Genomic DNA, 67,850 nt, shown 5'->3' on the forward strand with positions numbered 1-67,850 from the left:
GGTTTGATTCCCTGTGGGGGCACATGCCCGGGTTGCAGGCTCAATCCCCAGTAGGGGGAGTGCAGGAGGCAGCCCATCGATGATTCTCTGTCATCATTGATGCTTCTATCTCCCTCTCCCTCTCCCTTCCTCTCTGAAATCAATAATAAAAAATATATATTTTTAAAAGAATGAGATGGAGGGAATTAGAGAGAGAAAGAATGAGAGAGGGAATGAGAGAGAGAGAGAGAGAGAGAGAGAGAGAGAGAGAGAGAGAATTAGAGGGAATGAGAGGGACAGATAGAATGATATATAGTGAATGAGAGAGAGAATGAGAGGGAGGGAATGAGAAAGAGAGAAAGGATTAGATAGTGGGAATGACACACAGAGAGAGAATGAGACAGAGTGAATGAGAGAGAGAGATAGAATGATATATAGTGAATGAGAGAGAGAGACAGAGGGAATGAGAGAGAGAGAAAGAAAGAGAATGAGACAGAGGGAATGAGAGAGAGATAGAATGATATATAGTGAAAGAGAGAGAGAGAGAATGAGACAGAGGGAATGAGCAAGAAAGAATGAGATAGAGCAAATGAGAGAGAGGGAATGAGAGAGAAAGAATGAGAGCAAATGAGAGAGAGGGAATAGAGAGAGAGAGAAAGAATGAGATGGAGGGAATGAGAGAGAGAAAGGATGAGATGGAATGAGAGAAAGAATAAGAGAGAGCGAGTGAGAAAGAGAGAGAGAATGAGACAGAGGGAATGAGCGAGAAAGAATGAGATAGATCAAATGAGAGAGAGGGAATGAGAGAGAGAGAGAAAGAATGAGATAGAGGGAATGAGAGAGAGAGAGAAAGGATGAGATAGAGGGAAGAGAGGAAGAATAAGAGAGAGAGAGAATGAAATGGAGTGAATGAGAGAGAGAAAGGATGAGATAGACAGAATGAGAGAGAAAGAATGAGATCAAGGGAATGAGTGAGAGAGAGGGAATGAGTGAGAGAGAGCGTTTTAGAGAGAATGAGAGAGGGAATGAGAGAAAGAGAATGAGAGGGGGAGGGAGAGAGAGAGAGAGAGAGAGAGAGAGTGAATGAGAGAGATATAATGATATATAGTGAATGAGAGAGAGACAGACAGACAGAGGGAATGAGAGAGAGAGAGAAAGAAAAAGAATGAGACAGAGGGAATGAGAGAGAGATAGAGTGATATATAGTGAATGAGAGAGAGAGAGAGAGAGAGAGAGAGAGAGAGAGAGAGAATGAGACAGAGGGAATGAGCGAGAAAGAATGAGATAGATCAAATGAGAGAAAGGGAATGAGAGAGAGAGAGAGAGAAAGGATGAGATAGACAGAATGAGAGAGAAAGAATGAGATCAAGGGAATGAGAGAGTGAGAGGGAATGAGTGAGAGAGACGGAATGAGAGAGAGAGAGAGCGTTTTAGAGAGAATGAGAGAGGGAATGAGAGAAAGAGAATGAGAGGGGGCAGGGGGAGAGGGGGGGAGAGAGAGAGAGAGAGAGAGAGAGAGAGAGAGAGAGAGAGAGAGAGAGAGAAGAAAGAAGAAGAAGAAGAAGAAGAAGAAGAAGAAGAAGAAGAAGAGGAAGAAGAAGAAGAAGAAGAAGACGACGGCGGCGGAGGAGGAGGAGGAGGAGGAGGAGGAGGAGGAGGAGGAGGAGGAGGAGGAGGAGGAGAGGAGGAGAAGGAGGAGAAGGAGAACGAGAAGGAGAAGGAGAAGAAGAAGAAGAAGAAGAAGAAGAAGAAGAAGAAGAAGAAGAAGAAGAAGAAGAAAAGTTGCCATCCGCTCCTGCTTTCCCAGGTTGTGGCCCAGGGAGCACTCAGGACTTAAAAGACCAGAGAAGAGTCAGATTCCATGTGCCCATCATTGAGCACTCCTGTCTCCTGGGTTCTATTCTAGCATTTTCTATCTCACTTTCTCTCCAGCCTTATTATCTCCTCCCCGCTCCCCTGGAGTGGCTATTATCATCCACAAAGAAGAAGTAAAGTTGGAGCCTAGTGGTGCTGATTGAGAGCCCCAGGACAACTAACCCCTCTGTCAGGACAACCTCAAACCCCCAATTCTGAGAGGGAAGGAAAAGGGAAAGGAGGAAGCTGGGGGAGTGGAAGGGGCAGGAGGAGCAGAGGGTGGAAGGAGAAGCCTCAGGGAGTGGCAATCACCCAGCACACAGTTGGTGCTCAATTAGTGCCCCTTCCCTTTCCAGGTGGAGCACATGGAGAGCAAGGAGGGAGCTGGAGGCAGCAGGAGGGGAAGGAGAAAGAGAGAGTGTGAGGAGGGGAGGCCATGCTTATAAAGAGCCTGGCACACAGTAGGTGCTCAAGAAAGAGAAATCAGTGAGAAGGGAGGTGAAGAAGTCACCACAGAGGAAAACAGAAGGAAAGAGCCTCAGAAGAGAGGGCTGCCCTCACTGGTGTCACTCATTGGTTAGAGCATCGGCAGGAACACCAGAGGATCTCAGGTTCCAGTCAGGGTGCATGCAGGGGGCAACCCATAGGTGTGTCTCTCACATCCAGGATTCTCTCTCTCTTTCTTGCACCCTTGCTTTCGCTCCTCTCACTCTCCCTTTCTCTCTCCCTCCTTCCCTCCCTCCCTCTCTCTGAAAAAGCAGTGGCAAAAAAATATCCTCAGGTGAGCATTAATGACAAAAAAGAAGAAGGAGGAAGAGGATGAGTAGGAAGAGGAGAAGGAGGACAAGGAGAAGGAGAAGGAAGGAGAAGGAGGAGGTAGGATAAGGAGGAGGACAAGGAGGAGGAAGGAGAAGAAGGAAGAGAAGGGGAAGGAGAAGGAAGAAATGGAGGAGAAGGAGAAGGAAGAGATGGAGGAAAAGGAAGAGATGGAAGAGGAGGAGGAGGAGGAGGAGGAGGAGGAGAAAGGAAGAAGGAAAGAAAGAAAGGAGGAGGAGGAGGAGGAGAAGAGATGGAGGAGGAGGAGAAGGAGGAGGAAGGAGAAGGAAGAGATGGAGGAGAGGGAGAAGAAAGAGAAGGAGAAGGAGGAGAAAGAGGAGGAAGGAGAAGGAAGAGATGGAGGAGGAGGAGGAGGAGGAAGAAGAAGAGAAGAAGAAGGAGGAGAAGGAGAAGGAGAAAGAAGAGAAGGAGGAGGAGAAGGAGGAGGAGGAAGAAGGAGACGTAGGAGAAGGAGGAGGAGAAGGAAGAGGTGGAGGAGGAGGAGGAGGAGAATGAGAAGGAGGAGGAGAAGGAAGAGAAGGAGAAGGAGGAGAAGGAGAAAGAAGAGGAGGAGGAGAAAGAAAAGAACGAGGAGGAGGAGGAAGGATAAGGAAGAGATGGAGGAGGAGGAGAAGGAGGAGAAGGAAGAGATAGAGGAGAAGGAGGAGGAAGAGGAGAGGAGGAGGAGGAAAGGAGAAGGAAGAAGAGAAGGAGAAGGAGGAAGAGAAGGAGGAGGTGAAGGAGAAGGAGGATAAGGAGAAGGAAGGAGAGAGAGGAGGAGAAGGAGGAGGCGAAGGAGAAGGCAGAGGAGAAAGAAGAGATGGAGGAGGAGGAGGAGGGGAAGGAGAAGGAGAAGGAAGAGAAGGAGGAGAAGGAGGAGGAGAAGGAAGAAGGAGGAGGTGAAGGAGGAGGAGAAGGAGGATGAAGAGATGGAGGAGGAGAAGGAAGAGAAGGGGGAGAAAGGAGGAAGGAGAAGAAGGAAGAGATGGAGGAGAAGGAGGAGGAGAAGGAGAAGGAGGGGGAGGGGGAGAAGGAGAAGGAAGAAATAGAGGAAGAGGAGGAAGGAGAAGGAAGAGAAGGAGGAGGCAAAGGAGAAGGCAGAGGAGAAGGAAGAGATGGAGGAGGAGAAGGAGGAGCAGGAGGAGCAGAGAAGGAGGAGGAGAAGGAGGAGGAGAAGGAAAAGGAGGAGAAGGAGAAGAAGGAGGAGAAGTAGAAGGAAGAGATGAAGGGGGAGGAGGAGGATGAAGAGAAGGAAGAGGTGAAGGGGGAGGAGGAGGATGGAGAAGGAGGAGGAGAAGGAAAAGGAGGAGGAGAAGGAGGAGAAGGAAGAGAAGTAGGAGGATAAGGAAGAGAGAGGGAAGGAGAAGGAGGAGGAAGAGGAGGATGAGGATGGAGGAGGAGGAGGAGAAGGAGAAGAGGAGGAGAAGGAGGAAGAGAAGGAGGAGGAGAAGGAAGGAGATGGAGGAGGAGGAGGAGAAGAAGGAGGAGAAGCAGAAGGAAGAGATGAAGGGGGAGGAGGAGGATGAAGAGAAGGAGGAGGTGAAGGATGAGAAGGAGGAGGAGAAGGAGGAGGAGAGGAGGAGGAGGAGGAAAAGGAGAAGGAAGAGGAGGAGGAGAAGGAAGGGAAGGAGAGGGAGGAGGAGGAGAAAAAGGAGGGGAAGAAGGAGGGAGTGCTAAGGGTGGACATTGCCAGGCACACAGTATGTGCTTGTTTAGTGTTAGTTCTGTTCCCAGAAGAGAAGAAACAGAAAGGGTGGGGAGCCTCCAGCAGAGAGAATGAACAGGAGAAGCTGTGAGGGAAGGAATATATGTAAGGTCCTGGTCACACAGTAGGTGCTTATTAAATACCCATTCCCCTCCTGGCAGAGTCCAGAGAAAGCAGCGGGGCTGATGGGGGGTGGGGGGTGGGGACAAGCAGAGGGGAAGGAAGAAGGGAGAAGGCATCTTGTGAGGCAGACTCTGACTGACAGCAGGTGCTCAATGCCTGCCTGCCTCCTCCCCAGGAGATGGCCCGCGGGGCTGAGAGGAGGGGTGAAGCAGAGGAACCCGGGAGGAGAGTGTGCAGGTGAGGCAGGGGGCGGGGGGTGCCAGGAGTCGCTCTGTGTGTGCACACCATCTTCTCTGGAGGAGAGACAAGGAGAAAAGGGAGGCCCAGACACAGGCGGGAGGAACGGAGGTTGGGGGCCAAGCACGGGACGGGCTGGGGGTCGGGCAGAAGGGGCCAGGTGCCCAGGAGAAAAGTCCAGTAAAGGAGAGGACGCACAGGGAGGGATCAGCGGGCAGATCCTGGAGCACACAGTAGGCGCTCACTAAAGGCTCTGTACTCTTTCCTGGAAGAAGACCCAGACAACACAGCGAGGGAGGTAGAGGCAAGAGGAGACGAGGTGGGGTGTTAATCGTCTGGGATACAGTAAGCGCTCCATAGTGAATGTTTTAAGAAAGAGCAGATGGAGCTGAGAAAAAGGAGAAGTGAGAGGTGTAGGAACAGGGAAAATGGAAGGAAATTGTCTGGTATACAGTAGGTGCTCAATAAGTGTGTGTTCCTTGCCTTGGAAGAGCAGAGAGGCCAGGAAGACCAGGAGGGGACAGAGGAGAGACCGGTGAGGAAGAGAGTGTGAGGGAGAGGGTAGTAACCTGTCTGCTACACAGTAGGCACTCAACATGTGTCCATCCCCCCCCCCCCCCCCCACTTCCAGAGGGGCCAGAAGGTCAGAAACCGGAGGAAATAGAGAGGGAAGGAGTTCGGGAAGGAAAGAGCGTAATGAGAGGAGACTGTGCAAATCCCCCTGGCACACAGTAGGTGCTCAGTAAATGCTCGTTTCCTTCCCTTCCCAGGAGAGACCAGGCAGAGCAGGAGGAAGTGAACAGAGCAGGTGGAACGGCCCGGAGCCGGAAACAAGTATGAGGGGCAGAGGCCGTGTGTGAAATGCAAACACTAGGAACTTAACAAACGCCCACTGCCCCCTGGAAGGGAGCCAAGAGCACAGGGAGAACAAGCAGAGGGCATGGGAAGGGCCAGGGGAGAGAATCAGGTGCCAGAGAGGCAAGGAGGCAGTCCAGGTACATACAGCAGGTGCTTCATACGTGCTGGAGGCAGGCGGGCAGCCAGAAGGGAGGCCAGAAGGAGTGGGAGTCTGAGGGTGGAGGCCTCCTGGTGGATGTCCCTCCCCCCACCCCCGGCTCACGCCTCCCCCTTCCTGCCCAGCCCACCCCCAGCTGCCCTGACTGGAGCCAGGACAAGGGTGCATTGTCCTGGGCCTGACACAGCCTGGTGGGAGGGAGGGGGGCTGCCCAGCCCTTGTCGGCTGTGTCTGGGGGGACAGGGGTTGGGGCACCTCCTGATCTCTGTCTCTCAGTCCCTGAGTATCTCTGCATCTCTGTGTCCTGCAGTCTCTCCCATCTCTGAGTCCCTGCATCTCCCTGTCTCTGTGTCTCCCTGCATCTCCCTGTCTCTGGGTCTCTCCCTGCATCTCCCTGTCTCTGGGTCTCCCTGCATCTCCCTGTCTCTGGGTCTCCCTGCATCTCCCTGTCTCTGGGTCTCCCCCTGCATCTCCCTGTCTCTGTCTCTCCCTGCATCTCCCTGTCTCTGTGTCTCTCCCTGCATCTCCCTGTCTCTGGGTCTCCCTGTCTCTGTGTCTCTCTGCATCTCCCTGTCTCTGGGTCTCTCTGCATCTCCCTGTCTCTGTGTTTCTCCCTGCATCTCCCTGTCTCTGGGTCTCCCTGCATCTCCCTGTCTCTGGGTCTCTCCCTGCATCTCCCTGTCTCTGGGTCTCTCCCTGCATCTCCCTGTCTCTGGGTCTCTCCCTGCATCTCCCTGTCTCTGTGTCTCCCTGTCTCTGGGTCTCTCTGCATCTCCCTGTCTCTGTGTCTCTCTGCATCTCCCTGTCTCTGTGTCTCTCCCTGCATCTCCCTGTCTCTGGGTCTCCCTGCATCTCCCTGTCTCTGTGTCTCTCCCTGCATCTCCCTGTCTCTGTGTCTCTCCCTGCATCTCCCTGTCTCTGTGTCTCTCCCTGCATCTCCCTGTCTCTGTGTCTCTCTGCATCTCCCTGTCTCTGTGTCTCCCTGTCTCTGTGTCTCTCTGCATCTCCCTGTCTCTGTGTCTCTCCCTGCATCTCCCTGTCTCTGGGTCTCCCTGCATCTCCCTGTCTCTGGGTCTCTCCCTGCATCTCCCTGTCTCTGTGTCTCCCTGCATCTCCCTGTCTCTGTGTCTCTCCCTGCATCTCCCTGTCTCTGTGTCTCTCCCTGCATCTCCCTGTCTCTGGGTCTCCCTGCATCTCCCTGTCTCTGTGTCTCTCCCTGCATCTCCCTGTCTCTGGGTCTCTCTGCATCTCCCTGTCTCTGGGTCTCTCCCTGCATCTCCCTGTCTCTGGGTCTCTCTGCATCTCCCTGTCTCTGGGTCTCTCTGCATCTCCCTGTCTCTGGGTCTCCCTGCATCTCCCTGTCTCTGTGTCTCTCCCTGCATCTCCCTGTCTCTGTGTCTCCCTGCATCTCCCTGTCTCTGTGTCTCTCCCTGCATCTCCCTGTCTCTGCCCCCATCTCTCAGTCGGTCTCTAGGCCTCTGTTTCTTGCTCTCTCTGAGGGAGGACGCCCAACCCAAGCCCTGGACCCAGCCCCCCTCACCCCCCAGGATCAGGGCAGGGGCGCCCAGCTAGAGGCAGAGTGAGGAAGGAAGAAGGAGGCAGAGGAGCGACAGTGGTGAGGACAGAAACAGCTTTATTCATAGAAACCGCAGCAGAGGTCCCGACAGGCCTCCATCGGAGAGCTGGAGAGAGAGCTGGAGCGGTGGGAAGAGAGGTGGGGTGGGGAAGAGAGAGAGAGAGAGAGAGAGAGAGAGAGAGAGAGAGAGAGAGAGAGAGAGAGAGAGAGAGGCTGAGAGACACAGAAAGAGAAAGGGAGAGAGACAGACACACAGACGGGAGGAGGGAGAGAGCTGGGCCCAGGAAGTCAGATGGAGAGGGAGATGGGAGAGACAGAGTGTGTGTGTGTGTGTGTGGGTGGGGGGGGGGGTGCAGGGAGAGGGAGAGAGAGAAACGGAGAGAGGAGAGAGGAACAGAAACAAAGACAGGTAGAGCGGTAGAGACAGGCGGGGGAAGAGATGAGAGACGATGGGGGAAGAGAGGAAGGACAGGCAGAGATTTACAAAGGGGACGGGAGAGAAATGGAGAGCAGGAGGGACCGAGATGGGAAGAGACACAGAAGGACAGATGGAGAGGAGAGGGAGAGGGAGAGGGAGAGACAGAACGGGACAAAGAGGCAGAGAGACGGAGCTGAGACTGAGGAGGGAGGGAGAGCGGGAGAGGCGGGAGCTGCTGGGGAAGTGGAGGAAGGACGCCCCTCTCACCTGGCGCTGGCGGCGGCGGAGCCCAGGGCCGGGCCGGGGGATTTAAGGGGCGCCCCGGGGGCGGGGCTGCGCCCTCCCAGCCTTATCGGGGCAGCCGGCGGGGCTGCGGAGCTAAATCCGGCCTCAGCTGTCAGCGCCGCGGGGCGCGGGGCGCGGGGCAGGGACAGCTGCGCCCTCCGCACCTGCCGCACACCCGCCCCCTCCCCCGCCAGGCGGGCACTGGAGGCCCCTGCGGTCTGTGTGGCGCCCCAATGGGCAGCCGGGCGCCCCGGGGCAGGTACAGCGGGGTCAGGAGTGACGTGGGGCCCGGCAGGTGGGGCGGCCCCAGCACCACAGGAGGGAACAGTGACCGCCCCATCCGTGCGCAGCTGGGGGTCAGAGGATGAGGGGGGCTGGGCCCCCCCCTCCCCTCCCCAGGCCCCTCCCGCCCGCCCGGCTCCTCATCGGACCATATTAGGCCGCAGCTGCGAAGGCACCTGGCGGTCACTCCGGCCCGGAATAGAAACACTTGGGGGGCCGCCAGGCTGTCTGGGGCCCGTGGGCCAGGGGCAGGCCCAGCGGGAGGAGGGGGCCCAGGGGCCAGGGAGGCACAGAGACAGGGAGAAGCATCCAGAACGAGCGGGCGAGAGAGGGGCACAGAGGGGTGCCAGCTGGGGAGGCGGAGGGAGGGGACCCCGCAGGGAGCAGCCGCCCAGGGCGGGCTGGGGGCCCCCAGGTCCCGGTGTCGGGGACTCCAGCCGTGTTTCCCTCCTGTGCTGTTTGACTTCTGACTTTTTAAAAACATATTGTTATGGACTTCAGAGAGGAGGGAGAGGGAGAGGGAGACAGAAACACCAATGATGAGAGAATCATTGATTGGCTGCCTCCTGCACGCCCCACACCTGGGACGGAGCCAGAAACCCAGGCCGGTGCCCTGACCTCCGGGGTCACAGGTTGGCCATCAACCACTGCGCCACACTGGCCGGGCTGACTTCTGACTTTACCAGTTGCCCTTTGACCTCTGGGAGTCTTGGAACCCAGAACCCTTCAAGCCCCAGCCCCCACCTCCCGGCCAGCTTTTCAGGGTGACAGCTGCTCCCTGCCTGCTTGGGGGGCGGCTCCTTGAATGACTTACTATTTGGGTGACGCCGGCCTAAGGCTGAGTGGGGACATACCCTGCCTCTCCCAGATGCTCCTCCCTGGGCCTCTGGTCCCCAATCCTGCTTAGCCCTGTGGGGTCCCTGCTGCTGCCCAGGCCCTTCTTTGCCTGCTTCACCCCCACCCCCCACCCCTGCACCCGGCTCACACATCCCTGTCTCCCAGGTCAGACCCTTGACCCCTGCAGCCATCTGCCTAGTCCCGCCCCCCCGTCACCCAGCCTGGGAGGGCCCTTTAGCCCAGTGAGCACACCGCGTTCCCAAACCACTGCTCCTCCCCCTCCTCCGTGCCTCAGGGTCACACCCCTGGGCACCCTCTCCCCTCCCTCCCTCCCTCCCCCCAGAGCCTGCCAGGCCCAGACTGTCCTGTCCCCTTGTCTCTGTCCCAGGGCCCTGCTCAGGCCTCGTCCACTCCCATCTGGGCCCAGGGCCTCCGGCCTTCCGTCAGCCCAGCAGCCCCAGAGGGTTGCTCTGCACCCAGGACTGACCAGCCCCCCTGCCCACAGCCCCCCCGCACCCCCACCCCCCTCACAGCCGCCCTTGGAGGCTGGGTCTGGGTCTGGGTCTGGCCAGCATCCAACTCATCTCTCATCACCTCCTCAGATAACCGCAGGGCAGACGGCTCCGCTCAGCCTTCCAGGCCGGAGTTGTTCCCAATTCTGGAAAGGCTCCTTCCTCCCCTCCCCCTGGCCCTCTGGACACCCCTCAGCCCGGCCTCCCAGGTCCCCTCACCTTCCTGTGACCCCAAAGTGTCCCATGGGCCCCCTGTTAAAGCCCCCCCCCCCCCCCCCGCATGGGGCAGGGGTGGTCTTCCTGCCCCGTTGCTTCTCCTCCCCGTCTGGGACCTGGGGTGGACACGCGCCGGGCTCACAGGCCCACCCAGAGCTGGGGCCACCGGGAAGGCAGACCTGATGGGGAGCTGCAGGGAGGGCCGGGGCCTGGGGGGAGGACACGGAACAGGGGCCTCGGGGGGCGGGTCCTTGCTCTGCCGCCTCCTGGGCACGGCTTCCCCATTTGTCAGCTCTCCACCCTCCCTCCTGCCCTGTCTCCCTCCTCCACGCACAGGCCTGCCCCAGGGCCTTTGCACTCGCTCCTCTCCCTGCGGGAAGGCTGGTCCTCCGGACCTGCCCATGGCTCCCTCCTTCCCGCAGCGCTCAGTGGCGCCTTCTCTGAGGCCACGCCCTCGCGGATGCCCACGACGCTGTATTCCTTTGCCAAGGCCGTTCTTTCCAACAAACCTCGCGACGGCAACACAGACTTGTACACTGTGGCAGCCACACGTCCACCAGGAGTCCAATGTGGGCGGGGCCGGCGTCTTTTTTAAATATATTTTATTGATTTTTTACAGAGAGGAAGGGAGAGGGATAGAGAGTCAGAAACACCGATGAGAGAGGAACATCCATCAGCTGCCTCCTGCACACCCCCCACTGGGGATGTGCCCGCAACCGAGGTACATGCCCCTGACCGGAATCGAACCTGGGACCCTTCAGTCTGCAGGCTGACGCTCTATGCACTGAGCCAAACCGGTCAGGGCGGGAGGGCTGTTCCTTGCCTGTCGGGCCCTCACTTCCTGGCTCCTGGCCCCTCTGTCCTTAAAGCTTCGTGTGAGGGTAGGTGCCTGGCCTGTCCCATCGCTGGGCCCTGCTTCGTCTTTCTCGGACTCCTCTCCTGCCTCCCTCTTGGCTTCCCAGGACCCTCGTGCTTCTCAGAGACCTCGTGCCTCTCTGCCTCAAGGTCAGCTTCAAGGTCAGCGCCGAGCGACCCGGATTCCCGCTGCAGCCTCCACTGCCCTTGCCACGTGACCGCACCTGTTCCCAGTTTCTGGGGATTGGGGCGGGCCCGCCTTCTGGGGCCATTACCGCAGCCCACGGAATAGAAATGAGAGACAAGGAATGAACCCCGCCTTCTCCCGGGCGCCGTCCCACAGGACACGCTGGTGGCACCCGGCCTCTGCCCGCTGGGAACCTGGGCCCACAGGGCGGGGGAGGCCGGCCGGGGGCTGGGACTCACAGGTCAGCTGGGAGGCAGGGCAGGGCCGTGGGGGCCCAGCCTCGCTGGGAGAGGCAGGAACGCGGGGAAAGGAACAAATCTGATTTATTGAGGCAGCAGCAACAGGGGGCGTGGGGGAGGGGCGGGGCCTCCTGGGGCCCATGAAGGGAGGCGTGAGGTCGGGAGCTCCTGCGGAGCTGGATGCTGGAGGGGGACGCGAGCAGGGCGGGCGGGCGGCGGGGCTCCCTCCGCGGGGTCAGTCGGTCTGCAGCCAGCTGCTCTTCTCCTCCACCTCCTTGGTCACCACCACCAGCACCTGGCACAGGCCCGGGGCCAGCACGGCCCCCAGGAAGGCCCTGGGCGGGGAAACGGGGAGACTGAGGCCCTGGGGCCCGGCGCGGCCTCTTGGGGGGCGGGGGCTCCCCATCTCCCCTCACCTGAGGCCGTCCTCATCCCCCAGCGCCTCCGGGGCCCGCAGCTTGGAGTCCAGGTTGTAGTAGACTCCGTCCACCTGGCGCAGGGCCACCCAGTGCCGCCGGCGCAGCGGCAGCGACAGCAGCCCCAGCGACACGGGCGCCGGCAGGTTCAGGATCAGCCCCAGCACATGGGGCAGGGCCAGCTGGGACAGGGGCCTGCGCGGGGGAGGGGGCGGGGGGGCAGGGACCAGGGCTCCCGTCACTGTGCACGGCCCCGGCGGGCGCAGCAGCAGTGGCCGGGGAGCCACCCGAGGACTCGCCGCCCCAGCCCGCCGTCTCCTTCCACCCGTTCACCCACCCGACCCAGGTCCCTTCTCCTCCCTCCCCCACCCATGGGTCCCCTGCCCACCCACCTCCCCATCCCTCCACCCCCTGCCCACCCATCCGACCCCCAGTCAACCCCCTCCCGCCCCACCACCATCTACTGTTCATCCCGCCACCACCCACCCATCCAAGCCCCCAACCACCATCTACCACCATCTCCACCTCCCACCCAACTCCCCATCCACTCTCCACGCATCTGCCATTGATCTACCCATTGTCCATCCACCCTACACCCCCTGTCCTCCCCCATCCAAAGCTCCCAGCCATCTAACCACCCCCACCATCCAGCTGCCCATCATCCCCAACAGCAGTCACCCGCTGATGCAGTCAGCCGCCACCCAGCCGGCTCCCTACCCACAAACGTACCCACCACCCACCCGACTCATTCACGCTACCCACCCAGCCACCCATCGCTGTCCACTGCCTGTCAACCCATTATCCATCCTTTGTTCACTCAGCCCCTCCCTCATCTGTCCATTCACGCAGCCCCTCGCCCAGGCACCGCCCACTCCACACATCCAACCACCCATTCCCCCCCAGTTAGTCACCCAGTTCCCGTGAATTTACCCACCTTCCCCCCATCAATATCCATCCCACGCATCCTTCTACCACCTCCAACCCATCGGCCCACCAGCCAGTGTCCACCATGCAAACCTACAGCCATCTTCCCCTCCCTCCCTCCCTCCCTCCCACCCTCCCCCCCCCCCCCTGCCCCCCCCCCCGCCCACTCTGTCATCACACCACACCCACTGTGCCAAGCCCAGCACAGGACACGGAGCTTCAGGTCCCACCTCCTTCGATCCCACCACACAGCCGACAGGCCCAGCCCCTGCAGGGCCGCCATGATCACATTGACGTCATAGTTGCCAGTGCCCAGGAAGCTGCGATGGGGGTTCAGCCGGCAGTCCGGGGCCAACCTGGTTGGGGGGTGGTCAGAGACTGAGCTGGGCCCCTAGAAAGGTCTCTCCCTCCCCACAAAGCATGAGAGCCCCAGGGTCTGCGAGTCACCAGCATCGGAACTCTTCCCCCTATCCCTCCCCCCACCCCCCACCCCCCACCCTCCACCCCCGGCCACTCTATCTGCCTCCCTCCCCCCACCCCCCTCCTCCAGCCACACCTCCCTGCTTAGGCCTTGTCCTCCTCCACCTGGACCCTCACCCAACCCCCAGTCCCCCTCCAGCGCACCTCCCACCGGGCCCAAGGCTCTTCCCACGCCTGTCACTGCCCCTGCCCCTCCCACACTCCCAGGCCTCCCTGGTGCGCCATCACCAGGATGGAGGCCCAGTCCCTCAGCCTAGCCTTCAAGTTCCCACATGGCCAGGCCACTGTAGCCGCCTAGCCTCGGTCCCGTCCCCCCCTTTCCCAGCCACAGCTCTTGTGCCCCTGCTCCCAGCCTCTCTCTGGGCCCTCCGCGTCTGAACAATAGGGCCTTTGTCCTCTGCCTTTGTCCTCTCTCCGGCCCTTGGTGGGCAGGGCAGGGCAGGGCGGAGAGGGGGAAATTTGTGTGTCATTTTTCTGTTTATGTTTCCCTGACCCCTCGGGGCAGGGCTCCCATTGGACTCTCAGTCTCCGGCAAGGCCTTGGCGTGAGAGCGCTGAGGGCTCCCAGTTCTGAATGACAGAGATGAGCCAGTTCTCAACAATCAGCCTCAGGGGCTGAGACTCAGCCTGAGGGTTCGGGGAGCCCAGAGGGCTGCGAGCAATGACACAGGGTCACCTCCCGGCTGAGGATCATATGGGGACCCGGGTGGAATGGGGAGACTGGAGGCCAAGGGGAGGGCCTGGGGGACGATGGGGCCTGAGCTGGGGCCAGGGGTCTGTGTGTGTGTGGGAGGGGGGCAGGGGTGTGTGTGAGGCAGAGGGACAATAAAGAAGTGTTTGAAATCTTGAACAGTGAGGAGGAACATTCCAGGCTGCCAAGGGGACGCCATGCCAGCAGAACAGGCCATGCCAAGGCCCAGAGGCCTCATAGCGGGGCTCCTCCATCCCTGGAGAGGAACGCGGTTTGGGGGAGCAGTGAGATCTGAAGCTGCAGGGCAGTGGGGAGCAGAGCACGCAGGGCCTGGGGACTTCTCCCAGGGGTGCTGGGGAACCAGGGCAGGGGCAGAGCAGCGCTGGGGAGTGTGCAGATGGATCGGAGGGGAAAAACCAGAAGCTGGTGGCCGGAGGGGAAGTGGGGCCCAGGGCCCAGACAGGACAGGGTGAGGGGGATAAAGGCCCAGAGAAGGGAGGGTGAGGCCTGCGTGGGTGAGGCCCTGCGGATGGGCAGGTGCAGGAGGCCGCACGTCCATCTCCCAGCCCCAGGGGCCGGCCGGGCGGGCGATGTGGCAGCGGAAACCCTGGGCCCGGCCCCTGCCTCGCTAAGACCCCGGTGGGTGGTCCCGGGGCGGGGGTGGGTGAGGTCACCTCTTGCAGATCTCATCGGCAGCCTCCTGGCTAAAGAGCCGCTGCTGCAGGACGTTGTTGAGGGCGTGGATGGCACACAGCTCCAGGCGCTGCCGCTCGTGGTACACAGAGGGTGGTCTCGGCTGCGCTCCTGGGCCCTGGGACATGCCGCCCTCCGCTCCTGCGTGGGGGGCGCAGGAGAAGGTGCTCAGGAGACCGGGACCTGGAGCTGGAGGCCCAAACTGTCAGCAGGCTCCGGAAGCACCACCATTTACCACTGAGGCGGGGGCTGGGTGCAGTCTGAGGGAACGCTGGGCCCTGACCCTGCTCCCCGGTCCCTCTCCTGGCAACAGGGTACCTCCACCCCCCATTCCTAAGCAAAAGGCTCCCTTTTCTGCTCACCCAGCAACAAAGGAACCCCCCTCCTGTCTGTAGGTAACAGGCTCCCTCCCTGGTTACCTAGCAACAGAGAACCCCCCACCCCATTAGATAACAAGTCTCTCCTTTAGTTACTTAGCAACAGAGGAATCCTTCTCCAGTCTCTAGGTAACAGGGTCTCTTTTGGTCGCCTAGCAACAGACGACTCCCCTCCCATCTCGAAACAACAGGGTTTTCTCTTCCTGTCACCTGGCAACTGAGCCCCTTCCCCAACCCACACCCCAACCGCGGCGCTTGCCCGTTGCCAAGCAACGCCCCTCACCCCGCCTGCTCTCTGCTCCCCGGAACCAGGGGCTCCCGCATCCCCCTGGGCGGCGACTCTGGGCTCCGAGTGCGGAGCAGGAAGCTCGGCGCTGACTGGGCAGGCGGCGCAGACTACAGCTCCCGGCGCCCCCGCGTGCCAGACTACGACTCCCGGCGGCCTCCGCGGGGAACGTCTGGGCGGCGAGACCGGAAGTCCTCTAAGCCTCCGCGATCGCGGGAGGGCAACTTCCGTCTCTCTCCGCGGTGAACCTCGGTAGTGCACTCTGCTGAGGCCGTCGCCTTCGCTCACCCCCCCTCTCCCTGCCGCTCAGAGGATTCTGGGAAATGTAGTGGACAGGTTCTCGCGATGGCTTCCGGGCTTTTTGCTCCCAGCCGAGCCCGCCCCCTGAGGTGGCGTGATGCCCCGTGTGCAGACGCAGCGTGACGTCACAGAAGGGTAATCAGGCTGTGCATCTTTACTGAGACAGGAGGGAGTCCGGGGAAACTGAGGCCAGGGCAGCGGCCGAATGGCGGTGGCGGGAGGGAAATGAGATGAGGATGTGCTGGGAGGAGACTTCTCAGCAGATGTGGATTCCGGGCCTGGAAGGGAGCTGGCAGCAGCCTGCGGGGAGATACACGGGGCATGACAGGCTGAGGCAGACACACCTGGAGGAAGGAGCAGAGGGGCAAACCCGGAGGGCGACAGACCCCGGGAGAGCGGCCAGAGATGGGGAGAGAAGGGAAAGGGTTCAAAGCCATGGCGCAGGTGGCTAAGGAGACTCCGAAATAAAGATCAGCCAACAGAGACTAAAGCAGAACTGCAGAACCAGAGCCCGAGACCCAAGCTCTGCGGGGCCCAGGGCCGGGGACCGGGGCCACTAACACTGCAGGGGCCTGGCCATACCCAGGAGGCTGCGCCAGAAGGCAGTGACCGTGGCAGAGCCCGTGACGGCGCCGGGCTCGGCGGGGTTCTCTCTGTGGGTGTGCACAGCAAAGCTTCGTCCTGTGGGGCCTGGGGGTCCGCTCAGCTCCACATCCACCACGTGCATGTCCGTGAGGCTGGGGCAAGCAGGGTGGTCAGTCTGTCAGTCTGGCCCCAGTCCAACCCCCAGGGGCTCAGCGTATCTCACCTGAGGTCCGCCACAAGCACCCCGATCACGCGGTCGAAACCCAGGCTGGGGGCCGCCAGGGCGGCAGCTGCCATGGTGTTGGAGTTGCGGGGGGCAAAGGGGCAGAGCCCGCGGACAGGGCCTTCGTAGAGCACAGTGCGAGGCCCAGTACTCTGAGCTGCAGCCAGGGGTCCCTCCAGCCGGAAGCCATCGGGATGGGTAGCCATAGTGACACGGAGGCTCTGGAAGTGACAGCCAGGGTCAGGGGGGTGGGGGGTGGGGGTCTCTGCAGAGCCCCTCCGTTTCCTGGGGACCCCAACAGGCCCTCACCTGGAGGCCCCCAGCTGAGTCCAACCTGCTGATGTCCTCCGTGCCCCACAGGGCCCCCCGGGCCACGAACACAGCGTGGTTCCAGCGTTTTGAGGCCTCCAGGAGCCGCCGCTCTGTGGCCTGGTCAGCCAGGGCTGAGGGGGACCCCACCTGGGGTGGGTGAAGGTGCGTGCGCAGAGGTCAGGGGACCCATCCCACTTTGGGGTGGGGTGGGGCCAAGGAGGAAGGGGCAGGGCTCACCAGGAGATTGGCATGGCGCAGGATCTGTGCCCCCGATTCCTGGATTATTTTGGGATGGGCCACTTCCACCACAAGGTCAGGGTGCCTAGGAGCGGGGAGAGATGGGGAGGGCCTTGGAGAGAGAGGGTAGGCCTCCCCTCCCCAGATTTCCTCAGTCTGTAGTGGCCTGTCGCTCTTCACTCAGGCCTGGGAGGGGAAACGGGATGGGTGGGCTTGTCCCAGTTCATACTTGGGTGACGCAAGGCCCAGAGCGGGTGGGGGACTTGCCTGAGGTCACACAGAAGCTAAGGGAGGCCAGAACTGGAGCTTCGCTCCGGAGCCCCGCTCTCTCAGGGCAAGGTCACTGACCTCTCCCCAAGGGCAGCGAGGTCCTGCAGCTGCAGGGAGGGGGGCACTTTCCTGGCCAGGCGTCCTGGGTCTCGATTCCAGACAAAAACCAGTTCCAGGCCCAGTTCCGGCCCCTGAGTCAGCAGGTGGGAGACCAGGGACTGTCCTGGGAGGAGGGAAGGAGACTCAGAGAACAGGGGACGGAGACCCAGGGGGAGGGGGACGGAGACCCAGGGGGAGGGGGCAGACCCCACGGTGGGAGTAGAAGCTGCTCAGGCAGCCGGCCAGGGCGCAGACACAGACCTGGTGAAAGGTGCGTTTGTGGCGACACAGGGCTTTGGGGGCTTCAGGAAGGGGCCTGGGGAAGAGCCCCAGACGGTCAGGGACTCACCGAGACGGCCGAAGCCCACCACCCCCACCCTCCGCGGGACCCTGTCCAGGGCCATGTCCTTGAGTCTGGTGGTCTGGTCTGCGGTCCGAGCTCCGTCAGCTGCTGGCTGCCCGCCCCGCGCACACACACACGAGGCCTGGGCAGCCGCTGATCTTTGGACATTTGACCCTTGAGCCTCTCCCAAGCCGGTCCCTCTTCCCCGCAGCCCAGAGGTGAGGGTGCCAGTTTGCTGGGTGGAGGCGGGGTGACGATCCTCGGGGCGGTGGGCATGGTGATTTGGGGTTCCAGGGGACCTGCGTGGCCCCCGCCGTATGGGCCATTTCCTTCCCTGCATCATACCTCCTCCCTTGCTGCTGATGTGGAAAATTTCCTCTGCAGTCCCCCGCCCTCTTTTCTGGCCGGCCAGGTTGTCATGGAAACTGCATCCTGCTTGGGGTGGGGGTTGAGGTTTGGGAGCAGGGAGAAGAGATGGTGACAGGGACTGGGGCTCTCAGTCTGTGCCCTTGCTCCTGCGTTTCCAATGCGCCCCCCCCCCCCTGCGGCCACTCCCCCAGACCTTGGCAAACGTTCCTCCATTTGGGTCTCTGTGTCCGTCTCTGATGCCTCTGCTGGCTCTGCTCTGTGCCGGCCTCCCTGGACCTCCATCTTTCCAGCCCCCACCCCCATCTCACCTGGGCTGGCTGCCATTCTGTCCCCCGCCAGGCCAGGCCCTCATCTCCCCACCGCAAGGGCTGGAGGCCTGGGCTGGCCGTTCCTCGTCTCCCCACAAGGCGGCGGGATGGAGTCGGCTACCCCAGCCCCGGGCCAGGACCTCCCTCAGTTCACCTTGACTTCCGACCATTCATCCTCCTCCTCCTCCCCGGCCACCAGGCCAGCAGCACCCCTCCCAGTGTTGTATTCTCACCCCCACACTGTCCCTCCCTCCTCCCCACGTCCCATCGGTCAAGGAGAGGCCTGTGAGGCCTGGGGAGGCCCAGTGCCCCCCAAATGAGCCCCAGCCAGTGCGCCTGGTGGGTGCCTGGCATCGGAAATGGCGGAGTCTGCAGCAGCGCCGGCTCCCTGCCCCCAGCCGCCACCTGGTACCCGCTGCAGCGTTGCCATGGCAACCAGGATGGCTCTGAAAGAGGACGAGGGAGAAAGAGAGCATGAAAGAGGGAGCGAGGGAGAGTCCCAAGTCGACAGGCGCAGAGCAGACCGGCGCTGACAGGAAGGGCCCGAGATCCCAGCCACGGCGGCTGCTGCCCCTGCCCATGAGGGAAGAAGCTGCTTTAAGATAGACGGCTGTGGGCCCCCACCTCTGTCCTCAACTCCGGGGGCCTGGGTGTCCTTCACAGCACCCAGCCCTGCTCTGTACGGGGCCAGGCTGGGCTGGGGTGCGGGGGGAGAAGGGGCTGAGACCCGGCCTGCTCCGGGGCCCAGCCCTGCGTGTGCGTGGCCGAGCCCGAGTGGACCCGCCTCTGTCGGCCTCTGTCTGTCCACAGCACGGATGGCCGCCCCTGGGAACCAGTCCTAGAGGCTCAAACGCCAGCACCTTGGCCTCCCTGCTCACCCCTGGGTTTGCTCCCACTGCCTGGCTGCTAGCCCTGGGGGTGGGGCTCTGCATGCAGACCTGCCCTGAGGGACGGTGTAGCCTGCCCCCCGCCCCCCCAGGCCTGGACCCCGTTCCTCCAGCCTCTGCATTTACAAGACAGTGTGTGGCTTCCTTTGGTCCAGCGGCCCCAGGTCACCCCCCTTCACAGAGACCCGCTTTGCTGGGCAGTGTGAACAGTGTGGGCGCTCTGGCTCGGCTCTGTAACGGCTGGAATTGTGCCCCCCCCCCAAGAGACACGCTGAAGTGCTGACCAGGACCTGTGAGTGTGACTGACGTGGGCACAGTCCTGGCAGATGGGCCGGGGAGGCGAGGCTGGGGGAGGAGGGCCCTCACCCAGCATGACCGGCCCCCTAATGAGAAGGGGGAACTGGGACCCAGAGGCGGGCACGCTCAGAGGGACGGCGACGTGGGGACGCAGGGGAGGTTTGGGTAAAGCTGCCGCCAGCCTAGGAACGTCTGGGGTCACCAGCCAGGCCCCCCCCCCCGGCCCCCGCCCCCAGACTCCCGGATCCTGACCTGTGACACCACATTCCGGCTGTCCTGGGCCGCCCAGTCTTTATGGCAGCCCCAGGAAACTAGTACGGGCCCCTCCATTTCTGCCGAGAGGTGGGGGCGGAGAGAGCACCCCAGGACCTGCCTCAGAAGGGCTGCGGGGAGATGACATACTAGTGCCAGGTGATGGGGCCCCTCCTGGGGCCTCCGAGGTCAAGGGTGAAAAGGGTGAAGGGTCACAATCCCCTGCAGGCCCCGTGACACCCTCTCCTTTAGCTCCCCATCCACATTCACTTCGTTTTCTCTCTTTTCCATGCCTTCATGACCCAAAAAATATTTTTTTACTTTTTCCATGTTTTTTTTTAAAGTAATTACAGAGCAGGTAGTCGTTGCCGCAAACCTCCCTTCAGTATCAAAAGAGTCTGTGTGTGTGTGTCGGGGGGTGAGCGCTGGGGCGCCCCCCCAGCTAAGGGCCCTGGGGACCGAGGGGGCGCGGGAGGGGGCGGGGCCAGGGTGTCTGGAGGCGCCGACGACCACGTGTCTGTCTCTTCCGTTTCGAGGGTGGACGGGTGGGAGGGGGGGCAGGCGTCAAACTGCAAAAAATGAATCTTAAAAGGAGGGTTGTTGGGGGGATGAGGGGAAAGACGCCCCTCAAAAAAAGCTCCTCTCTCCCCTGGAAGGTGGAGGGCGGGACGGTTGGTCGGGAGAGCCGCGAGGAAAAGCGGGGGGCGCGGGAGGGGTGGGTCCTGGCCACTTAGGAATCCCGCATCCCCTCCAGTCACCGGGGGTGGGGGCGAGGCCGGAACCACGGGCTCCGCGCCCGGGGCCCAGCCTGTCCCCGCGGGGCCAGCCGCCCTGGGGTCCGGGCAGGCTCCGAGCCCGTCTTCCCCCCGACCGTCCCCCCAGCGGGTCCGCGGGGCTGGGGCTGCGGGGGAGGGTCCCAGTCCGGCCCGAGCCGGTCCCGCCCCGGGGCGGAGCCAGATCTGCGCCTCCCGCAGGGTCCCCGCGTCAGATCTGCGTCTCCTGCACGTTCTCCTTGGAGCCGCTCTTGAAGAGCAGAGGTTCGTGGATGGAGTTGAGGCCCGGCGGGCCCTTGCCGCCGCAGCCGCCGCCCGGGGTGCCGCCGTAGTGCGCCTTGAAGGCGGCCGCCACGTAGTGGTGGTGGTTGAGGTGGTCGCGCTCCAGGGCGGGCAGGGCCAGGTGGCTGTCCCCGCCCCCGCCGCCCCCGCCCGCCACGGCGGCCGCCGAGGCCACGGACACGGCCGAGGCGGCGGGCAGCTCGTCTTCCACGTTGATGATCTCCACGGTGCGCGTGGGCCCGTGGTGCTTGTGGAGCTGGTGCTGCTTGCGCAGCTTGTAGAAGGCCACGAGCATCACGGCGGCCATGAACGTGATGGCCACGAAGCAGCCGATGATGATCTTGGTGGTCTTCATGACGTCGTCCAGGTCCTTGAGCGCGTTCTCCGTCACGTCCGTGATGGGCACCGTGAACGCCTTCTCCGTGGGCCGCGAGGAGCGCGGGGCGGGCGCCGTGGTGGACGACGAGGCCGCGCCGGCCGCCTCCCCAGGCCGGCCCCCGCCCCAGACGCCGTCCGTCGTGGGCCCCGGCGGCTCCTTCTCCGTCCCCCGCGTCTGCAGGACCTCCTCGCCGGGCTGCGTCTCCAGCGTCTCCACGGTCACCGTGGTGAAGTAGGTGTAGCCGCCGCCGCCGCCCCCGGGGCCGCCCCCGCCGCCCCCGGGGCCGCCCCCGCCGCCGCCGGCAGCGCCTCCCGCCGCCACGGGGTCCACGGCCGAGACGTTGAGCGTGGCCGAGGCGGTGGTGTTGCCCGCCGAGTTCGTCACCATGCACGTGTACTGGCCCGTGTCCTGCACCGTGACGTTGGTGAAGTTGAGGGTGCCGTCGTGCAGCACGGAGATGCGCACGCGGTAGGAGCCGTGCGTCATGAGGGTGCCGTTGGGCGTCAGCCAGTTGACCGAGGTCATGGAGGTGCCCGTGCGGCACTTGAGCTCCGCGGCCATGCCCTCGGTCACGTTGAGGTCCGTGGGCGGCTCCACGATGACGGGCGCGTAGCAGGTGAAGTGCGACTGGTCCAGCTCGCCGATGTAGCGCCCCTTGAGGCCGGCGGGCGCGTGGCAGCGGGCGCAGCAGGTGGTGTTGCTGGGCACCGTCTCCTTGAGCCACCAGCTGAGCCAGAGCACGTCACAGTTGCAGTGCCAGGGGTTGTGGTTGAGGTGCACGCGCTCGAGGCGGTGCAGGGGCGTGAAGAGGTCGTGGGGCAGCGACATCAGGTTGTTGTGGGACAGGTTGAGCTCCTCCAGCGACTTGAGGTCGTCGAAGGCGTTGCGCTCGATGGTGGCCACCTGGGCGTGCATGAGCCACAGCTTGCGCAGGCTGGTGAGGCCCTGGAAGGAGCCCGGGCGGATCAGGTCCAGCCGGTTGCCCGACAGCTCCAGCTCCTCCAGCCGCACCAGGGCCGTCAGGTTGGGGATGTCCTTGAGGTTGCACATGCCCAGGTTGAGGTAGCGCAGGTTGACCAGGCCCTCGAAGGCCGCCTCCGAGATGTACTCCAGCCGCTTGAGCTCGCCCAGGTCGAGGCGCCGCAGCGAGGGCACGCGGTTGAAGGCGTAGGACGGGATGCTCTCGATGGGGTTGTTGCGCAGCCAGAGCTCCCGCAGCTTGGACAGGTACTCGAAGGCCTGCGTGGGCACCGTGGTCAGCCGGTTGTCGAACAGCTCCAGCGTGTTCAGGCTGGGCAGCCCGTTGAAGGCGCCCACCTCGATCTTGCGCACCAGGTTCTTGCTCAGCTGCAGGATCTCCAGGTGGCGGAGGTGCTTGAAGGTGTCGGTGCGGATCACCTGGTGGGGGGGGGGGGGGGGGGAGGGGAGACACCATCAGTAACTCAGGTAACAACGGACAATAAGCACCAGGGCGCCAAGTGCAGGCGGCCGTGGGCAGAGGGGCCCAGCTCTCCCGCCTCTGCTGGTGGGAGAGTATGACCGTGATGCCATTTTGGAAAAACGGTTTGATTTAAAAAAAATTATATTTTAATATTTTATTGATTTTTCTTACAGAGAGGAAGGGAGAGGAATAGAGAGTTAGAAACATTGATGAGAGAGAAACATGGATCAGCTGCCTCCTGCACACCCCCTACTGGGGATGTGCCCGCAACCAAGGTACATGCCCTTGACCGGAATCGAACCTGGGACCCTTCAGTCCGCAGGCCGACGCTCTATCCACTGAGCCAAACCGGTTAGGGCTTGATTTTTGAAAATAGATTTTTATGGATGTTTAAGGGGGAGGAGAGAGAAACATTGATGTGTTGTTCCACTTATTGGTGCACTCATCGGTTGCTTCTTGTATGTGCCCTGACGGGGGATCGAACCCACAACCTTGGCAGGGCTGATGGTTTCTTGCAAAGGTAAACACGGAGCTGCCACGGGACCCAGCCTTTCCACTCCTAAGGCTTCTCCCACGAGAACTGGGAGCAGAGGCCCATGCGGCCGCTTGGGGTGGGCGCCCACAGGCTCTGTGGTCATTGCAGCCTCACCCGCAGGAAGCCACCCCGATGCCCCTCACGGCGAAGGGACGTGCGCTGTGTCCGAACAGCGGAGCACCGCGGCGCAGTCGTGAAAAGGAACCCGGATGCATCTCCCGGGTGTTGTGTGGAGTGGGAGGAGCCAGACGCCTGCGCCGTGGGATCCCATTCGCTCTGCTCCCGGGCCGAGCTAAGGGTGTGTCTGAGCATGCGTGTTGGGGAGTCAGGCTGGGAAGGGGCGCGAGGGAGCTTCCTGGGGTGATAGAAATGTTCCAAATTAGGGGGGGGGGGCGGGGGGGGCTCCACGGGTGAATGTAACTGTCACAACTCTCCAAACTGTACACATAAAAGGGGCATTTCATTATATGTAAATTACACCCCAATAAAAAAGACTAATCAGCCCTGACCGGTTTGGCTCAGTGGATAGAGCGTCGGCCTGGGGACTGAGGGGTCCCAGGTTCCATTCCGGTCAAGGGCATGTACCTTGGTTGCCGGCACATCCCCAGTGGGGAGCGTGCAGGAGGCAGCTGATCAATGTTTCTCTCTCTCATCGATGTTTCTAACTTCTCTATCCCTCTCTCTTCCTCTCTGTAAAAAATCAATAAAATATATTTTTAAAAAAAGACTAATCAGCTAACACACGTTGAACACGTCTTCGGTGCCAGACCCTCTAGGAAATGCTGGTGGGCAACAACCGATTTAGTCCTCCGAACCGCCCTGTGTGACGTATTCTACACCTGCAACTCGAATCCACACGCTCAGAAAACCACAAGATGTTGCCACAGAACTTTGGCACCAAATCCGTTTGGTGGCAAAGCCTGATCAGAGCGCCTATAGCAGTGGTTCTCCACCTTCCTAACGCCGCGGCCCTTTAATACAGCTCCTCATGTTGTGGTGACCCCCAACCATAAAGTTATTTTCGCTGCTACTTCATAGCTGTAATTTTGCTACTGTTATGAATCGTAATGTAAATATCTGTGTTTTCCGATGGTCGTGACCCACAGGTTGAGAACCGCTAGCAGGGTCGCCTAAGACCATCAGAAAACACAGATATCACAGAGAGGTGCAGTGACTTGCCCAAGGCCACACAGGAGGGGTGGACCGAGGCTATCTGGCTCCAGAGTCCTGGCTCTTAACCCCTGAACGTGGCCACTGCCGCCTCTCAGGGTTGAGGCTGGGGAAGGCCTGGGAGGCAGTCTCGCCAGATTCTCCTCAGCGTTCACTGCGCCGGGTACACTGAGGCACAGAAGTCCACACAGCCATGCGACGGCATTCCTGAAGCCCCGCCAATGTCGCGGGGGACCCTCGCATCATCATATCGGGGGGAATGGAGAGTGCCCAAGAGCAGACTGTGTGGTCTCGACTTCGCAAAACGTAAAGAGGAGGCCGAGGAATGAGGTGTCCAACCCCAGGTGGGCCGCCCCTCCTGTGTGACCTTGGGTAGGTCACTGCGCCTCTCTGTGCCCCGTGTCCTCCCACAGAAAGGGGCTGTAAGGACCCAGCCTGCGCTCTTCTCAGCGTGGCCTCCCGCTGGCGGGGAGCATGGGCGATTTGTATTCTTTATTTTCTTCAATGGACAAACTTACTTTTTAAAAAATATATTTTATTGATTTTTACAGAGAGGAAGGGAGAGGGATAGAGAGTTAGAAACATCGATGAGAGAGAAACATCGATCAGCTGCCTCCTGCACACCTCCTACTGGGGATGTGCCCGCAACCAAGGTACATGCCCTTGACCGGAATCGAACCCGGGACCCTTGAGTCCGCAGGCTGACGCTCTATCCACTGAGCCAGACCGGTCAGGGCCACACTTACTTTTATAAGAAGTACACAAACCCTTTTTTAAAAGTTCAAGAAACAAGATGGTGCCTGGGAGGCACCCAGCATGAGGAACACGGCTCCGGGGAGAGTCACGCTCGTGGAACAGTGACCCGCCCCGTGTGCGCCACTTCAACGAAAACGCAGCGAGGACGCTTCTTTAATCCCGCGTTTCCCAAAAGCCACGTTCAGAGGAAACCCAAGCCCTGGCGGCGGCTCAGGTGGCTGAAGTGTCATCACGGACACCAACAGGTTTCAGGTTTAATCCCTGGTCAGGACAGCATGGGAGGCAACCGATCACTGTTGCGCTCTCTCTCTCAAATCAATAAATATATCTATCCTGGGGGCCCAGCCAGTGTGGCTCAGTGGTTGAGCATCAACCTATGAACCAGGAGGTCATGGTTCGATTTCCGGTCAGGGCACACGCCCGGGTTGCAGGCTCCGTCCCCAGTGTGGGGCGTGCAGGAGGCAGCCGACCCATGATTCTCATCATTGATGTTTCTCTCTCCTTCTCCCTTCCTCTCTGAAATCAATAAAAATATATTAAAACACACACACATATCCTCGGGGTGAGGATAATAATAATAAAAAAAGAAAACCCCGAACCGGTGAAATCAACTTTAATCGTGTTTATTTAGCCCACTAGGTCCCAAATATTATGATTTCAACGTGTAATTGAGCTGAAACTGACGAGGGAGAGTGTGCCAGTCTTCACACTCAGGCTTCCAAACCCCTGGCGTGTTTTCCGTCCGCGTGATGGCGTGTGAGGCCGTGCGGGCTGCCAGGCGCTTCCTGGGCTCCCGAGCTGCGGGAGCACAACCGCATTTTGCTCCCCCCCCGCCCCCCCCCTATGAAACGGGACTGCCAGGAAGGAGGGGCCTCCAGCCCTGAGCCGCTGACAGGCCACACGGCCGCCACAGGTGGAGAAGGCCCCAGGGCAGCGACACCCAGAGATGGCTGGTCAGTCTGACACTTTCTGTACCCCCCCCCCCCCCCCGCCCGCCGAGCCGGCCCTCAGTCCGCTGACTCCCTATTGCATCCCCTCCTCTCCAGCTCTCCCGTCCATGGCTTGGGCCCCCCTGGACCCCCGGCCCCAGGAGGTCTGTTCCTACCCACAGTCCCCAGTCCCTCCTGCTCACAGCCCCGCCCCCCCCAGCCCCTGTCACTCCCAGAGCCCACACCTGCCGCAGACCAAGAGGACCGAGTGTGACGGTCCATCCCATATAACACACAGTCCCTGCCCTGGAAAGCACAGGGGCCTGGCATGACTGCCCCCTCCCCTTCCCCCATCCTTCCTGAATCCCCCGCCCCCCGCCCCCCCAGCAATTCCCTGAGCCCAGCGCATTCCCCCATGCCTCTGCCCTTGCCTCTCCCTCTGCCTTCCACACCCCGCTCAGGGGTCACCTGCTTGGAGGCTTGTCCTGGCCCTGTCACCCCCACCTGGGCTTCCACTGCACCAGCTGCCTGTCTGCTGTCTCTCCTCAGAGACCCCCCCCCACCCCCTCCCAGGAGGCAGGCCTGGGTCTCAGCCTCAGGGCCTGCAGGCAGCAGTGCACCCTCAGGATCTGGGTTTCCTAAGCGAGTGAATTTGAAAGGAGCCCCTCTCAGACTCTCCCATCGTGGGGCGGGGGGGTCCTCTTTGACCAGAATAGGGGTCCATTCCCTGCGTGGAAACCAGATTCCTGGGAATTCGGAAAACAACCTGGCACCTGGCCTGAGGGAAGGTCCTTGGGGCCTCAGGGTGCAAGAGACAGAGGAAGATATGCGTGGGCTCTTAACACTTTGGAATCTGACCCGGCCGGGTAGCTCAGTGGTTAGAGCACCGTCCCGCTACACCAAGGTTCCAGGTTCCATCCCTGGTCAGGACTCATACAAGGTCAACCAATGAATGCATAAGTAAGTGTAACAACAGATCCATGTCTGTCTGTCTGTCTCTTTCTCAAAAAAGTAAAAAAAAAAAAAAAAAAACCCAAACTTGGGGCTCCTTAGCTTACTTTGAAGGGCTCACAGAGACAAGAGGATGGACCTGGGCTGACAGAGCATGGAGGAGAGGTCCAGGAAGGGGCTGACCCCTCCCCTCTCCCCTACTAAACACCCCCGGCCTCTCCCGAGGCCAGGCCCACGCTGGGTGCCAGGTTAGACTAACAGAGCAATCTCCATCCACCTTTTTATTCTGCCGAGAAAGTAATATATACGCATCCTGGCTGGGTGGCTCAGTGGGTTGCACATCGTCCTGCATACCAAAGGGTTGTGGGTTCGATTCCCAGTCAGGGCACATACCGAGGTCGTGGGTCCGATCCCCAGTTGGGATGCACACAGGAGGCAACTGATCCGTGTTTCTCACATCGATGTTTCTCTCTTTCTCACCCTTCCCCCCCCCTCTCTTCTTAAAAAACGATACAGCCGCTTTATTATTTTTATTATTTTTTAATCCTCACCTGAGGGTATTTTTCCATTGATTTTTAGGGAGAGTGGAAGGGAGAGGGAAAGACAGAGAGAAATATTGATGTGAGAGAAGCACATTGATTGGTTGCCTCCTGCACGCACCCTGACCAGGGCCCGGGCCGGGGAGGAGCCTGCAACTGAGCTACGTGCCCTTGACCGGACTCAAACCCGGGACCCGTTGTTCCTCAGGCTACGCTCTACCCACTGAGCCAAGCCGGCTAGGGCCCCTCTCTCTTTACAAATCAATGAAAAAAAAAATCCTCTGGTGAGGATAAAAAAATAAAAAAAGCAATATATGCTCATTTTAGGAAAAAGCAGAAGAAGAAAAGAAAAATCAGAAAACTCAGCCAAAGGGCCTCTACCCAGAATTCACTCTGTTAGCGACTTGCGCACACCCTCCCGATCCCCTTTCGACGTGTCTGACGCAGGGGGTCTCCCCCATCACCTTTTCATTCTTACAAACTTGGGTGGCACACACCTCTCCCGGCCGCGGTCCCGGGGTGGTCACGGGCTCGGCCCCAGTGCCGCCGCCATGGCCACCGACGCCTCCCCAACCACACCTCCTCTGCCGGATGGACGGGTCCGTTCTTTATTTATTTATTTTTTTTTAAGTCAATTGTTTTATTTATTTTTATTTTTATATTTTTTGTTAATCCTCACCCAGAGGATATTTTTCCATTGATTTTTAGAGAGAGTGGAAGGGAGGGGGAGAGGAGAGAAGAGAGAAACACTGATGTGAGAGACACATTTGATTGGTTGCCTCCTGCACACCCCAACCAGGGCCAGGGAGCCTGCAACCAGGGTACGTGCCCTTGACCGGAATCGAACCCGGGACCCTTCAGTCCGTGGGCCTACGCTCTATCCACTGAGCCATACCGGCCAGGGCGTTTATTTCTTCAATAGGCTTGCGCTTTCTCTAGCTTCCTCCCGTGACATGCCGGCTCTCAGAGCTGGAGAAACCTCCGCAAAGGAGGGGTGAGTCCCTTCCGGAGGGAGCTGGCTGGGGGTGACAGGCCTAAGGAGTGGCCCCTGCAGGACGTGGCTTCCTGGGGACGATGGCCTGGGACAGGGGAAAGCTGGAGAGATCCTCGTCGGCCCCGCGGCTGTCCGGGAGACTGGGGGGCTGAGCCCTGCAGCCCTGGCTCCGCCATGGGGGCCCCGAGCCTCGCCTCCTCCTCATCCCGCGGCGGCCTGAATGGCGCCACCACAGCAGCTTTCCTGGTCAGACGTCTGGAGCCCGCGTGCCGGGTCCTGGAGGGGCCGGTGCCGGTGGCGCGGCCGGAGCCCGGGACGTCCGGGGACATCGTGACCACGCACCCATCCTACGTCGCCTGTATCATCGCCCTGCGAAACGCTGGCGGAGCTCAAAGCAGGCCTCGCGCTGCTTCTGTTAATACGATACCACCCCGCCGGTGTGGCGCAGTGGATAGAGCCGGAGGACTGAGGACGGAAGGGTCCCGGGTTCGATTCCGGTCAAGGGCACGTGCCCGGATTGCGGGCTCGATCCCCAGTGGGGGGCGTGCAGGAGGCAGCCAATCCGTGATTCTCTCTCATCATTGATGTTTCTGTCTCTCTCTCCCCCTCCCTTCCTCTCTGAAATCAATAGAAATATATTTTAAAAAACAATTTAAAAATAACAGTCACAGTAATAATGGAGAGGGAGTTCCCATCGGCTGGTCACCGGGGCCTGGACCTGCGTTCGGGCTGAGAAGCTGAGACCAGGAAGCGCTCTGGGAGGCGGCCCCTCGTCCTGTCCTGGTGACACGTGGTGGTGGGGGGGGGTCCCCGGGAGCCAGCCAGCCCATCTGCACGCCCAGCAGGATGCGCTGCCTCCCCCTCTGCCCCCCGCTTCCTCCTGGGGTCCCTGTTCTCCACGTGGCCCTTCCGGTTCACCTTCCCAGACCAGAGCAGGCCTGCAGCCTGGACCCCTGCACCACCCAGGGCCTCCCCGCGGGGTCCGCCGGCCGCCTCGCAGTTCTGTGTCAATGTCTCAGCCGACGTCTCTCCACCCCACGACCCAGCTCGGGCCGCAGCCTGCCCGGCCTCCAGCCTCTCCCTCCACCCTCATCTCCAGGGCCTCGCCACACCCAGGGCTGACCCTGCTGTCCTCCTCCACAGCCCTCCACGGCTGGCCAGTGCCCTCCGCGGCCATCCAGCCTGGCCGGGCACCTGCTGCCTCCCCCTGCCCCTCCGTACGACCCCCTCCCCTGCAGCCTCACTCCAGCTGCCTGTCGCCAGTCTCAGCTCCGGGAACTCTCTCACCAGGTCCCCCACCTTCGCATATGCTGTTCCCTCTGCTCAGAACGCCCTTCCCTTTCATCTGCCCGGACACCTCCCGGGTACCCTCTCGGGCCCCGTCCAATGCCTCCTCTTCATCCACTGCCCATTTCGTTACCGAAAAAGCGACTCTGGAGCGGATGGGAGGCCTCATCTGAGGAAACCATCACAGGCCAGAGGGAGCCAGGAGCAGCCCGCTTCCCCTGAATCTATTTTATTTTAGTTCTTTAATTTTCTGTCCTCACCCGAGGAGATGTTTATTGCTTTTTAGGGAGAGAGAAACATGGATGTGAGCTAGAGACGTGGATCGGCTGCCTCCTGCACACCCCCTGCCAGGGGTCCAACCTGCAGCAACGGGCGGCCTGCCTCCCTTCCCCGCCACACGCCCTCCCTCCGGCTGCTTGGGGAGTCGAACCCGCGGCCATCTGGGGCACGGGACGACACTCTAACTGAGCCGCCCGGCCAGGGTTCTCCGGAATCGGAGCACGAGGTCCCCATCCCGCCCGCCGTGTCAGTGTGTGTCTGAGCGGCTCGGCCCGCTCCGTGCTCAGACGTCACCGTGTGTCCATGGGCTCACTTGACAGGTAGTCCCTGGCCGCCTGCTGTGTGTCAGGCTCCACGCCGGGCTCCGGGGACGCAGCCGTGGACGAGAGAGCCGCAGCCCTCTTCCCGGAGCTGGGAGCTGACCCGCGGCGGGGAGGAGAGACACTGAGCATGATAATGACACACCATCAGGAAGCGCCATGGGGACCGGGGCCGCCCGGGTGGCAGCGGGGAGGCGGGCCTGCGGCCCCCCCACAGCAGAGCAGGTGCTCAAACTCTCTCTGAGGCCAGGGCGGGCACCCCGGTGGCCACGGTCAGGGGGGTGGGGTGGACAAGGTGGGCCTAGTATTGGGGCAGACACTCCCCCTGCCCCCAGCAGAGAAGCGAGGCCTGGGGTCCTGCCTCTGACAGCCGCCTACCTGCCTGAGTCCCCTGGTCCCCTCACTCCGTCCCCCCATTTACTGAGCCCACCCCCACCCAGGCCGGCTCTGTGTCCCGGGTCAAGGACACAGACACCTCATGGGGCTTCTCCGCCCTCATCCTCCGGCTCCCGTTGTGGTGAGCACATGTTACTGACGCTGGGGAAAAAACCACTGTGTTCTGTTGGGGTTTTTAAGAAAACAAACTGCCGAGAAATCCTTTATTAAAATTTAACCGAGGTAGGAAAATGATTAAGTGCATCGTTCATCTTAAACTCTATGGAGATAAATTGTTTTTATACGTTTTGAATGCAATGAAACGGTAAAAATTTTGTAAGCTCCACTTTTGTGTTTTTCCCCGTTAGTTTCTTTTTTTACATTCGCAATTTTAAAAATCACTGGTTATTTTTCCAACCACTTTCACGGGGATTTCTCATGTCTCCTCCTTCCTGGAGATAAGGGGGGGCACCCGGAACCCCTAGGACATGGCTGGGGCCTGGCGGGCACCTCACTCAGTGAGCCACTCAGCCTAGACTGGGCCTCCCCAGCCTCCCGGCCTCCCGGGCCTCCCGCCTCTGCAGGGGGGACAGGGCCTGAGGACTAAATGAGAAAAAGCACAGACAGAGACAACACAGCCCAGCCCAGCGCCAGGTGGCCACGCAGAACCAGTGTCTCCCTGGCTGGTGTGGCTCAGTGGACAGAGCGTTGGCCTGCGGACGGAAGGGTCCCGGGTTCGATTCCAGTTAAGGGCACATGCCTGGGTTGCAGGCTCAATCCCCAGTAGAGGGCATGCAGGAGGCAGCCAATCAATGATTCTCACTCATCATTGATGTTTCTATCTCTCTCTCCCTCTCCCTTCCTCTCTGAAATCAATAAAAATATATTAAAAAAAAAAAAAAAGAAAAAAGAACCAGTGTCTCCTCCCTTAGGGAAGACCATTATGCTATTTCGGTCAATATCACCTCACCTCTGCCTCCACCAACAACAAATACTAACTGTCCCTGCTAGGAGGCCCCAGGCCATGCCCCCTCCTTCCCACCTGGCCTAAGGCAGTGGGGTCAGCGGTCAGCCCTCCCAGGAAGGCGCCCCCCTCCCCCCTGCCCCTCTCCTGCCTGTCTGGCTCAGCTCTCAGCTCTCAGCTCCAGCTAGCAGCACTGCCCTCGAACAACCAACCGGGTGTGAGCTGTGCGGGTCCACTTGTAATGTGGGCTTTTCCCGTTAACCCTGAGCTGGTTTGGGTCTGTGGTTGGGAGCCCGCGGATGCTGAGGGCGGACGCTGCGTTCACTGTTCCACACCGTTTCCCACTTGAGCATTCGCAGACACAGGTGTCTGGCAGGGGTCCTGGAATCAACTACCCCCCTCCCCTGGTAGACACCGAGGGACAAGCAAGTTTTGGGGGAGTAAATGTTGTATGTGCTTTTTCACACTGTCCAGGGGTCAGCTGTGCTGTGCGCCTTCTGCCTGTCTCTCTGCCCAGCTTCGTGAGGGGCAGCGATGTGAACCTGCCCTGCTCACTGTGCTTGGTGCAGCGCCGGGCACACAGTAGGTGCGCAATAAGGGCACACAGTAGGTGCTCAAGAAACCAATCAGGAAAGGACTGGGTGCTGCAGGTGCACCAGCCGGGCCTGTCAGACACGCGGTGGGGGGCGCAGGGACTCAAGGTGTCAGCTGGGTTCCCGCTCAGAGCCGGTTTCCAGGTGGAGACCAGACTCATGTGCGGAGGGGCGCGGGCTGGGGCTGCGTCTGGGCCCAGCGGAGGGCGCCCCGAGTGTGGTGTGGCTGGGACCCGACAGCCCGCTGGGGCAGGTGCCTATTGCAAGGGGAACAGGGATGATGTGGCTGCTCCGGCTGGGGGTGGGGCGAGGGGAGGGAGACAGAGGCCAGGAGGGGGGCGGGAGGTGGGTGAGCATCCCAATGTGCAAGGAGGAGGCCAGAGCCCTGAGGGCTGTGCCCACGCAGCCAGGCCTGGGTCACAGTTCTGTCACCAGGCGCGGAGCCCAGAGAGCTGCGAATTAGGGAGCATCAGAAGCACGATAAGAAATCAAGTTCAAACAAAAGAAAAGAAAAAAGAAATCAGGCTCAGCCCTAGCCTGTCTGGCCGAGTGGATAGAGCGTCGGCCTGCAGACCAAAGGGTCCTGGGTTCAATTCTGGTCAAGGGCACGTAGCTCGGTTGCAGGCTCCTCCCCAGCCTGGCCCTGGCCGGGGCTCGTGCAGATGTGTTTTTCTTATATCGATGTTTCTCTGTCTTTCTCTCTCCCACTCTCTCTTAAAATCAATGGAAAAATAACCTCGGGTCAGGATTAACAACAACAACAAAATAATAAATAAATAAAATTGTTTTTTAAAAAGAGAAAGAAGTCAAGTTGAGCCCTGGCCGGGAGGCTCAGTGGGTTGTAAGGTTGTCCTTGCACCGAAGGGTTGTGGGCTCGATTCTCGGTCAGGGCACATACCCAGGTTGTGGGTCCAATCCCCGCTTGGGGTGCATATGAGAGGCAACCAATCGATGTTTCTCTCTCACATCCATGTTTCTCTCTCTCTCTTTGTCCCTTCCCTTCTCTCTAAAAATCAATAAAAAACATATCCTCGAGTTAAAAGAGAGAGAAATCAAGTTCTGCAGCCAGCCTGCCCGGCTAAGTCCCAATCCCCTTGCTAACGGTGGCCTCCTGCACAGCACTCTCACGCTCCCGCCTCAGTGTCCTGGTCTGTAAAATGGGGATAAGAATAGGGTCGGGGGGAGGTGGGGGGGTGGCCAGCATGTTGAAATTAGAGAACTGTGGAACTTGGACTTGGAGCCATGGGGCGGGGGAGGGATGGTGGGGGGAGGGCAGGCGATGCGCTCAAAGTGTGTGTGTGTGGGGGGGACGTAGTGGCGGCCAGCGTCTTCTGGCTCTCGGGCCTCAGTCTGCTCAAGTGAAACGTGGGGATGACACCCCCACGGTCCCTCCCTGGGGCTGTCATGAGGCTCAGAAGCCACGTGGCTCTCCAGGACGTGGCGCTTCTCCCATTCGGCCATGTCACGTTTCAACTCTGAGCTGAGCACTGGGCCAGCGGTGACTGGGGCCGGTGTCCACGAAGTCGGGGGGCCGTGCACTCCGGGGCGGGGGCTCGACTGGACTGGGCTGGGCTGGGCGCTCAGCAGGCGCCCGAGGCCCACGCTCCTCTGAGTGCAGCAGGATGACAGTGACCGCGGCGAGGCCGGCCTCGCTGTCGCCTTCTCAGCTGTGATCTGCTGGCGACCTCGTCCCCAGGGCCGCGGAGCGCGCCTGGCACATGGCGGTGCTTAGTACACGCTGTCCAGGAAGGAGGCGCGACTTCTCAGTGACGGGGGCAGGCGGTGGCCGTCCCCAGGTCGGGGACGAAACTGAGGCCCAGGGGGCTTCACAACATGTCAGATCCCCACTGTCCCCCAGGCCGAAGCGCTGCTGGCAGTTTTGGGTGGTCCCTGCTGCTGCTGCTTTTTAAATTAAGTTGTAAAACAAATCGGACATCCTGCTCGCATCCTCTGAAAACTCGATATTGCATGTGAAGCACTTTCCTGTGTCATTCAATATTCCTCACTTCCCTTCTCAGTAGCCGCTAACCTCGCGCGTGAGATGCTCGGCCACTCGCTTACCCATGACCTCCCGCGTGAGATCCACGGCCACTCGCTTACCCATGACCTCCCGGGAGAGATGCACGGCGACCCGCTTACCCATAACCTCCCGCGTGAGATGCGCGGCCATTCGCTTACCCATAACCTCCCGCGTGAGATGCGCGGCCATTCGCTTACCCATAACCTCCCGCGTGAGATGCTCAGCCACTCGCTTACCCATGACCTCCCGCGTGAGATCCACGGACCTCGCTTACCCATGACCTCCCGCGTGAGATGCGCGGCCACTCGCTTACCCATAACCTCCCGCGTGAGATCCACTCGCTTACCCATAACCTCCCGCGTGGGATGCACGGCGACCCGCTTACCCATAACCTCCCGCGTGAGATCCACGGCCACTCGCTTACCCGTGACCTCCCGCGTGAGATGCACGGCGACCCGCTTACCCATAACCTCCCGCGTGAGATGCTCAGCCACTCGCTTACCCATAACCTCCCGCGTGAGATGCTCGGGCACTCGCTTACCCATGACCTCCCGCGTGAGATGCTCAGCCACTCGCTTACCCATGACCTCCCGCGTGAGATGCTCGGCCACTCGCTTACCCGACGCCCACCATCAGACTCGCGGGCTGCCTCTGCAGCCCCATGGAGGCTGGGCTGCCCTTCGGCCTAACCCTGCAGCACCCATGAGTGTCTCCTTGGGATGGGTCGTTTCTGAGGACAGAAGCGCAGTCTTTGCCAAGAGCTGTCACACACCCTGTGCACATGACCTCACGGGCCCCGAGGGACCCAGGGCGGCCGGCTACAAGCCTCGGTCGGTCTGTTATTAGGCCGAGTGCATGTCCTCTGAGCCACCAGTCCCCCAGGGGCACATTCCAAGACATTGTCACGCGGGCGCCAAAGGGTCCCCAGGGAGGATTTGTGGTGGGAGCAGCTGGAAGTCTCCTGGGTGTCTGTCCTGACGGGTGGGGGGCAGGGCGTGAGGGGGCGCCCATCAAGGGGAATTCTGCAGCGTTAAAGCAACGGAGCAGGCAGTTGCCCGCGCACGCGTGCACACACACACACACACACACACACAGCCACGTGGATGGCGCTTATCAACCCCGGCCGAGGGAAAACAGCGAGACAAAGAAAGCCATCTATAACCCAGCGTCATTTACATGAATTAAAAATACACGCACACAAAGCAACAGTAAGCGCTTTCCAGGACACACACACGCAGAAAGACCCACAGTAAACAGAGGAGGGTGGCTGGCTGCGGGGAGGAGGGGACGGAGCGGAGGAGGAGCAGGCGGTGAAGGAGGACGGAGACTGCAGCCAGGCCCTCACCGGGGAGCAGGAGCAGAGCCCCACCCCCCACTCCCAGGACCCCGAGGGGTGCCCGGCTACGGATGCTTCCCCAGCCAGTGCCCCAGCCCAATCTGCTCTTTCAGGTCACTGTGGCTACGAGGCAGAGGGAAGGCTGGTCCTCAGGCCTCTGCCTTGAAGGCCTCTCCGTGGCCCGGGCTCACACGCCCAGTCCAACCTCAAACAGAATGAGGGACCTCATGGAAGGCCGGTGATTAAAAGAAAAATTATCTTGCCCACAAAGGCATTCCAACCACCACCTCCACCCCCCCTTCCCCGCCCCCCCTGCCATGTCACAGAAGGGCGTTTAACTCTCCCCAAGACTAAACCATCATCCCAAGGAGATGCACTTGGCGTTCCCACATGAAATGGCGCGATTTCATTTTTTTTTTTTTTAATTAATCCTCACCTGAGGATATTTTCCCATTGATTTTTAGGGAGAGTGGAGGAGAGAGGGAAAGACAGAGAGAAACATCCATTGGTTGCCTCCTGCAGGAGCCCCGACCAGGGCCCCCACCGGGGAGGAACCTGCAATCGAGGTACGTGCCCTTGACCGCAATCGAACCCGGACCCTTTGGTCCGCAGGCCAACGCTCTATCTGCTGAGCCAAACCGGCTAGTGAGAAACAAAGAAAAGCTATAAATGGGTTTCCTAACCCCAGCCCATTGTGCATGTGCCGAGGATGTGTGTGGAGAGCGTCCCGGGCGGCTGTGGAGTCTCGCTTGGCTTGTCCTGTGTTTTAGCTGGATTTTCTAGTGTTTCTAAATGAATTTGCATTCACTCTGTAATCAATAATTTAAAAATACATGCACAGAGGCGCACAAAAGAGCCAGGAAGGCTTTTAAAACAAAAGCTGAGCAGCAGTTATTTATATCCAGATGGTGGGACTAGGGGTGGTTTTTAAACTTTTTTATTTGTATAATTAAAGAGTTGTTATTTTTAAAAGCGCCTCTAATTGCTCCCCAGATGGTCCCACTCCAGCCACCTACAAGGTGCCTGGTAAGGAGGCCAAATCTACTGCTCTTAAAAGAAAAAAAATCCTCACCTGAGGAAATGTTTTCATTGATATGTGGAGAGAGGAAGGGAGAGGGAGAGACAGAGAGAAACATCCATGTGAGAAGGAAACATCGATCGGTTGCCTCCCGCACGCGCCCCGATTGGGATTCGAACCTGCAACCCAGGTACGTGCCCTGACCGGGAGGGAGTCTAACCCGCGACTGTGCACAGGATGACGCTCCAACCAACTGAGCCGCGTGGGCCACAGCCAGCACCCGCTCTCGTGGACGGGCACCCTCTGCCCGCGGGGAGCGGGCAGTGTCAGGAGTCGGTGGTCTCCAGCGTGGGGTGCAGGAACCCCAGGATGAGGAATGAAAGTGTTGGGATTTGGACCCGTGAAGGGAGCCCATTTTGGTGTGCCTTTACTTTTTCTTTTAAAAAAAAAGTATTTTTATTGATTTCAGAGAGGAAGGGAGAGGGAGAGAGAGATAGAAACAACAATGATGAGAGAGAATCATTGATCGGCTGCCTCCTGCACACCCCGCACTGGGGCTCGAGCCCACAACCCGGGCACGTGCCCTTGACCAGGAATCGAACTGTGACCTCCTGGTTCATAGGTCAACGCTCAACCACGGAGCCACGCCGGCCGGGCTGTGTGTGCCTTTTCGTGTCCACGGTGCAGGAGACTGAGCGAGACTTACACATGAACTCATGTATGTCCGCGGGGCCACATGCGGACTCTGACAGGGATGTGGACCCAAAGGTTTGGAGGCCGGTGGCCTGGAGTCAGGGTGACAGGCGCATGAGCGAGCAGGTCCCACCAGAGGGGCCAGCTCAGGCTTAAAACCCGGGGCCATCCTCTCTCTCTGCCTCCCTCCCACCTCCCCCCTGCAGGGAAACCCCGCCATTTCCACCTTCAAACAGACCCAGAACCAGTCCTCTGGTCACCGCCGCCCCCCCCACCTGCCTGTCTGAGCCTCCGCAGCCCTCCTGAGCTCTGCACCAGCCGCCGGCTGTCCCGGGTCCGCGGCCTGTGCCAGCGCCTCAAACCCCCATCAGAGCCCGCCCGGCCTCTGCCACAGCCACCCCGGCTCCCTCTGTGACCCCAAGTTCTCACTGTGACCGCAAGGCCCAGCGGGCTCTGCGTCACTGTCCCCTCTCAGCCACCCCCCCCCTCCCCCGCCACAAGCCCTGCTGGGAACGCGCTTCCCCAGATGCCCGCAGGCTCCCGACCTCCTCCAAACCTGTGCCACCTCCACCAGCCTCCCTGCCTCCACAGCGGCGCCCCCGCCCCTCCCCCACTCCTCCCCACACCCCTGGGCACACGCGCCACTGACTGACCGCGTCTGTGTCTCCACGGGCCGTGGGCGCAGGGAGGCAGGGCCTGGCTGTCGGAGTCGGGCACCGATGTGTCCCGAATGCCCAGGTCATGGCCTCCCACACAGAAGGAAACCAGGAGGCTTTTAACAGGTGCGTTTAGGGCAGGGCTGGGGGGCTGGGGGAGGGGCTGCGACCCAGAGAGGAAGGCGGGGACCGGGAGGGGCTCACGTGGGGGACCCAGGGCAGGGGACTAAGTCCTCAGCGCTTCAGAGTGGCTTCAGAGTGACCGGGAGGCTGGAGAGGGGGCGCCCCTGTGGGGACCTGGGTGGTAACGAAGAGCCTGGACTGCGGTCCTCAGAGGGGTGTGTCCCGGGCGCCTCTGGTGGCCGCTGGGAGGATGGGCGGGGCACTGGAGGTGCGAGGAGCTGGGGGTGCGGGTGCCCTGTGGGCCCCCCCACCCCCCGTGAGCTCCCTGTGTCCTGGGTGGGTCTGTGCCGGCGCCCAGAGCAGGCCTGGCACCTGGCGCTCAGCGGCCGCCTGTGGGACTGGACTGTTTGTTTGGTGAGCTCCCCCGTCAAGAGAAGAGGGGGCGCTGCCTGGCCTTGGGCTGCGGTCGGTCGGAGGGACCCAGAGCTCCTCCCAGCCGTGCCCTGTGGACCAACTCCACAGCCACCGGCTTCTCGAAGGCCATGGCCCGCCAAGCGCCATCCCTGTTCATCATTGCCCGCCCCCTAGGACGGACAGACGGACGGATGGAAGGCAGCGGGCGGGATGGGCTGTGCGGATCTGGGCATCACCCGGGACTGGCATCTGCTGACCGCCAGGTGAGGAAATGGGGGACAGGTGGAGGGCAGGGCGGTGTGTGTGACAATGGAGTCAGTGTCCCCCCCTCAGGGGCTGCAGCTGGGGGGACGGAGGGGGACTCGGGAGGTGACGGGGGAGGTGGCCCGGAGCAGAGGACATGGTGGGTCCCGCAGGAGCGAGGTGGGGCCATGTGGCCAGGCCCCGATGTTCCTGGACCCCGACTCTGGCTTCCTGGTCCTGGCGCCATGGCCACCCCTGGGCGCTGCCCCCTCACAGCCCTGGTCCCAGGCCCCCAGGACAGTCGGGGGGCAGGGAGAGGCTGCAGGGGGACGGGGACTGACCGACACCTGTTTTCTCGTTGAACAGCATCTAGGAAAATTCATTGGTAAAAGGTGCTCAAAGAGCCGAAACCGGTTTGGCTCAGTGGATAGAGCATCGGCCTGCGGACTCAAGGGTCCCAGGTTCGATTCCGGTCAAGGGCATGTACCTTGGTTGCGGGCACATCCCCAGTAGGGGGTGTGCAGGAGGCAGCTGATCGATGTTTCTCTCTCATCAATGTTTCTAACTCTCTATCCCTCTCTCTTCCTCTCTGTAAAAAATCAATAAAATATATTAAAAAAAAAAAAAGGTGCTCAAAGATGACCCAGCTTCTGGTGTTGCCTTCTCAAACTAGACGCTCGCTGGCTGCGAACTCACTGAGAAACGGGGTCCGTGCACACACGGGCAGGCTCGCCTTAGCCAGATGCAAGTTTAACTCGGTGTGGAATCCTAAAGCAAACCTGAGCCCACACCTTTGGAACGTGGGTCTCAGCCAGGGGCCAGGCCCCGGAATGTGTGGCAACATCTGGAGACGTTCTGGGAACTGGACCTAGTGGCCAGGGATGCTGCTCAACACCCACAGTGCCCAGGACGCCCCCACAGTGCCCAGGACACCCCCACAGTGCCCAGGATGCCCCCACAGTGCCCAGGATGCCCCCACAGTGCCCAGGACGCCCCCACGGTGCCCAGGACGCCCCCACGGTGCCCAGGACACCCCCACGGTGCCCAGGACGCCCCCACAGTGCCCAGGACGCCCCCACGGTGCCCAGGACGCCCTCACAGTGCCCAGGACGCCCCCACAGTGCCCAGGATGCTCCCACAGTGCCCAGGATGCCCCCACAGTGCCCAGGACGCCCCCACAGTGCCCAGGACACCCCCACAGTGCCCAGGAGGGCCCCACAGTGCCCAGGACGCCCCCACAGTGCCCAAAACACCCCACTATGCCCAGGACACCCCCACAGTGCCCAGGATGCCCCCACAGTGCCCTGGAGGGCCCCACAGTGCCCAGGACGCCCCCACAGTGCCCAGGATGCCCCACAGTGCCCAGGACACCCCCACGGTGCCCAGGACGCCCCCACAGTGCCCAGGACGCCCCCACAGTGCCCAGGACGCCCCCAAAGTGCCCAGGACGCCTTCACAGTGCCCAGGACGCCCCCACGGTGCCCAGGATGCCCCCACAGTGCCCAGGATGCCCTCACAGTGCCCAGGATGCCCCCACAGTGCCCAGGATGCCCCCACGGTGCCCAGGATGCTCTCACAGTGCCCAGGATGCCCTCACAGTGCCCAGGATGCCCCCACGGTGCCCAGGATGCCCTCACAGTGCCCAGGACGCCCCCACGGTGCCCAGGACGCCCTCAAAGTGCCCAGGACGCCTTCACAGTGTCCAGGACGCCCCCACGGTGCCCAGGATGCCCTCACAGTGCCCAGGACGCCCCCACGGTGCCCAGGATGCCCTCACGGTGCCCAGGATGCCCTCACGGTGCCCAGGATGCCCTCACAGTGCCCAGGATGCCCTCACGGTGCCCAGGATGCCCCCACAGTGCCCAGGATGCCTTCACAGTGTCCAGGACGCCCCCACGGTGCCCAGGACGCCCCCACAGTGCCCAGGACGCCCCCACAGTGCCCAGGATGCCCTCACGGTGCCCAGGATGCCCTCACGGTGCCCAGGATGCCCTCACGGTGCCCAGGATGCCCTCACGGTGCCCAGGATGCCCCCACAGTGCCCAGGATGCCCTCACAGTGCCCAGGATGCCCCCACGGTGCCCAGGATGCCCCCACAGTGCCCAGGATGCCCCCACGGTGCCCAGGATGCCCTCACGGTGCCCAGGATGCCCTCACAGTGCCCAGGATGCCCTCACGGTGCCCAGGATGCCCTCACAGTGCCCAGGACGCCCCCACGGTGCCCAGGACGCCCTCAGGGTGCCCAGGACGCCCCACGGTGCCCAGGACGCCCCCACGGTGCCCAGGACGCCCTCACAGTGCCCAGGACACCCCCACGGTGCCCAGGACGCCCCCACAGTGCCCAGGACGCCCCCACGGTGCCCAGGACGCCCCCACGGTGCCCAGGACGCCCTCACGGTGCCCAGGACGCCCTCAGTGTGCCCAGGACGCCCCCACGGTGCCCAGGACGCCCCCACGGTGCCCAGGACGCCCCCACAGTGCCCAGGATGCCCCCACGGTGCCCAGGATGCTCTCACAGTGCCCAGGATGCTCTCACAGTGCCCAGGATGCCCCCACAGTGCCCAGGATGCCCCCACAGTGCCCAGGATGCCCCCACAGTGCCCAGGATGCTCTCACAGTGCCCAGGATGCCCTCACGGTGCCCAGGATGCCCTCACAGTGCCCAGGATGCCCCACAGTGCCCAGGACGCCCCCACGGTGTCCAGGACGCCCCCACAGTGTCCAGGACGCCCCCACAGTGCCCAGGACGCCCTCACGGTGCCCAGGACGCCCTCACAGTGCCCAGGACGCCCTCACAGTGTCCAGGACGCCCCCACGGTGCCCAGAATGCTCTCACAGTGCCCAGGACAGCCCCACAGTGCCCAGGATGCTCTCACAGTGCCCAGGATGCCCCCACGGTGCCCAGGATGCTCTCACAGTGCCCAGGATGCCCCCACGGTGCCCAGGACGCCCCCACGGTGCCCAGGATGCCCCCACAGTGCCCAGGATGCCCCCACGGTGCCCAGGACGCCCTCACAGTGCCCAGGACGCCCTCACAGTGCCCAGGACGCCCCCACTGTGCCCAGGACGCCCCCACAACCCGGATGACCTGGCCCCAGGCATGGACAGAGCAGAGGAGGGACCCAGCTTCCAACAGGCACATTTCTCCCCAAAGCCTCACTCAGGGCCCCTGCGTCACAGCGTGATTAACCAGGTGGCAGCCGCCCCGGGAGCACCAGCCGCGTGCAGGGCGCCAGGCGCGGGCTCAGGCTCCCATGCTCTCTCCAGCTCCCGCGCCGGCGGCGATGCGGGCTCGCGGGGCCGGGACGATTCTACACCCCGACAAGCGTGCAGCCCTGAGCCTCACACCAACCCCGCGGGCAGGGCTCCTCCGCTGCAGAAACAGGCGCAGACCCTGCCAACGTGGGCGAAGCCGCGCAGCCGGCGGGCCGCACACAGACCGCAGAGCGGGCAGCGCGGCCTGCGACTCCGGGCCAGGCCTGTCCCGCTGTGCGGGGCGCGGGCGGTTCCGCCCCAGCCCAACACGGGGTCCAGGCACCGTCTCCCCAGTGCCCAGGGGCCGCCCTGAAGAGCGGGCGGGGTCGCTCAGAAGGCCCTCGCCCACGCAGGGAGCGGGGACTGGCCACCCCTGTGCCCACCCCCGTGCCCACCCCCGTGCCCACCCCCGCCGGCGGCCGGGCTCACCTGGATGCCGTTCTCCTGCAGGTTCAGGTACCGCGTGTTGACAGGGATGCTGGCCGGGACCTCGGCCAGGTCTCTCCGCGTGCAGATCACCCGGCTGGCCTGGTTGCTGCAGGAGCAGGCCGCGGGGCACGAGGTGGCAGGCGGGGAGCCCCCTCCGGCCGCCGAGGTCAAGGCCACGCCACCCCCGCCGGCCCCCAGGGGTGGGGAGAAGAGCCAGAGGAAGAGTAGGGCCCCGTGGGGCCAGGACATCCTACCGGGCGGCAGTGGGGGGCACGTGGAGCCGCAGGCGCGCGCCATCCTCACTGTTCATGCTCCGCGTGGGCGCCGGGGGGCTGTGGGGAGAGAGAGAGGAGAGGCTCAGTGAGGGCCCCGTCACCCAGCTCACGGCCGCTGCTGCCTCCGTCCTCACCTCCCTGCCCTCCTCTCATCCCATCCTCTCCCTGTTGGGAAGACTGTGCCCATTTCACAGAGCTGAAAACTGAGGCCGGGAGAGGAAGTGCTTGGCCAGTCAGTGGAGAAGTCAGCCAGATTCAGAACTTAGTTCTCGCCCAGCTGGTGTGGTCCCGTGGTTGAGCATCGACCTGTGAACCAGGAGGTCACAGTTCAATTCCCAGTCAGGGCACATGCAGGCTCGATCCCCAGGGTGGGGCGTGCAGGAGGCAGCCAGTCAATCATTCTCTCTCTCATCATTGATGTTTCTCTCCCTCTCCCTCTCCCTTCCTCTCTGAAATCCATAAAAAGATATTTTTTAAAAAACTTAGTGCTTTGCATGATTTCAAAAAGGTGGATAAATAGGTGGGGATGGAGAGAGAGACAGACGAGACAAAGGTGGCTGAGAAAGGGAAGAGCCCAGCAGAAAGGCTCCCCCAACCCTCCCCCCGGGGCCCCTGGCTGCCTGCACGAGCCCCTGCGAGCAGGTCCCAGTGTCCTGTCCTGTCCCCTCCCCGGCCTCTCCCTCCTGGAGTGTTTGCAAGGAGGCCCAGCCTCCCCGTGGCCAGGCCCCCAGCTCCATGCTGCTCTCAGCCCCTCAGCTGGTCTGGGCCCCGTGGGCCTCACAGCAGCTGCAGGGACTCGAGTTAGACTCACAGGGGAACCGAAGGACCGAGAGGCGCCAGACAAGGCGCAGTGGTGGGCGAGGCAGGGGCTGGGTGGGGAATGGGAGGGCGGGGTGGCAGGGAGGAGGCTGGAGGCGCTGCTGGGGAAGGGGACCAGGCTGCCCGGAGCGGCAGGTGCTGGAGGCCACGGCGGTGCCCACGGGCCTGTGCTGGGCCCGGACCCTGTGCCTGAGTCCTGGGAGGGGGGGCAGAGTGGCGTCAGGCCTTCCCACCCCCATTTCCATCGGACAGAGAAGGAAAGGAAGACAAGCTAACGGTAACATCAGCAGTGACCACGGTGATAAAACTGCCGGGGGTTCTGAGGAGCCCTTTCCTCGCAGACGTCCCCCCGAGCCTCCTGGGGACCGTGGAGGGAGCGGTTAGGGGCCGTTTCCAGGTGAGGACACGGGTGCCAGGGGAGGAAGCGGCTGTCCCAGGCCTGGGGCCCGTGGGGGAGGCGGAGGGGCTGTTGGCCTGGATCCCCCCTCGGCTCCCAGCCGCTAGGGCACTGGAGGACACACAGGTGCACCCACGCCGGCCAGCCCTGCTCCCCCACGCGGCCTGAGAGTCCCCCACCGGCCGCCGCACGCTCACACCCCCAGCAGCGCCGGGCACGCCCTCGCACGCGGCCTCAGGCCCAGGACACAGGCCCCACGCACATGCGCGCACATCCCCTCTCTCCTTCCGCAGTTTCCTACCTCATCTCAACTCGGATGAGGATGGCTGTGCGTTTGTCTGTGCCCGAGTGTGTGAGAGCGAGAGGGAGACAGAGGGACAGAGACAGACAGGGAGACAGACAGAGGGACAGACGGACAGAGGGACAGAGACAGACAGGGAGACAGACAGGGACAGAGGGACAGAGGGACAGAGACAGGGAGAGAGACAGAGGGACAGAGACAGACAGGGAGACAGAGGGACAGACGGACAGAGGGACAGAGACAGGGAGAGAGACAGAGGGACAGAGACAGAGGGACAGAGAGAGGTTTGATCGTGTCTGTGCCCGAACTCATTTTTCTGGGGGGGGGGGGGGGCTGTGCATCTCTCTGGCGGGAGGTGCTGGGGTCCTCGCTCCCCCTGTCCTTGTCTGAGCCCAGGGCCCCGGTTCCACCTCCTAAGACTGGCGCCGACCCAGCCCACACCCTCTGAGCCCGGGGCCTGGAGGCTGGGGGACCAGGGGCCAGGATGCCTGGGGTGAGGGAGCCGCAGCAGCGGGGGCCAGGCCTGGCTCCCATCTACCTCCTCACATCTCTCCCGCCGCCGCCAGCCCGCACCCCCCATCGCCGCTTCTGCGTCTGCAGCCCCCCCTTTCCCCCAGCCCCGGCCGCCCGGTCCTTGTCCCCCCCCCCCACAGCACAGAGCCCAGCGCGGACACTCACCCTGGTGGCTCGGCTTCCGCAGGGCCTCTCCCTGCACCCCAGGCCCCCCCTCCACATGCCGCCAGCCGCCGGGGCTCTGCCTCCCCAGTTCTCTGGGGTTTCGTTCAGGTCGTGCTGGGGTGGGGGGGGGGACGCAGGGGCTTCCTGGTCTCCCCGCGCCCCCCCCCCTTCTTGCCTGTCGCCCTTCCCACCCCAGGGGGCGGCTGTCTAGGCAGCAGTCTCCTCCCTCCCTGCGGCCTCCCCTGGGCCCTGCCCCCACCCCCACCTCCACCTCCACTCCCCCCACCGACAGCCTCTCTCCTCGCCGGCCGGCGCGGACCCCACCCCGCTCCTCCCCCAGCCCCTCCGCCTCCGGGGTCCCCTCCTCAGGCCGCCTCCCCTGCCCGGCTGCCCCTCTCTGTCCTGCTGCCCCTGGGACCTCCGGGCCCCCCCTCTCCTTCCTCCATCTCCCCCACTCCGCGCTGTCCCCGTCACCCTCTCATTGTCCGGAAGCCTGTCTCAGTCAGACTCTGTCCGTCCGTCCGTCTGGGTCTCCGGGCCGGGCTCTCTCTTTCCCAGATTACAATTTCTAGTCACACGGCAGTGCAGAGCCGCTGTGCTCCGCGCCGCCTCCCTCCCGCCGCCTTTCTCTCCTTCTGGACGGGGAGGGCGCCTCTCCTCCCTCCTCCTGCCCCTTCCTCCGCCCAGGCGCCCCCGCCCCCGCTAATCAAAGGCCCGTTATCTAATTAACCCATTGGTTCTGGGCGGCGGGAAGGTCGGGACGCGGGGGAGGACGCTGATGGCTGGGCGGCCCGGGAGGGGGTCTGGGCCATGCCAAGCCTGCCTCATGGCACACACAGCTCCTCACTGCATAGGCAGGCTGACCCCACCCTCCCAGGCGGCCACCCCAGCCCTCTGCACCCACCCCAGCCCAGGGCAGACAGCCCCCTGCAGCTCCCGGAGCCCCCGCCATCCGCACAGCCACCCACTCCAACACCCCCATGCACCAGCCAACAGGGCCACCTCACAGACGCCCGGACCTGCAGCCAGGCCAGCCCGCTGGTGCCACAGAGAACCCTATGCAGCTCTCCCCTGACCTCAGCCACGTCGCGATGCCGCCTCCTGATTCATTTCTGCAAAATGGGCAGGGAGCTGCATTTGTCCATTTGACTCACCCAGACATCCACCCTCCATCCATCCATCTATTCATCCATCCATCCATCCTCCATCCATCCATCCATCCATCCATCTATTCATCCATCCATCCATCACCCATCCATCCATCCTTCCATCCATCTATTCATCCATCCATCCATCCATCCTCCATCCATCCATCCATTTGTCTGTTCATCATCCATCCATCCATTCATCCATTCATCCATCCATCCATCCATCCTCCATCCATCCATCCATCCATCCATTTGTCTGTTCATCATCCATCCATCCATTCATCCATTCATCCATTCTCCATCCATCCTCCATCCATCCATCCATTTGTCTGTTCATCATCCATCCATCCATTCATCCATTCATCCATCCATCCATCCATCCATCCATCCATCCATCCATCCATCCATCCATCCATCCATCCATCCATCTATTCATCCATCCATCCATCCATCCATCCATTTGTCCATCCATCCATCCACCCATCCATCCATCTATTTGTCTATCCATCCATCCATCCTCCATCCATCCATCCATCCATCCATCCATCCATCTGTCCATCTATTCATCCATCCTCCATCCATCCATCTATTTGTGCATCCATCCTCCATCCTCCATCCATCCATCTACTCATCCATCCATCCATCCATTTGTCCATCCAACATCCATCCATCCATTCATCCATCCATCCATCCATCCATCCAATCTATTCATCCATCCATCCATCCACCCATCTGTCCATCCCTCTGTCCGTCCAATATTTTCCGAGTCCCTGGTGTGTGCAGATACTGGTATAGGTGCTGACAAATGCCACCTCCACACTCAAGACCCAGGACAGCCACGGGCCATAACAGACAAGTAGCAAGAGGAGCGACATCGTCAGCGCCAGGGCCTGGGTTCGGCCGCTGGGCCTGCCGTCCGCGCTGTGTGGCCTCGGCCAGTGACTTCCCTTTTCTGAGCTGCAGGAAAATGCTGTGAAGCGAGGAGGACAGCATCCATCTCACAGGGCCCTCGGGCCTGACTAGCTACCTGCTCAGGAAGTGCCTCCACCTTTGGGAGACATGCGGACCCACCATGGCCCTGGCCCGGCCACCCCCAGGGATCAAACATCCCAGTCAGATCTGGCTCTCCTGTCTTAGCAGCCTCTTCCAGGCCCCTCCCCCAGGCCTCTCCCCCAGGCCCCTCCCCCAGGTCCCTCTCCCAGCCAGGCTGCTTCAGCTCCCACCCGCCTCTTCCTGTTTCCAGAACAGGCTGTGCACGCACCTGCCTCAGGGCCTTTGCACATGCTCTTCCCGCTGCCTGGGCCTCACGTCCCCAGCTGTCCCTGACTCCTCAGGTCCCTCTGAGATGTCCCCTTTCCCATGAGGCCATCCTGACCACCTCCCATCACACAGCCGCCCCCCCACCCCCCGCTGCTTTATTTCTCTGTGTAATCTTTTCTCACCATCGCCCTCTTGTAAGCCCATACACGGGAGTGTGAGCTCCCCGAGGGCAGGGACTAAGTCTCCTCCGTGCGTGCTGTGGTTCGAAGCCCCTGCAACGGAGCCTGGCACGCGGTAGGTGCTCAGTAAACATCAGGAATACGGTGTCATTGCCGTGAGTCCATATTCCTCCCGCTACCCCGCATCCCTCCCGCAGTCGCACCGCGGCACGCACGCCCCACATCCCCCGCTCTGCACACCCAGCCTGGGACGCACCCCAGAGCTGCACACCCCGGGCTCACGCCTCACGTCCCCGATCTGAGGTCCTTCCCATCCCAGGAGGCCTGCCCGGCGGAGGCAGCGCAGCCCAATGCCACAGACACCGCTGCCTCCAGCTCAACCCCGTGCCAGACGATGGCGCCAGCTCAGTCTCGGACACCATACCCCAGTCCAACCTGCACGTGCCCAGTGCACCCCGTACATGCCATCCCTGAGGGAGCTGCACCTCAGACCCCGCTTGAGGGAGCTATACCCTCCGACACCCACCACAGGGGTGCTGGCTCACCCTCCTCTTCCCAGCACGTCCCCAAAGCCAGGCGCCCGTCTGCATGGGACACGTGTGACGCCTCGAATGACACGCCACCGATAACAGTAACGTCCGCCGCTCACCTGGACGGACCAGGCCCTGTTCTGTGGTCCCCCATCTGCCCTCTGAGAGGAGACTCCTATCACCCCATTTCACAGATAGGGAAGCTGAGGCACAGAGGCAAGGCCAACACAGGGGGGCCCCAGAGACCCCCAAGCTTACCCTGATTGCCACTGAGGCCCCCCGGGGGGTGTGTAGAACAATGCTGCCCTGTCCTCCCACAGGCGCCCCCCCCCCCAGGATGTGATAATGTCACCCCTGGCCCACACCTGCTGGCGGGAGCTCTGTGACCTCCCTTCTGTGACCCCCCCCCCGGCCACCACCCACACCGACCCAACACCTGCCCTTGCCTAGTCACACGCCAAGCGCGGCCCAGGCCTCAGGCCGCTGGCTTCTCCCCACGGCCCTCGGAGAAGGGGCCTGTGCTTGCGTCCATTTTACAGATGGAAAAGCAGATCCGGAGGGCCGAAGGCACGGGCCGAGGGTCACCCAGCCTGCACAAGACAGCTGGGATTGCACCCCAAGGCCAGAACTGGGCCGGGTCCCCCACGGTGCCTCCCTAACCAACGCCCCGCCCCCGGGAGAGGCCTCAATGCCAGCACCTGTTCTCCACCCCCCCACCCTGTGCAAGACAGGTGCGGGAGGCCCCGGAGAGAGGAGGTGCGGGAGGCAGGAAGGAGCAGATCGAGGCTGGGGGGTGAGGGAGAGAGAGAGAGAGGGAGAGAGAGAGAGACAAGGGACAGGGGTGTGAGCTGAAACCAGGGGAGGCAGAGGTGTGGGGTGAGGCCTGCTGTCCTCCCAGCCCGAGCTCTGAGAGCTCAGCAGGCTCCGTGCCTGAGAGCATCCAGGCAGATGGCAGATGGGAAACTCGGGGATCCAGGGGAGGCGGGGCGAGGCGAAGAGGGAGGCAGGGAACATTCTCATCAGGCAAACTCATTTTTCTGGGGGAAGTTCAGAAGGTGAGAGGAAAGCTAGGAAATGGACTGACTTCACAGCAAGAGGGATGGAGGTTGGATCTAAAGAAGAACTTCCCGACTGTGAGGGACGGGGCAGAAGCGGAGCCTGGAGCCACGAGGGTGGTGAGACATCAAAGCCGGGGAGCGCAGAGCACTTCTCTCTCTGGCTGCCTGTCCTGCGGGCGGGGCCGGAGCTGCCAGGTGGGAGGGGGAGGGTATGGGCAGCGCAGGCTGGGGGATGGACAAAACCACGTCACGTGTGTGTCCCTCAGAGCCAGCCGTGTCCTAAATACTTTTAAAATAAAAGCCAGCCGCCCTGGCCGGTGTGGCTCAGTGGGTTGGGCCTCGTCCTGTACACCAAAGGATGGCCAGTTCAATTCCAGGTCAGGGACCAGGTTGTGGGCTCCATCCCCCGTGGGGAGAGGCGGGAGGCAGCCAATCGATGCTCCACTCTCACATCGATGTTTCTCTCTCCCTCTCCCTTCCTCCCCGTCTAAAAAATAAAAATAAAAAATAACCCTCCATAAAAATTATTTTTAAAAATATATATTTCATTGATTTTTTTACAGAGAGGAAGGGAGAGGGATAGAGAGTTAGAAACACCGATGAGAGAGAAACTTCGATCAGCTGCCTCCTGCACACTCGCCACTGGGGATGTGCCCGCAACCAAGGTACATGCCCTTGACCGGAATCGAACCAGGGACCCTTGAGTTCGCAGGCTGACGCTCTATCCACTGAGCCAAACCGGTCAGGGCCATAAAAATTATTAAAAAAAAAAAACAACCACCAAAACCCAGGTCTGCTTGATTCCAAACCTCACAGTGGGGGTTGGGGGAGCCAGGAAGAGATGAACCAAAGACCGTATAAGCATAACCCCTGGACACAGACAGTAGCCTGGGCAAGGCCTGGGGTGGGGCGGGCACGGGGCGGAGGGGGGCAAACGGGAGAAAATGGGAGACATCTGTAATACTATCAACAACAAATAAATAGCCCTGGCCGGTTTGGCCCAGTGGATAGAGCGTCAGACCACGGACTGAAGGGTCCCAGGTTCGATTCTGGCCAAGGGCACATGCCCATGTTGTGGGCTCGATCCCCAGTAGGGGGGGCGTGCAGGAGGCAGCTGATCAATGATTCTCATCATTGATGTTTCTATCTCTCTCTCCCTCTCCCTTCCTCTCTGAAATCAATCAACAAGACAAAACAATAAATAAATAAAATAAAATGAAAGGAACCCCAAAGCCCTAGGAATGGACAGGCCCCTAACATCTGAGCTAGAAGGGGACGCAGCCGGCTCAGCTCAGGACTCGCCCAGGCCCCAGCCTCTAGGCAGCAGGGCCCGGCTTCCCAGCGGCAGGGGTGGGGCGGGGAGGGGTGGCTGCTCGGAGGAGGCGCTGACTGGTCCTTTATTGGTCTTCCTATGTTCACTTAACAACTAGTTCCTGAGTGGCTCCAGCCCCTGCTCCGGCCACAGGCCTCCTGAGGACACACACACACACACACACACACACACACACACACACGGGAACCCCAGGCCTTTGCTCCCGCTGTCCCCTCTGCCCTGAGCGCTCTTTCTTGCCTCTACCAGGCTCTCCTGTCTCCGGTCCTGTCCTGGTCACAAAGCCACCTTGGGGAGGGTCTCTGTGCCCCGCCCCCCCTCTCACACTTCTTCCTCTTTGCAGCCTTCCCAGGGCCTGGCGAGGCCCACGGACCAGCGTGGTCTGTGTGTCTGTCTCCCCGCTAGAAGGTGAGCACCCCAGGCGGAGAGTCTGGTGCCGCCTGTTCAGGGCTGGGTCCTCCGTGCCCGGGACACGCCTCCTGCCCCCCACAAGCCAATACTCGCTGAGTGCGCCAGCCAGCGCCATGCCCTGGGGCCAGTGAGACCTGGGTCTGTTTTGTTTTGTTTTGTTTTGTTTTGTGTCCTGAGGGAGTTAGTGGTCCACGCGGGCAATGCTCAAAGGCTTAGCGGAGGGTGGGCACCGGGGGGACCTGGACCATGGGATGGGCACTGCCCTGGCCTGGGGGAGGGGATGGGGATGGAGAGGAAGGAATGGGTGACAAGACACAGCGAAAGCAGGAGTTGCAAAGGCCGAGCTGGGAGACACGGGAGGGGAGGGAGAGGGGCCAGGCTCTCCTGGAAAGGGGAGAGGGCGGGGAGGAGCGGCGGAGGGAACCGGAACCGGGCCGCCAGGTGGCCACCGGCCCTGGGCTCCCGTTTCCTCCTTCGTGAAGCAGGACGTGGTGATAATCGGGGCTCGGAACTGTCCCTCCATTTCCTCACCCGCAACGGGAATTAGTCACGGACGCCGCGTGGCCCGGGGCTGGGAGGCCCTGAGCGCCGCGGGGGCCGCGGGTGCGCCGCCGCCTCGGTGCCTGGAGGCGGCGCTGTCCGCCGCGCTCTGCCTCGAGGGCCGTGCGCCCCGCCCGCCCGCCCGCCCGCGGAGAGTGCGGCCGCGGGACTGAGCTGTTAATTTCATTGAAATCAATCTGGATGTCAGTGGCCACACGTGACGGTGGCTGTGGTGGCTCCAGCTCGACAGTGCGGTTCCCACCACCGCTCCTGCGGGTTCCCGTCCCCGCTCCCGGCGGCCCAGCTGCAGCCCGCGCCTGCGTCCCCACTGCTCCTCCTGCCGCGGGCCTGTCGCGGGGCTCCGAGCCGCCGGGAGATCAAAGCCGGAGACGCCAGCTTCACTGAGTGGGACGGGCCTGTGTCGGGGAGGTGCCGAGGGAGGCGCTGGCCCCCTTTCTGAAGGACAGACTGAGGCAGGGCGAGGTCACAGCTGTCCCCGGGGACACCCAGGCCCTCCGGACTCCCTCCACTCTGCAGGACTGTGGGGGGGTGGGGGCGGCTTAACACCCCCCCCCCCCCACCCCGAACGGAATCTACCCGGGAGCGAGGTAGGGCCTGGCCTGGTATTGGTGATTTTCAGAACAGAGGCCATTGCCAAGGTCATTGCCAAGGCTTCTGCAGGGGTGCGGGAGGCTGTTTGCAGGTGGAGAGGGGCGCGGGGCGGCGCAGCCTGACTCTGGCCTCCTTCTGGCTGCTCCCAGCCCTGCTGTCCCCTAGAGGCCGATGCTGCCCTGTGTTCTGTCTCAGGAGGTGCACGACTACTTTATTTTTATTAAAATAGATTTTTATTGATTTCAGAGAGGAAGGAGAAGGTGCGAGAGATAGAAACATCAACGATGAGAGAGAATCATTGATCGGCTGCCTCCTGCACGCCCCCTACTGGGGATGGAGCCCGCAACCCGGGCATGTGCCCTGAACCAGAATCGAACCTGGGACCCTTCAGTCTGCAGGCCGACGCTCTATCCACTGAGCCAAACCAGCGAGGGCGCAACTACTTTATTTTTAGAAACGGGGTGCTACTTCAGTCAGAAGGAATGTCTGCACCCCTATGTTCATAGCAGCACAATGTACAATCGCGAAGATCTGGAAACAGCCTAAGTGCCCATCAGTAGGTGGGTGGATAGAAAAGCTGTGGTACATCTACACCGTGGAATACTATGCAGCCGTAAAAAAGAAGGATCTCTGACCCTTGGAGAGAGCACGGAGGGACCTGGGGAGTATCGTGCTAAGTGAAATAAGCCAGCCAGAGAAAGACAAGTATCACATGATCTCCCTCATGTGGAATCAAATGAACAAAATAAACTGATGAACGGAGTGGATCCAGAGACCCAGAAGCATGGAACAGACTGTGGAATCTCAAAGGGAAGGTGGGGGAGGGAGGGTGGTTGGGAGGTAGTCAGCCAAGGAGCTTATATACATACTAGAGGCCCAGTGTATGATTAAATCATGCACGTGTAGGGCCCCCTAGGCCTAACCTGCCATCCAGGCCATATCCACTGCCCCGCAAAGCCTAGCACGCTCCGCGGACACTGCTAGCAGCCTGCTCCCCGCTTTTGATGGCAGGGGGTCCGCTGGTGCCGGAGCGGACACACAGCTCCCCGCTTTCGATCGTGGGGGAGCTGGCTGGCTGTCCGCTGGAGCACCAGGCCTTTCAAAAGTTCCGCCGGCCCAATCAGCCACCCTGGCCATCCCGAGTCCCGCCCCCTGCGCCTCCCGCGGGCCCAATCGTGGGCGTAGCGGAGTGATGGTAATTTACATATTACCCTTTTATTATGTAGGATATGCATGGCCCATTAACACAGACAATGGGGTGGTGAGGACCTGGGGCGAGAGGCGGGGGGGAGGAGGGGCAGGGGCGGGTTGAAGGAGGTCAATGGGGGAAAAAGGGGAATCTATGTAATACCTTCAACGATAAAGAATTATTTTAAAAAATAAAAAGAGGGTGCTACTGCCCGGCCGGTGTGGCTCAGTGGTTGAGCGTCAACCTATGAACCAGGAGGTCACGGTTCGATTCCTGGTCAGGGCACATGCCCGGGCTGTGAGCTCCATCCGCAGTGCGGGGCGTGCAGGAGGCAGCCCATCCATGATTCTCTCTCATCATGGATGTTTTTCTCTCTCCCTCTCCCTTCCTCTCTGAAATCAATGTGCGTGTGTGGAGTACTAAAAGTAATAAAAAGTTGGAAACTTCTTGAGCTGGAACGTTTCTCAGACATCGCCGTGAGCCCAGACCACCTGGGGACCTTGGCCAAGCGCAGGTGCTGGGTTGGTGGGTCCTGGTGGGGTGAGACTCCGCATCTCAGGGGCTGCTGGCCCGAGCACCCTGGGAGGAGCAAGGAGAGGCGGGTCTTCAGGATGAATAAGGGTGGCTCTCCCTCCCCCCCTCTGTAGGGGTGTGCCTGACCAGTCCGATCCTCAACAACTAGCCCTACGGCCCTGGATAGGGGAGTCACTCTCGGGCCTCAGTCTGCTCCTCTATAAAATGGGGACAGACATCGCTAACCCACCTCCTCGGGTGGCGGGGCTTCAATGGTCCGCTCCCTGTGCGCGGGGCCCAGCACACAGACCGCTCTCAGCGAAATGGCTCTCACCGTGCTGAGCACGCACCGGCCTCCAGGAGGGTGGGAGCGGGGGCAAGAGAGTGGGGTCAGGGAACCCTGGGGTTGAACTCTGACCCTCTCGCGGGGGCCCCTCCTGCCCCCCGGCTCTGCCTGTGAAGGTGATGACACCTCGCGTGGGGGTGGCACGTGCGCAGCGCTGGCACCGAAGGGCAGCAGAGTTACGAGTGACCGCGTTGGGCCGTGGCCAGGTAGCTCACTTGGTTAGAGTGCCGCCCCGATTCGCCGAGGTTGCAGGTTCGATCCCCCGGTCAGGACACATACAAGACTCAACCAATGAAGGCGTCAACACGTGGAGCAACACATCCACGTTCCTCTCTTTCTCTCAGAATCAGTAAATTATTTAAAAAAATTTTTAAATCTCTTTTTAAAAAGTTATTACTTTTTCTCACTGGGTTGGAAGAACAAATCTTTTCCTCATTCTGTGACTCTGCCCCCCCCTCGCCCCCCCGTGTCAATCCAGCATTTCTGGCTGAATGGAAACCACTCATTCATCACAGGCTGTGGCGGGGTTGGGGGGGAGGGGAGCGGCGGGGGGGGGGGGGGTCTCTTAGAGTTGCCTGAAAGGTCTTTGCCCCTCCCCCCAGCTGGACCAGGACTGGCCCCTCCACTGGGTGTGGGAAGGCCCCTGTGGGAGTGTGGGGGGGGGGCGCCCCTCCCCTCTGGAGGAGGAAGATCACCAAGACCCAGAGGCCAGAGCCTCCAAGTTAGGGCAGCTCCAGCGTCTGTTTGGAAGTCCGGTCTCCCAGGAGTCCACGGTTACCCACATGTAGTCACTGTAGTTACCAGCGATACCCACTTCCCATGGGAGGGCCTGGCGCTTCCCCCTCCGGGCCTCGGCTTCCCCTCTGGACAGCAGGGGTCGCCGCTGGCGAAGGCCAGGGCCTGGGTTCGCAGTCCCAGGCCTGCCGCTTCCCGCCGCCGTGTGATCCTGGGCAGGGGGCCTCAGTTTCCCCACAGGCCGCCCTAGGGATGAGGATGGTGCCTCCCTGGCAGGGAGGAGTGAAGGAGGGACCACGCCGGAGGCTCCGCACGGAGCCTGGCTCCCGGGGAGGGGCGCTCCGTGGATGGGGGCTCACCATCACCATCACTATCTGGCCTGCGTTTAGGGTTTCAGACCCTGAGTTGGTGCCTGGGGTCTGCTCTCCGGGAGCTGGGGCGGGCACGGCGCTCTGACCTTCCTGGCTCTGACCTTCCTGTTCGTCCCTGAACGAGAGCCTGGGCCCCAGTTCAGCTCCCTGGCAGGACCCGGGGCTGAGCGGTCCAGGGGACACAGCCGAGACAGGAAGGGGGTGGCCTGTGCTAGGCCCCCAGCCCCCCTGCATCCGAGTCATACACAGGTTCCTCAATTCCCCCTCCAGGACTCAACTTTCTCTCTCAGCTGCCCTCTTGGGGACCCAGCCACTCCCTGGGACAGATTCCTGCCCCACCCCCACCCCCTACTACAGGGCCCCACAGCCCATCTCCCAGGTCTCCCAGGCAGCCCCTCCGCCTCCACCTGCCATGACAACAGTTGCGACAGGTTTCCAGGCAACAAGGGGCATCCTGCCACCCTTCTCACTTTCCTGCCACCCCCCTCAGGGACCGGGAGGGAAGGGAGAGGGGTCCCTCCGCATTGGGGATGGGGGTGTCTGGCCAGACAGGTCACGAGCACATGCTCCTGCACTGACCAGAGTGATGGTGAGGCCTGAGGGTGATGGTGAGGCTAAGGGTGATGGTGAGGCTAAGGGTGATGGTGAGGATGGAGGGTGATGGTGAGGCCTGAGGGTGATGGTGAGGACCAGGGTGATGGTGAGGACCAGGGTGATGGTGAGGACCCAGGGTGATGGTGAGGATGGAGGGTGATGGTGAGGACCAGGGTGATGGTGAGGACCAGGGTGATGGTGAGGACCAGGGTGATGGTGAGGATGGAGGGTGATGGTGAGGACCCAGGGTGATGGTGAGGACCAGGGTGATGGTGAGGACCAGGGTGATGGTGAGGACCAGGGTGATGGTGAGGACCAGGGTGATGGTGAGGACCAGGGTGATGGTGAGGACCCAGGGTGATGGTGAGGACCCAGGGTGATGGTGAGGATGGAGGGTGATGGTGAGGATCAGGATGATGGTGAGGACCCAGGGTGATGGTGAGGACCAGGGTGATGGTGAGGACCGAGGGTGATGGTGAGGACCAGGGTGATGGTGAGGATGGAGGGTGATGGTGAGGACCAGGGTGATGGTGAGGACCCAGGGTGATGGTGAGGACCGGGGTGATGGTGAGGACCCAGGGTGATGGTGAGGACCCAGGGTGATGGTGAGGACCGAGGGTGATGGTGAGGACCCAGGGTGATGGTGAGGACCCAGGGTGATGGTGAGGACCGGGGTGATGGTGAGGACCAGGGTGATGGTGAGGACGGAGGGTGATGGTGAGGACCCAGGGTGATGGTGAGGACTGGGGTGATGGTGAGGATGGAGGGTGATGGTGAGGACCCAGGGTGATGGTGAGGATGGAGGGTGATGGTGAGGACCAGGGTGATGGTGAGGACTGGGGTGATGGTGAGGATGGAGGGTGATGGTGAGGACCCAGGGTGATGGTGAGGACCCAGGGTGATGGTGAGGACGGAGGGTGATGGTGAGGACCCAGGGTGATAGTGAGGACCCAGGGTGATGGTGAGGACCAGGGTGATGGTGAGGACCAGGGTGATGGTGAGGCTAAGGGTGATGGTGAGGATGGAGGGTGATGGTGAGGATGGAGGGTGATGGTGAGGACCAGGGTGATGGTGAGGACCGGGGTGATGGTGAGGACCAGGGTGATGGTGAGGACCAGGGTGATGGTGAGGACGGAGGGTGATGGTGAGGACAGAGGGTGATGGTGAGGACCCAGGGTGATGGTGAGGACCCAGGGTGATGGTGAGGACCAGGGTGATGGTGAGGACCGAGGGTGATGGTGAGGACCAGGGTGATGGTGAGGACCCAGGTTGGGCCTGAGCACTACCATCTGCTCCCTGACCTGGCGTGAGACCACTCGAAGGCCCTGTCCGGAGGGACCGGGTCCCACGCCTGGCACTGTGGTTTGATGTAAGTGCCACCCCCACCCCCTCCTCTGAGACCTGGAACAGATAAACTTCCACTGCCCCTCCCCCCCTCAGGGAAACCTCCTCCTGCCTGTGGGGTGCAGGCCCACAGTCTAACACACCTACCCGGGCAACAGCGCGGGGGCTCGCCCAGGCCCGGTGCGAGGTTACTCTGTTGGTTAGAGTTTTGTCCCGATTTGCCAAGGTTGTGGGTGCCGTCCCCAGTCAGAGCACACACAAGAATCAACCAATGAACGCATCCATTAGTGGAACAGAAAATCGATGTTTCTCTCTAAAATCAATGAAAAAAAAATAAAAAAGGAAGTGTGGGGCTGTGGCTGGCCCAGCTGTCACCAGCTGAGGACGGTGTGCACGTGCGGCTTTGTGCACCCCGACTCTAGAGCACTGGCAGGGCCCGCCGTGGCCACGGGGCACCGGCGTGGGCTCTGCGCCTGGTCCCGAAGCGGCCCGGCCCCAGGGCAGCCGGAGCCACAGCAACGCTGCCTGGGATGAGGAGGAAGAGGGTGGGCGGAGACCCCTGGCAGAGGGGCTCAGAGTCTGGGAGGAAACCGAGGGAAGGCGTGTGGAGAGGGATAGGGCCACAGTGTGCCCGTGGAGAGGAGAGAGAGAAACTCAGCCTGTGGACTGGCAGGGGAGGGGCTGGCAGGGCAGGGGAGGGGCTGGCAGGGCAGGGGAGGGGCTGGCAGGGCAGGGGAGGGGCTGGCAGGGCAGGTGAGGGGGATGGCAGGGCGGGTGAGGGGCTGGCAGGGCGGGTGAGGGGGATGGCAGGGCAGGGGAGGGGCTGGCAGGGCAGGTGAGGGGAATGGCAGGGCGGGTGAGGGGATGGCAGGGCGGGTGAGGGGATGGCAGGGCAGGTGAGGGGGATGGCAGGGCGGGTGAGGGGATGGCAGGGCGGGTGAGGGGATGGCAGGGCGGGTGAGGGGATGGCAGGGCAGGGGAGGGGATGGCAGGGCGGGTGAGGGGATGGCAGGGCGGGTGAGGGCAGGGTAGGACTTGGTGGCCCACTGCTGGGGGGGGGGGCAGGGTGGTTTCCACAAAAGCTGATAATCTGGATTTTTTTGGAGACGTAATTGGCGTCACATTATATTAGTCTCGCTGTACAACAGAGAGCTCCAGTACCTGTGAGCTGATCCCCACAGTGAGTCTCCTCACCCATCTCACACAGTTACAATGTTTTTTCTCGTGGTGAGAATGGATGATGTGAAATCGCTAAGCTCCTGAAAACAAGTTGGCCACGAATGAAACGTTTTGGTAGCGCTGGGGAAATAACGCTCAGCCACCGGCCCACAGGGCGCCAGGGAGGGCTGGGGGTGCGGGCAGAGGCGGGAGGAGGGGGAGCGGAGGGAGGGGACACAGGTGCAGAGACCCTGTGAGCAGAGGCAGACGCGGAGGCAGGTGTCACAGCAGATGGGGTGGGAGAGAGAAAGATGGAGAGTGAGTCCAGGGCAGACAGATGAGTGAGGACAGGAAGGCGGGGGCTGGGGGGCGGGGTGAAGGGTCAGCCCAGGCGACAGGTGAGAGGCTGCGGGGGACAGTGCAGGTGACGCCTTATGACAGATAGCAGGCCAGACAGGTGGGGAGACTGGAGAAATGATGCAGGTCCCCGCAGGCAGGCCAGGTGAGCGGCGGGGGTGGGGAGAGCAGACAGAGGTGGGGATCGCTGTCCGGCCTGGAGCCTGAGCGGGAAGAGGAGCGCGTGCCCCGCCCCCCGGCCTCTCTCCTGCAGCCTCTGTGCCGGTGTGCGGGTGCGCGTGTGCGCTCACGGGTAGCTCTACTTCCGCCAGGCATGTCAGTGGCCCTCAGAAACCTACATTCTTTTTGTTTTATTGATATATTTTTATTGATTTTAGAGAGGATGGGAGAGGGAGAGAGAGAAACACCAATGATTAGAGAGAATCATTGATTGGCTGCCTCCTGCACGCCCCCTACTGGGTATGGAGCCCGCAACCCGGGCATGTGCCCTTGACAGGAATCAAAACCTGGGACCCTTCAGTCTGCAGGCCAAAGCTCTATCCACTGAGCCAAAGGGCAAGGTTTGTTTGTATATATACACTGAGTGGCCAGATTATTATGATCTCTGAACCCATAATAATCTGGCCACTCAGTGTATGTCCTATATAATAAAAGGCTAATATGCAAATTGTCCCCTCGACCAGGAGTTCGACCAGCAGGCAGGCCGGCCAACTGCCCATGTCCCCTCCCCCTGGCCAGGCTGGCCGGACCCCATCCATGCACGAATTCATGCACCAGGCCTCTAATATATATATATATGTTTCAGAGAGGAAAGGAGAGAGAGAGAAACATCAGTGATGAGAGGAAATCATTGATTGACTGCCTCCTACATGCCCCCTGGCTGGGGATCGAGCCTGCAACCGGGACCTGTGCCCTAGGCCAGAATCGAACCTGGGCCCCTTCAGTCTGCAGGCCAACGCTCTATCCACTGAGCCAAACCGGCTAGGGCTAAAGTCCTGATTCTGCGGTCGGTCCCCTCCGACAGCAAGGAGCCCCCTGACTGGTGGGAGGATTCTCCCAGCTGCCTGGCGGTGGGACTGGGGTGGCGCTGGGCCCCACGGGGTGGACTCCGTCCAGCTCCGCAGGCGGCCCTCGCGCCGGGCTCTGGGCCTGTGTTGCAGCCTGTGGGCCGCGGTCCTGGCCCTGAGGCCACCTGCGTGGCCCTGGCCTGTGTCTGCGAGTGTGAGGTTCCGGGGGACCTCTCTCCATGAGGGCTGCCTCGGTCTCCCCTCCGGGCCTGGCTGTGAGGGGCTGTGTGTGTGTCAGTGTGTGCACAAGACTCGGGGCCTTCCTGCCGCCTCGGCTGTGGGTCCGCAGCCACGTGTGTGACCGGGCCTCCGAGTCCACATCCGGGTCCCTGGCTGCCAGTGAATGAGTGTGTGTGTGTGTGTGTGTGTGTGTGCGCACCCCTCCTGCACCTCTGCCTCCCCGTGCCTCCGAGCCTTGCTCACACACTCCCACCCTCTGCCTCTGGCCCACCAGGCCCCTCTGACAGTCACACACTGGGCCCCGCACCCCACCCTGCACCCCGCACCTCTGCCTCCTTCCTGCCAGCACCGTGGGTCCGTCCCACCCTCCCCGAGTCTGTGGCTCCCTGGGGCTCTGCCTCCTCAGTGTGTGCCCCTGACTCTCCCTTTCTTTTGGAAATTGAGTAACTGTGTGTGTCTGGCTCCGTGTGCGTGTGTGTGTGTGGGTGGGGGGGGGGATGGGGGTGCCCTCTCCCTCTCAGGCCCGCACCTCGTCTGCCCTGTCTGAGCCTCAGGCCTCCACCTGCCCCACTCCGTCCCTCCCCCCCTCGCCCCAGGCTGCACTGGACACTCAGGCGGCGGGATGGGATGGGATCGGAGGAGACCCAGGCCGAGCCGGGGGTGCGAGGGGAGAGCAGGCTGGGAGCCGCAGGTCAGAGGTGAGGAGCCGGTGCCACGGGAAGAGGGAGGGGCCGATGGCGGCAGGTCCTGGCGGGCCGGGGGTTTGGGGGGCTGGGGTGGGAGAGGATGCTGCCGGCCGCCTGGACGCGGAGGGGAGCAGGGGAAGCGCCTCGGCGGCTCCCAGCTGCCGCGGGAGCCGGGCTCCGTCTGGCGGCTGCGCCGGCCGGGATGTGAGGCGCATAGCAATGGGCGCTGCGCTGCGGAGGCCGGACTGCGGCTCCGGCTCCGGCTCCGGCTCCGGCTGGGAGGGGCGGGGGGCGGGGGGGCCCCGGCCTCCCCGCCCGGCGGGCGCTCCCCGGGGATTTCCCACCCCGAGAAAGTGTCCTCGGGAGAGGGGGACCGCGGCTGCGGGAGCGGGCAGGACGGGGGGCGCCCGGGAGGGGCAGCGGAGGGGGGCGGGGAGCAGGGGCCGGTGGGAGTGGCGGGGAGAGGGGACGGGACGGGTGGGCGAGGGGGCGTCACGGGCAGGGCACTCGGCCCGGAGCGGGCCCGGCCCGGAGGGGGGCGCCCGGGGAAGGGGCTGGGATGGGACCGTGGGCGGGACCCTGGAGAGCGCTCGGCCGGCTCCGGAGTTGGAAGGAGCTGAGGGTCGGAGCGGGAGCGGCCGGTGGGAGGGCCTCGCCCCGGGGGGTCTGGGGTTGGGGGGTCCCGCGGTGAGGAGACAGGAAGAAAGGTCACAGGAGGGGGTCCCAGACCGACGGGGGCCTGCGAGAAGGGGGCGGGGCGTGCCAGGAGAAAGGCTGAAGTTCGGGTCTCCTGGAGAGAGGGTCCGGGAGGGAAATGGGGGGGGGGTCCGAGATGGGGGATCCCGAGGGGAAGTGAGGTGCAGGGGAGAACCCCAGAAGAGCAGGTGTGAGGGTGGGAGGCTCTGGGTGGCAGCAGGTGGGGGAGGGGGTCCCCGAGAGGAGAGGGCTGAGGACCGTGGGGGGAAGGTAGTGGCCCCGAGAGCCACGTGCCCAGGGACGGAAGGCCCCGCGCCGAATGGGGTCGCGGAAGGGGGTCTCGGAAGGGGGGGCGGGAGTCGGCGCTCGCCGGCGGGGGCTGGGCGGGCCCAGAGGGAGGGGGGCTGAGATTGGGGAGGGGGTTGCCTCGCTCTCCAGTCACCCCCTCCGTCTCTCCCATTCTCACTTCCCAAACTCCCCGGTTCTCCCCGGTTGCCAAGGCAACCGCTCCTGCCAGGCGCGGTCACCAAGGAAACCCCGTGCCCGCCTCTCCCCCCGCCCCATCACTGGATGCCCCCCCACCCGGCAGCGCGGTGTGGAGGGTGGGAGGGGCAATGGGGGGGGGGAGAACCCGAATAGGGTCCCGGACCCGCACCCGCGAGCCCCCACCCCAAGCTGCATCCCCAACCCCGCAGCTGGGTACGCAGCGACCGCGGGCCGTGCACCCCACCCCTGCCCGTCCCCAGGATGCGGCGACCCCCCAACACAGAACTCGCCAGGCCCCGAGACACCCCCCGCCGCCTCCCCCACCCGCTGTGCTCCCCGCAGGCCCCTCCCACTGTCCTCCGCCGCCGCCCCCTCCCCAGGAGGCCCGGGACCAGGTCCCCTAATTAGAGAATGCCCCCCCCGCGCCCCACGGTTCCGCCCCCCGCCCCCACCGGGCGCCCCTCGGCGTCTACTCACAGCGAGGAAAGGGCTCCTTCCGGGGGGCAGCATGCCCGGCCCGCGGGGGGAGGACCCCCCCAATGAGGCGCGGGGCCGTGGGGTGCGCGGCCGCTGCGGGGAGGCGCGGGGGGCGGGGCTGCGGCCGCGGGCCTCGCGTGCGCCCCCCTCCCCGGCTCCGGGATGGGGAGGGGGCTCCGCAGCTGCAGGGGCCGCCGCCCGCCGCCGCCGCTCCCGGCCCGGCGCCCTCGCCCGCGGCCCGCCGCCCGCCTTCCCGCTCGCCTTCCTTTCTTCCCTCCTTTCTTCCCGCTTCCTTCCTGCCAGCCGTCCCTGCCGCCTTCACCCCTCCGCGGGCCGCGCGCCGCTCTCCCCCCACCCACCCCCCCCAGGCCCCGGCCCCGGCCCCGGCCCCCGCCTGGGACGGTGCGGCAGCGACCGGGAGCAGCCGAGAGCGGCGGAGACGGGAGCGGAATACTGATGTGGAGGGGGAGCGAGGGAGGGCGGGAGGGAGGGAGGGGGAGCGGGGAGCTGCCCGGGAAGGAGAGGAGGGGGGAGAGCGGAGAGGGGAGGGGAGGCCAGAGGAGGGGAGGGAGAGGGAGGGGGGAGGGGGAGGGAGAAGGAGGGAGAGGATGGGTGAGGGGAGGACGGAGAGGATGGGAGTGGGGGAGGGAGAAGAGAGGGAGGATGGAGAGGCGGGCGGGGGGGGGGGAGAAAACAGAGGAAGGATGAGAGGGAGAGAAAAAGAGGGAGGAAGAAAGGGAAGGGGAAAGGGGGGGAAGTGGGCAGAGGGGGACAGAGGGGGGCAGAGGGGGACAGAGGGGGACAGAGGGGGGCAGAGAGGGGCAGAGGGGGACAGAGGGGGCAGTGCCCCAGGTGGAGGAGGTCCCTCTGGGTGACTGCGGGAGGAGGGGTGGGTCAGAGGGAAGGAGGGAGGTGGTCGGGCTGGGGCAGGCCCCGCAGCTGAAAGGGGGGACTGGAGGAGGGGGGAAGGGGCAGAGAGGCCTGGAGAGGACGGGAGGAGCGGAGAAGGCAAACTTTGGGGTGATGTGGGGAGAGGGGGGGCGGGGGGACCAGGGGGAGGAGCTGTCACTAAGACCCAACGGATCCCCACCCGGATCCCCACCCGGGGTCCTGGGCTCTGGAAGCAGCGAGGAGACGCGGGGCCCTGGTTCAGAGCCGGCGGCCGGTCAGGTGCGGGCGCCTGGGGGGGGGGGGGCAGAGGGCAGGGCCCACACCTCGCCCATCCTCTCACCTCCCGGCGAGGCGGCGGGTGTGGGGCCGCATTTAGAACTGTGAAGCCGGCCGGCACCTGGGGTGCAGGGAAGGGCGGCGGCCGCAGAGGCTGGGAGAGGTCGCCTGGCCCCCCCCCCTCGCCCCATCAGCCCCCCCTGTCTACTACCCCCAAGGCTTGGGCACCACCCAAGGGCGCCCTGCTGGGGGAATTGGGGGGCAAAGAAACCCGGCCTCGGCGGAAGGGCCGCAGCCCCTGCCCAGGCCCCGGATCTCCTCCAGGCTCTGAAATGAGGGCAGGAACCCCGCCTGGTCCCTGTCCCCTCAGCAAGTCGGCCACTAACTCTGGACACGGGGGAGAGAGAAAAGATGAGGTTCCCGGACCCCCACCCCTACCCCCACCCCCACCCCTTCGCCCTTCTCATTCTGAGAGCCCCGGGTGGGGAAGGGGTGGCAGAAATGGGGCGGGCGAACCGGAGGCTGTCTGGGGAATGAGGGGGCCGGAGACAGACTTTTGTAAGGAGGCAGAGCGGGAGACAGACCCCGAGTTCACGGGACAAGTGAGGTCACATTTGGGTGCCTAGGAAGCGGCTGCAGGTGGGGTGGGTTAACCCAGAGATGTGAGAGCTGCCGAGAGGGGAAACTGAGGAAAGGAGAGACAGGTGAGGGCCAGGGAGCAACAGGTGGGCTCCCTCCTGGGCGCCGCTGCGATCTGTTGGGGAGACGGAGGCGTGAAGCTGCGCGCACCCCGGTGGGCCGCAGAGCGCAGCCCCAAGGTCAATGGCGACGCCGGCAAAACAATAATAATAAGCGCGGCCAGCGTGCCCCGTGTTCTCGCCGCCGCGGGCTGATGCCGGCCGAGGGCTTCAGGAGCTCCTCACTGATTCCTCACCACCACCCCGAACCGGGTCCTCAAGGCCTGGCCGGGCCCAGCCTTAACCCGTTAGTTACTAGAGGGTGCGTGGGGAGAGGCCAGAGCGGGAGGGGGGCGGGGGGGGGACATAGGGGAGAATTTCAACAGCTTCCCAGCCCCCGAGGCCTCCTGCGGAGGGTCTGAGCCCTCCCTGCCTGTGGTGAGTGACGCTCGCTGTGGGACTGAAGGAGAAATGCGTGGCCAGGGCTCACGGAGGCCCCAGGGCTCACGGAGGCCTAACGGGTGCCAGGCACTGGCGGGGACCCGGAAGCAGCTGCATGGAGCTGGCCTTCCCGAACAGGCGACCCGAGGGCCCATCTCGGAGAAATCAGAGGTCCGGCCCGAGGGAGGGCAGGCCGGCTGGAGGCCCCAGGGGCACAGACTTACCTGTGATCCCGGGGGTCCTCCTGCAGAAAGTGGCTTTTTAAAACACACATTTTTATTGATTTCAGGCAGAGAGAGGGAGAAACATCAACGATGAGAGAGAACCATTGACCGGCTGCCTCCCGCACGCCCCATCCCGGGGATCGAGCCCGCAACCCGCACATGTGCCCCGACCGGGATTCCAACCCTGACCTCCTGGTTCATAGGTCGACGCTCAGCCACTGAGCCCCGCTGGCCTGGCCGGGCGGGAGAAAGAAGCTTTTAAGATGAGATGAAACGATGAGAAAGAGGCAGCCACGTGGGCGGGCGGGCGGGGGAGTCCCCGGGTAGAGGAATGTGGAAGCAGAAGCCCTGGCTGGGCCGAGAGCTTGGCCCCTTTGAGGGAGGAAACAGGACAGGCTGGTAGGATGTCCAGGGGCCCGGACAGGGGAAAAGGGGGGACGGAGGCTCGGGGCCAGTCTCCGTCCCCTGGTCGTTGCCTTCAGTGTAACTCCAGCAGCAGTCCTGAGCACCCCCCCCCCCGCCCCCTGTTCTTTTTAAATCCTCACCTAAGGATATGTTTTAATTGATTTTTAGGGAGAGTGGAAGGGAGGAGGGAGGGGGAGAGAGAGAGAAACATTGATGTGAGAGAGACACGCCGATTGACTGCCTCCCACACGTGCCCTGACCTGGGCTGGGGATTGAGCCTGCAACCCAGGGACGTGTCCTTGACTGGGAATCAAACCCGAGACCCTATGGTCTGTGGGCCGACGCTCTAACCACTGAACCAAGCCAGCTAGGGCCCACTTTTCATTCCCATTTTCCACATTGACTGAGGCCTAGCCTGCACCAGAAACCCTATTACCTAAGAAGAGGGGTGGGGGTGGGCACTCCCATAGTAATGGAGGCTCAAATGGTATATTTACTATTTCAAAAATCCAAATGGCAATCATAGATTTCCTCTGGGATGGTGTGTCAGAGGTTAAACATCACATTTCTTGACTTCAAGCTGTAATTTTTTTTTTTAGAAGTCCACTCCGTGTTTTCACTGCTCGTCTCAACCTGATCAGAAGTTCTGATGGGCCTTGGCTGGTGTGCTCAGTGGTTATAGCATCGGCCCATGCACGGAAGGGTCCCGGGTTCAATTCTCGATCAAGGGCACATGCCTGGGTTGCAGGTTCCATCCCTGGCCCCAGTCAGGGTGCATGTGGGAGGCAACGGATCCATGTGTCTCGTGAGGATTAAAAAAAAAAAAGTTCCGATGGGCAGTTAGGTAAACCTGTGGTAAATAAAATGCGGGGAAAGTGAGACATTTTTCACTTCATGCAGTTTGGTTTGCTCGGAAAACCCTTTCAAGGTGGGACCCCCCAGCGCTCCTGTGTTTTGTTTGATACACTTACACTGAGCGCCTGCGGTGAGCCTTCCCCTCCGCGGGTGAAAGGATCCAGATTGTCAGGGATGGAGAAGAGGTTGGGATGGGAACCTCACGGGGTGTGCTCAGCCAGGCCCTGCCTTACCTCCAATTCTGGCCTGCACTGTTCCTCCATGCCAAGCCCTAAACCGCTGTCACCTGCCGTCTGGTTTCCATACATCGATATTTGTCCTGAGTCAGTGGGGCCGACCGAATTTCCCACAGATGGCGGCAGCAATTGCCACCCCCACCCTCCCCCCCACCCCCCGCATTCTGACACTCTTCCGTGAGCACTTCCCTTGGCCCTGGGAGAGCTCTTGTGATTTTTTTTTTTTTTTTTTTGGACCAATGGAGTGTGGCGGAAGTGACGCCACGTGGCATCCAAAGCTAGGTGCTAAGAGAGATGCAGCTTCCTCTCTACTTGCTGGAATATTTGCTCTTGAGCCTTTGGTGCTATTTAAGCCAGCTGAAGGCCCTGAGGCCGCCATGCTGGGAGGAAGCTCAACTAGCCCACGTGGAGAGGCCCTGACAGTGAAGAGGGAGAGAGGCCGGGACAGCACACAGCTGCTTTAGCTCTCCTCTGTTGCAGCTCTTGCCACCATCTCACGGAATCCTCTTTAGAGACCCAGAGCTGGAACTGCCCAGCAGAGTCCTTCCCAAATTCTTTTTTTTTTTTTAAATTGATTTTAGAGAGAGAGAGAAAAAACACACAACAACACACCATTGATTTGTTGTTCCACTGATTTATGCATGCTTTGGTTTATTCTTGTTTGTGCCCTGACTGGGGATCGAACCTGCAACCTTGGCATATCGGACAATGCTCTAACCCCGTGGTCGGCAAACTGCGGCTCGCAAGCCACATGCGGCTCTTTGCCCCTTGAGTGTGGCTCTTCCACAAAATACCACGGCCTGGGCGAGTCTATTTTGAAGAAGTGGCTTTAGAAGAAGTTTAAGTGTAAAAAATTTGGCTCTCAAAAGAAATTTCAATCGTTGTACTATTGATATTTGGCTCTGTTGACTAATGAGTTTGCCGACCACTGGTCTAACCAACTGAGCTACCAGGCTAGGGCCTTCCCAAATTCTTTTTCTAAAAAAATATATTTTATTGATTTTTTTACAGAGAGGAAGGGAGAGGGATAGAGAGTTAGAAACATCAATCAGCTGCCTCCTGCACACCCCCTACTGAGGATGTGCCCACAACCAAGGTATGTGCCCTTGACCGGAATCGAACCTGGGACCCTTCAGTCCGCAGGTCGACGCTCTATCCACTGAGCCAAACCAGCTAGGGCAATAAAAAAATATTTTTGAAAAAAGGGTAAATCAGATCATATTATCCCTATCCCAAGACATTCTGAGGACTCCCCACCCTACTCCTAACGGAGGCCTCTAAGGCCCTGCGTAGTCTGGGCCCGATACCACTCCAACCTCATCTCCTGCCACTCACCCCCTCGCTCCCTGCACTCCAGCTTCTTCCACTCGGTGAGCTCATTCCGACCTCAGGGCCTTTGCACGTGCTGCTCTCTGCCCGGAACACTTCTCTCCCGGGTTTGCACCTGGCTGGCTCCTTCTAGTTTTCAGGTCTCAGTTCAACTGTCGCCGCCTCACAGGGGCCCCTCGTGTCCAGCTCACTTCCAGGCACCCTCCCCCCCTCTCCTGGCCACTCTCTGTACCGCTTCTCTGTGCTGTCTTCTTCTGCGCATTTATCCACAACTGACATGTTCTTACGCTTTGCCTGCTACTCACTGGCTGCTCTCTCGCCAGAAGGCCAGCTGCTTGAGAACAGAGGCCTGGCCTCTGCCAGGCCTGCATCCCCGGCGTCTGGAAAGTGTCAGGAAAATTGCGTAGTATCATTAAATTTGTCGACTACAGCACGCTCCGTCAGTCTTCTACGCACGTCGACTGTTCCTTCTTGAAACAAAATCAGCCCTCAGCATAGCAAACACGGACTGGCCGTGTGGCGTCTCCTATGCGTTAGCCTTA

The 67,850-nt window shown here is 61.8% G+C and overlaps 3 protein-coding genes across 5 annotated transcripts; all 3 read right to left on the reverse strand.

Moving 5' to 3' along the window:
- Window positions 1-11,203: 11,203 nt before the first annotated feature.
- JOSD2 (Josephin domain containing 2) lies at window positions 11,204-15,363 on the reverse strand. 3 transcript variants are annotated; one of them, XM_054710828.1, is made up of 5 exons: window positions 15,000-15,363; window positions 14,321-14,528; window positions 12,707-12,832; window positions 11,553-11,747; window positions 11,204-11,471 (listed from the first exon to the last, which is right to left on the reverse strand). In XM_054710828.1, exons 2-5 carry the CDS (start codon window positions 14,464-14,466, stop codon window positions 11,372-11,374), a joined length of 567 nt encoding a protein of 188 aa, XP_054566803.1. In that variant the 5' UTR covers window positions 14,467-14,528; window positions 15,000-15,363; the 3' UTR covers window positions 11,204-11,371. The 3 variants fall into 3 exon arrangements, with proteins under 3 accessions (XP_054566803.1, XP_054566802.1, XP_054566801.1); XM_054710827.1 differs by having other exon boundaries at window positions 14,321-14,480; window positions 15,000-15,362; XM_054710826.1 differs by lacking the exon at window positions 15,000-15,363 and adding an exon at window positions 14,813-14,933 and having other exon boundaries at window positions 14,321-14,480.
- Window positions 15,364-15,439: 76 nt separating this feature from the next.
- On the reverse strand, window positions 15,440-17,432 carry ASPDH (aspartate dehydrogenase domain containing). Its single transcript, XM_008154321.3, has 7 exons — window positions 17,378-17,432; window positions 17,008-17,152; window positions 16,660-16,744; window positions 16,420-16,569; window positions 16,111-16,331; window positions 15,885-16,039; window positions 15,440-15,602 (listed from the first exon to the last, which is right to left on the reverse strand). Exons 1-7 carry the CDS (start codon window positions 17,430-17,432, stop codon window positions 15,559-15,561), a joined length of 855 nt encoding a protein of 284 aa, XP_008152543.2. The 3' UTR covers window positions 15,440-15,558.
- Window positions 17,433-19,821: 2,389 nt separating this feature from the next.
- On the reverse strand, window positions 19,822-42,534 carry LRRC4B (leucine rich repeat containing 4B). The gene is made up of 2 exons (XM_054710825.1): window positions 42,238-42,534; window positions 19,822-22,316 (listed from the first exon to the last, which is right to left on the reverse strand). The coding sequence occupies exons 1-2, from the start codon at window positions 42,532-42,534 to the stop codon at window positions 20,469-20,471; spliced, it is 2,145 nt and encodes a 714-aa protein (XP_054566800.1). The 3' UTR covers window positions 19,822-20,468.
- Between the last annotated feature and the right edge of the window lie 25,316 nt (window positions 42,535-67,850).

Source organism: Eptesicus fuscus, chromosome 21 (assembly GCF_027574615.1).
Source record: "Eptesicus fuscus isolate TK198812 chromosome 21, DD_ASM_mEF_20220401, whole genome shotgun sequence".
Classification (NCBI taxonomy): Eukaryota; Metazoa; Chordata; class Mammalia; order Chiroptera; family Vespertilionidae; genus Eptesicus; species Eptesicus fuscus.

Bases quoted from the DNA above. Each gene is read 5' to 3' on its own strand.
- JOSD2 (XM_054710826.1), bottom strand. From the start codon at position 14,894: ATGGGAGGGGAGTCGTCTGTTGCTAGGCGACCAAAAGAGACCCTGTTA. The intron at 12,833-14,320 runs GTGACCTCACCC...CCCCCCAACCAG, and splicing joins GCCGATGAGATCTGCAAGAG to GTTGGCCCCGGACTGCCGGC. The intron at 11,748-12,706 runs GTGGGACCTGAA...TCCCCCGCGCAG, and splicing joins GTGTGGTGGGATCGAAGGAG to GCCCCTGTCCCAGCTGGCCC.
- ASPDH (XM_008154321.3), bottom strand. From the start codon at position 17,432: ATGGCCCTGGACAGGGTCCCGCGGAGGGTGGGGGTGGTGGGCTTCGGC. The intron at 16,040-16,110 runs GTGAGATACGCT...TGCTTGCCCCAG, and splicing joins GTGCTTGTGGCGGACCTCAG to CCTCACGGACATGCACGTGG. The intron at 15,603-15,884 runs GTATGGCCAGGC...ATCTCCCCGCAG, and splicing joins CTTCTGGCGCAGCCTCCTGG to GCTGCTGCCAGCTCCCTTCC.
- LRRC4B (XM_054710825.1), bottom strand. From the start codon at position 42,534: ATGGCGCGCGCCTGCGGCTCCACGTGCCCCCCACTGCCGCCCGGTAGG. The intron at 22,317-42,237 runs GTGAGCCCGGCC...CCCCCCCACCAG, and splicing joins TGCAGGAGAACGGCATCCAG to GTGATCCGCACCGACACCTT.